The 72,089-nt window shown below is 43.9% G+C and overlaps 1 protein-coding gene across 1 annotated transcript; it reads right to left on the bottom strand.

Moving 5' to 3' along the window:
- Nucleotides 1-42,925: 42,925 nt before the first annotated feature.
- On the bottom strand, nt 42,926-65,252 carry LOC120997029 (WAP four-disulfide core domain protein 12-like). The gene is made up of 3 exons (XM_040426940.1): nt 64,992-65,252; nt 51,260-51,406; nt 42,926-43,332 (listed from the first exon to the last, which is right to left on the bottom strand). Exons 1-3 carry the CDS (start codon nt 65,080-65,082, stop codon nt 43,193-43,195), a joined length of 378 nt encoding a protein of 125 aa, XP_040282874.1. The 5' UTR covers nt 65,083-65,252; the 3' UTR covers nt 42,926-43,192.
- Nucleotides 65,253-72,089: the final 6,837 nt, after the last annotated feature.

Genomic DNA, 72,089 nt, shown 5'->3' with positions numbered 1-72,089 from the left:
CTTGTAATCGTGACTTTTCTACAGACATGCTCATTAAAGCATCTGGACATTGCCATGGCTTTGATATGATTTTATATCAATTTTATACAATTCACAACTTCCATTTAAATAAAATCTTATTGATAAGCCCGTTCATGGCCGTTGATACGCTTTTGATATAAAATTAAGATTCATGCATAAAAAGACCTATAATGAACATATCAATTCTTATAAATTATGATTTAACTAGTCATTATAAATAAATTTTGTAATTTTATAACATTTCATAACACATTTACAACATTTAACTTGTCATATAAAAGCTACCCATTTGATATGGCCTTGATATGAGTTTATATCAATTTTATACAATTCATAACTTTCATTTAAGTAAAAGCTTATTGATAAGCCCATTCAGGGACTGTTGATACGCTTTTGATATAAAATATACACACTATCAGCATATAAAAGCTTATAAAACATAATCTAACTAAGGGGGCTACAGCAAATAATGAATATGCTAATCGCAACCACAGGGTATCGTTTTACAACATCAACCGCCTATATAAACAGGGCCCAGTCTCTGCATTGCTATCACAGAGAGACTTGGGCACATAGAAGCATTGACCAACAAGGCCTAAGACAATTAAAAGGTAAGCACCATTTGTCTGTTATGCTTTAAATCTTTCACTATTCTTGAATATAACTTATGTTAGCTGTATCTGATTATTTATAATTCGTAATGCATCACTAAATGTCTTTTTCTTTTACCACATACAAATGTTGCAATATTTTAACTAGCAATATCTTTCACTATTTATTGAATATGACTTAAATTAACTGAATCTATGTAACGTCTATCTATCTATCAATTTGACTATCTATCTATTAATCTATCTATCTATCTATCTATTAACATATCTATCTATTAATCTATCTATCTATCTGTCTATCTCTGTTATCTATCTATCAATCATCTATCTATCTATCAATCATCTATCTATCTATCAATTATCTATCTATCTCTCCATCTACCTATCTATAGTCTATTTAGCCATCTAACAGTTTTCTATCTATCTATCAATTTATCTACAGCTCTATCTGTCTATCTATCAATTATCTATCTTTCTATCTCTCTACCTATCTATAGTCTATCTATCCATCTATCGGTTAGCTATCTATCTATCTATCCCTTTATCTATATATCTATCTATGTTTCTATACATCCATATACCTCATCTATCTAAATTCTATCAATTTATCTATTTATCTATCTATATTTCTATCTACATATCTATGTATCAATTACATATCTATCTATCTATCTATCTATCTATCTATCTATTCTGTCTATCTACAGACATGTCAGGACATGTCCTAATATAAAGTCTATACATATATCTATCCATCTATCTGTTATCTATCTATGTAGCTAAACAACCATATACCCCATCTATCTAAAATGTATCTATCAATTTATCTATCTATCTAGCTAGCTATCTATCTATCAATTATCTATCTATCTATCTCATATCTATCTATATCTCTATCTATCTATCTTTCTATCTACCTATCTATAGTCTAGCTTTCCATCTATCTGTTATCTATCTATCTTTCCATTTATCTATCTATCTAGCTATCTATTTATCTATCTATACATCCATATACCCCATCTATCTAAATTCTAACTAGCCTTCTATCTATTATCTATCTATCAATTATCTATCTATCTCTCTATCTACCTATCTATAGTCTATCTAGCCATCTACCGGTTATCTATCTATCTATCTATCTATCTATCTATCTATCAATCAATTTATCTACAGCTCTATCCTTCTATCTATTAATTATCTGTCTTTCTATCTATCTTTCTATTATCTATCTTTTCATTATCTTTCTATCACATATCTATTTATCTATCTATCAATTATCTATCTATCTCATATCTATCTATATCTCTATATATCTATCTTTCTATCTACCTATCTATAGTCTATCTGTCCATCTATCTGTTATCTATCTAGCTTTCCATTTTATCTATCTATCTATCTATCTATCTATCTATCTATGTATCTATACCTCCATATACTCCATCTATCTAAATTCTAACTATCCTTCTATCTATTATCTATCTATCAATTATCTATCTATCTCTCTATCTACCTATCTATAGTCTATCTAGCCATCTACCGGTTTTCTATCTATCTATCAATTTATCTACAGCTCTATCCTTCTATCTATCAATTATCTATCTATCTACCTATCTATAGTCTATCTTTACATCTATCTGTTAGCTATCTAGCTATCCCTTTATCTATATATCTTTCAATGTTTCTATACATCCATATACCTCTTCTATCTAAATTCTATCAATTTATCTATTTAGCTATTTATATTTCTAGCTACATATCTATGTATCAATTACCTATCTATCTATCTATTCTGTCTATCTACAGACATGTCAGGACATGTACTAATATAAAGTCTATACATATATCTATCCATCTAGCTGTTATCTATCTATGTAGCTAAACAACCATATAACCCATCTATCTAAAATGTATCTATCAATTTATCTATATATCTAGCGAGCTATCAATTATCTATCTATCTATCTATCTATCTCTCTTTCTATCTACCTATCTATAGTCTATCTATCCATCTACCTGTTTTCTATCTATCAATTATCTATCTATCTATCTATCTATCTATCTATCTACTTATCTGTAGCCTAGCTTTCCAGCTATCTATATTTATAGTGCTTGATATTAAATGTTATATTGCTTGATATTAAATTTATATTGCTTGATATAAATTTATATACTGTTGTGCACTGTCACAGATGTCCTAAGACATATCCTACACAACCAACCCCCCAACACTCTGTGTCAATACACACCTTAGTATTTCTCTGGGCCAACCACCCCCACCACTCTGTGGCAATACACAAACACAACGCAATGTTGCAAAGTTGTATTCATTAAAATGTTTACACAATACAAAATTTCAAAAATGTTGTACAATATGCTGTAAAAATGACAAAATGATCAATTTATCCGTATATCTATCACAATCTAACGTTTCAATAGATAAATATTGTATCTATTTGTCTATCAATCTATCTAACAATTTATCCATTTATCTATCTATCTATCTTTCTTTCTATCTATTTCTAACCAGCTAGCTACTATAACATGGCTATCTATCAAACATCTATCTATTTACATTTCTATCTATCAAACATCTATTTATCTTTCTATCTATCTATCTAACTGGCTGTCTTTCTATCTTTCTTTCTATCTATTATTTATCTTTCTATCTATCTATCCATTTTATCTAACAATTTATACATTTATCTATCTTTCTATCTATCTAACTGTCTGTCTTTCTATCTTTCTTTATATCTATTATCTATCTTTCTATCGATCTATCCATTTTATCTAACAATTTATCCATTTATCTATTTTCCGAGCAATCTATCCATTTATCTAACAATTTATCCATTTATCTATCTATCTTTCTATCTATTTCTAACCATCTAGCTACTATAACATGGCTATCTATCAAACATCTATTTACCTTTCTATCAAACAGCTATTTATCTTTCTACCTATCTAACTGGCTGTCTTTCTATCTTTCTTTCTATCTATTATCTATCCATCTTTTCTATCTATTATCTATCCATCTTTCTATCTATTAGCTATCCATCTTTCTATCTATTATCTATCTGTCTTTCTATCTATTTTATCTATTTATCTAGATTCTAATATCTATCTAACGTCCAATCTTTCTATCTATTTTCCTATCAATCTATCCGGTTATCTAACAATGTATCCATTTATCTGTCTTTCTATCTTTCTATCTATTTCTAACCAGCTAGCTAACAAAATGATCAATTTAGCCGTATATCTATCTACCCCAATCTAACGTTTCAATAGATAAATATTTTATCTATCTACCTATCAATCTATTTAACAATTTATCCATTTATCTGTCTATCTTTATAGCTATTTCTAACCAGCTAGCTACTATAACATGGCTATCTATCAAACATCTATCTATTTACCTTTCTATCTATCAAACATCTATTTATCTTTCTATCTATCTAACTGGCTGTCTTTCTATCTTTCTTTCTATCTATTATTTATCTTTCTATCTATCTATCTATCCATTTATCGAACAATTTATCCATTTTTTTTATTTTTATTTATTTATTTATTTATTTTTTGTCTAGCTAACACATAGCTATTTATCTAATTATCTAACAATCTATTTTAGCTATCTATTTATCTAGCTTCTAATATCTATCTAGCGTCCAATCTTTCTATCTATTCTCCTATCAATCTATCCATTTATCTAACAATGTATCCATTTATCTGTCTTTCTATCTTTCTATCTATCTTTCTATCATTTTTTCTATCTATCCAGCTATCTAACAATTTATCCATTTATCTATCTATAATCAATTTATCCGTATATCTGTGCCAATATAGACAGACAAACACCCCCACTCTGTCAATACACACAGCAATGTTGCAAAGTTGTATTCATTTGAAATGTATACACAATTCAAAATTTCAAAGTGTTGAACAATATGCTGTAAAAAGGTCAAAATGATCAATTTATCCATATAGCTATCTATCTTTCTATCCTTCTATCAATCTATCTATATATCGACCTATCTATTTTAGCTGTCTTTCTATCTATCTTTCCATTATCTTTCTATCACATATCTATTTATCTATCTATCCATTTATCTTTATATCTATCTTGCCATTAAGCTGTCTATATATCTACCTATCTTTCCACTTTCTATCTATCCATAGATAGGGTTTTACGGGACGCCGATCCGGGTGCTTTCATACAAGTGCGTTTAGACGACAGCGAAACGTTTGATTCGATTTTTCTAATAGGTATTCTAGAGATGGATTTAGAGCCGAAACATTTTTGTACAATATCGCTAATGCTTTACAGAGTAACGCGGAGTGCATAGCCGGTAATACACTTAAACTAGTTGTCATCATTGTCAGGTGGCGCCGTGGTGGGTCCAGAAGACGTTTGGGCGGTGTCGCGTATAGTCGTATTATTGATCTTAAAAAACAACATTTATACGATTTTAATTATTACGATAATAACGTCTGTCTGGCCGCTAGTGTTTACGCTATTTTGGAGGGTGCTGCTTTGAGCGACATCGCCTTGTTAGAGAAAGCTTGACAACTGCATAGAGACTTACAAATACCTGAGGGGTATTTGGTGTCTTTTACTGACGTTGCTGAATTTGAAACAAATTAAACATCACAATTAAAATTTTGTACCCCAATAGGGGGCAGTGGCTTTATTATCACACAGCCCGCACAGCTAAAGAAAAGACCGTCTATATATTGCACCATGAAAAGCATTATTATGGCATAAAAAAATCTAAAAGCCTTTATTGGTTTCGATTATTTTTACGACGTTTGTTGCACTGTATACAAACATAAATATCGACACGGGTGTATGCTGTTTTGTCAAGCGTGCCAGAGCCCAAATTGTGTTGAGCAGTCTAATAATACACGGTGCCCGATATGTAGGACATATTGCCGTTCAGAGGCTTGTTTTGAAACACATAGAAACCTGTCACTTACAGTAGGTGAACCCGATTTTGTGTCAATCTCGCTCTCTTTCTCGGCGAGATTGAGCACCTACGAGCCCCATCGCGGGAGCCAGCGCCGAGCTGGCTTGCAGCGATGGAGACAGAGCCGTCATAGAAGCGACGGGAGATCCGACTTGGATTCCCGCCAATTCTACACGTGTGCGGCGTTTGTTATGAATCCTGAGGGGGAAGTCCCCGCCGGATTTTAAATAAAAATCCGGCATGGGTCCCCTCCTCAGGAGCATACCGGGCCCTTAGGTCTGTTATGGGTTGTAAGGAGAGCCCCCCCTACGCCGAAAAAAACGGCGTAGGGGGTCCCCCTACAATCCATACCAGACCCGTATCCAAAGCACGCTACCCGGCCAGCCAGGAAGGGAGTGGGGACGAGCGAGCGCCCCCCCCCTCCTGAGCCGTACCAGGCTGCATGCCCTCAACATGGGGGGGTTGGGTGCTCTGGGGCAGGGGGCGCAACTGCGGCCCCCCCACCTCAGAGCACCCTGTCCCCATGTTGATGAGGACAGGGCCCCTTCCCGACAACCCTGGCCGTTGGTTGTCGGGGTATGCGGGCGGGAGGCTTATCGGAATCTGGGAGCCCCCTTTAATAAGGGGGCCCCCAGATACCGGCCCCCCACCCTAAGTGAATGAGTATGGGGTACATCGTACCCCTACCCATTCACCTGCAAGAAAAGTGGTAAAAACACAAATAAACCACACAGTGTATTAAAATATTTTATTTTTCTGCTCCGGAGGCCGCCCCCTGTCTTCTTTATTAGCTCTTTTACCAGGGGGGGCTCTTCTTCTTCCGCTATCCCGACGGGTCTTCTCCGCTATCCGGGGGGTCTTCTCAACTCTCCGGGGTTCTCCTTCTGTCTTCTCCGCTATCCGGGGGGTCTTCTCAACTCTCCGGGGTTCTCCTTCTGTCTTCTCCGCTATCCGGGGGGTCTTCTCAACTCTCCGGGGTTCTCCTTCTGTCTTCGCCGCTCTCCGTTGTTGACTCGGCGCACCCCGGTTCTTCGTCTCGCGAGACTCGGCGCACCCCGGTTCTTCGTCTCGAGGTAGATGGATAGATAGACTATAGATAGGTAGATAGAAAGAGAGATAGATAGATAGATAGATAGATAATTGATAGCTCGCTAGATATATAGATAAATTGATAGATACATTTTAGATAGATGGGTTATATGGTTGTTTAGCTACATAGATAGATAACAGCTAGATGGATAGATATATGTATAGACTTTATATTAGTACATGTCCTGACATGTCTGTAGATAGACAGAATAGATAGATAGATAGGTAATTGATACATAGATATGTAGCTAGAAATATAAATAGCTAAATAGATAAATTGATAGAATTTAGATAGAAGAGGTATATGGATGTATAGAAACATTGAAAGATATATAGATAAAGGGATAGCTAGATAGCTAACAGATAGATGTAAAGATAGACTATAGATAGGTAGATAGATAGATAATTGATAGATAGAAGGATAGAGCTGTAGATAAATTGATAGATAGATAGAAAACCGGTAGATGGCTAGATAGACTATAGATAGGTAGATAGAGAGATAGATAGATAATTGATAGATAGATAATAGATAGAAGGATAGTTAGAATTTAGATAGATGGAGTATATGGAGGTATAGATACATAGATAGATAGATAGATAGATAGATAGATAGATAGATAGATAGATAGATAAAATGGAAAGCTAGATAGATAACAGATAGATGGACAGATAGACTATAGATAGGTAGATAGAAAGATAGATATATAGAGATATAGATAGATATGAGATAGATAGATAATTGATAGATAGATAAATAGATATGTGATAGAAAGATAATGAAAAGATAGATAATAGAAAGATAGATAGAAAGACAGATAATTAATAGATAGAAGGATAGAGCTGTAGATAAATTGATTGATAGATAGATAGATAGATAGATAACCGGTAGATGGCTAGATAGACTATAGATAGGTAGATAAAGAGATAGATAGATAATTGATAGATAGATAATAGATAGAAGGCTAGTTAGAATTTAGATAGATGGGGTATATGGATGTATAGATAGATAAATAGATAGCTAGATAGATAGATAAATGGAAAGATAGATAGATAACAGATAGATGGAAAGCTAGACTATAGATAGGTAGATAGAAAGATAGATAGATAGAGATATAGATAGATATGAGATAGATAGATAGATAATTGATAGATAGATAGCTAGCTAGATAGATAGATAAATTGATAGATACATTTTAGATAGATGGGGTATATGGTTGTTTAGCTACATAGATAGATAACAGATAGATGGATAGATATATGTATAGACTTTATATTAGGACATGTCCTGACATGTCTGTAGATAGACAGAATAGATAGATAGATAGATAGATAGATAGATAGATAGATAGGTAATTGATACATAGATATGTAGATAGAAATATAGATAGATAAATAGATAAATTTATAGAATTTAGATAGATGAGGTATATGGATGTATAGAAACATAGATAGATATATAGATAAAGGGATAGATAGATAGATAGATAGATAGCTAACCGATAGATGGATAGATAGACTATAGATAGGTAGAGAGATAGAAAGATAGATAATTGATAGATAGACAGATAGAGCTGTAGATAAATTGATAGATAGATAGAAAACTGTTAGATGGCTAAATAGACTATAGATAGGTAGATGGAGAGATAGATAGATAATTGATAGATAGATAGATGATTGATAGATAGATAGATGATTGATAGATAGATAGATAGATAGATAGCAGAGATAGACAGATAGATAGATAGATTAATAGATAGATATGTTAGATAGATAGATAGATAGATTAATAGATAGATATGTTAATATATAGATAGATAGATAGATAGATTAATAGATAGATAGATAAATTGATAGATAAATAGACGTTACATAGATTCAGTTAATTTAAGTCATATTCAATGAATAGTGAAAGATATTGCTAGTTAAAATATTGCAACATTTGTATGTGGTAAAAGAAAAAGACATTTAGTGATGCATTACGAATTATAAATAATCAGATACAGCTAACATAAGTTATATTCAAGAATAGTGAAAGATTTAAAAGCATAACAGACAAATGGTGCTTACCTTTTAAGTGTCTTAGGCCTTGTTGGTCTATGCTTCTATGTGCCCAAGTCTCTCTGTGATAGCAATGCAGAGACTGGGCCCTGTTTATATAGGCGGTTGATGTTGTAAAACGATACCCTGTGGTTGCGATTAGCATATTCATTATTTGCTGTAGCCCCCTTAGTTAGATTATGTTTTATAAGCTTTTATATGCTGATAGTGTGTATATTTTATATCAAAAGCGTATCAACAGTCCCTGAATGGGCTTATCAATAAGCTTTTACTTAAATGAAAGTTATGAATTGTATAAAATTGATATAAACTCATATCAAGGCCATATCAAATGGGTAGCTTTTATATGACAAGTTAAATGTTGTAAATGTGTTATGAAATGTTATAAAATTACAAAATTTATTTATAATGACTAGTTAAATCATAATTTATAAGAATTGATATGTTCATTATAGGTCTTTTTATGCATGAATCTTAATTTTATATCAAAAGCGTATCAACGGCCATGAACGGGCTTATCAATAAGATTTTATTTAAATGGAAGTTGTGAATTGTATAAAATTGATATAAAATCATATCAAAGCCATGGCAATGTCCAGATGCTTTAATGAGCATGTCTGTAGAAAAGTCACGATTACAAGAATAAATACTGTGACCGACCCTAAAAGCTACATGACCCGGGCCTTAGAAAAGTCTCGATTACAAGAATGAATACTGTGACCGGACCTAAAAGCAGTGCTTTGACGTCCTTGACAGGTGTCACGACCTTGTAGGGGCAGCTCCGGGGACATGGGTCTGGGAAAATTGTAATTTAAGCAATGTTCGAGCAAGAGGCCATGACCCTTGCATTAGCAACGGCTTGATTACATGCCCACAGTCTGTGACAGGTCTGGGAAAACTTGATATTGGTGATCTGCAATTTAGCAGGCATCTGAGAAGTGCCAATATAAACCTAATATCAAGCTATATAAAACTAATATCATGCGATATAAACTTAATATCAAGCAATATAAAAAGGGGGCGTGTAAAAAGGGCGTGGTACCTGTCACTTTGACGAAACATATACCCTCTTACTACTTCCACCAAACAGATAAGTTTTAAAACTGCCTGCTGTCGTTTACCCCTGGCTGTGCTGAAGTTGGTGGTGAAGGTGTTACGCTGACCGGATGAGGAGCTGGTAGAGGATGAGGAAGCAGAGTAGGAGGAGGAAGCAACAGGAGGCAAACTGAAGCGCCCTGCAATCCTCGGTGGTGGAAGAACATGCGCCAAACTGCTATCCGCCTCAGGCCCAGCCGCCACTGCATTTACCCAGTGTGCTGTTATGGAGATATAACGGCCCTGACCGTGCTTACTGGTCCACGTATCTGTTGTCAGGTACACCTTGCCACAGATGGCGTTGCACAGTGCACACCTGATTTTGTCCCCTACTTGGCTGTAAAGGGAAGTGATGGCTCGCCTTGAAAAGTAGTTGCGGCTGGGCACGACGTACCGTGGGACAGCCGCCGCCATAAGGCCTTTAAAACTATCCGTCTCCACCAGACGGAATGACAGCATTTCAAAGGCCAGTAATTTAGAAATGCTGGCATTCAGGGCTAGGGATCACGGGTGGGTAGGGGGGTACTTCCTCTTCCTCTCCAGCGTTTGGGATATGGAGAGCTTAACACTTCCGTAGGATATTGTGGAGATGCTTGGTGACCCAGGTGTTGGAGTTGCTGGCAGATCCTCAGTTTGCGGGGTGCCAGGTGGCACTGTCACTCCAGAGGTGGATGAAGAGGCCGCGACTGCAGCAGAAGAGGAAGCAGGAGGAGCCAGAGACCTTTCTTGGTTTTTGAGGTGTCTACTCCACTGCAGCTCGTGCTTTGCACTTAAATGCCTGGTCATGCAGGTTGTGCTCAGGTTGAGAACGTTTATGCCTCGCTTTAAGCTCTGATTGCACAGCATGCAAACCACTCATGTCTTGTCGGCAGCACATTGTCTGAAGAACTGCCACGCCAGGGAACTCCTTGGAGCTGGCTTTGGTGTGCTCGGTCCCTTGCTGCGGTGGGCAGTAGAAGGCGTACTGTCTAGGTGATGGCTGCTCCGCTTTTGCACCCTTCTCCCTCTTCTGCTGTGCTGGTGGCTCTGTGCGACCACCGCCTCTTCCTCCGAACTACACAGGTCACTAGCATGACCCTGATTCCATGTGGGGTTGAGGACCTCATCGTCCTCCACATCATCTTCCAGCCAGTCTTCACCCCTGCCTTCCTTGTCGGTCTGCACACAAACTCTTATCTATAGACTGTGTGTGTGTGTGTGTGTGTGTGGGGGGGGGGGGTATATAGTGTGCGGATGGATGTGCAATGTGCATATGAGATATTTCTATGATGTCCATTCATAAATGCTACTGACATAGTGCTGTGATATCATTACAGTAATTTTTACTCAGATATGATTAAATGTTAACTTTTAAGTATTGCGAAAAGAATTTCGGATCAAAAGGTAAAATTTTTGCGATCACAAATATTTTAGAACACTCTATCTGCATATAAAGTGATTGTTCTGACAGGCATGTCACATGTAATCAAATACACTGCTGTCAAATTACTTACATGGATCAGTAGTTCTTCCTCGCTGTCGCAAAAATTGCTTTCCACCATCTTTCCAATCTTCTCGAACTTCCAGTAGTTGGATTAATGCCACACCCTATTAGGCATGTGCATTACGCAAAATTTACATTCTGATTTTTCACAAATGAAAAAAAAAGGTCACGAATAAAGTGAATTCGCAAATTCAAGAATATATGGCAAATTTTCGTCCAGCTACCTCAGCTACTACTTTGATGCTGCCACCCGCCTGATGCCACACAAATCTGATGCCAAGTTCTCCTTCTTTCACCCACCTTCATCAGGGGGTACTGGTATTGCCACCGACCACCCCACTCTGTCACTGGGTCACTTTGTGGTCTACTGATGCTGCTGCTGCCATCTCCACACGATGTCACCTTCACATTCTGTAGTCTCCTGATGCTGCTGCTTCTGCCATCTCCACACTATGTCACCTTGCCACCCTGTGGTATCCTGATGCTGCTGTTGCATCTCTACACTATGTAACCTTGCCTCTCTGTGGTATCCTGATGCTGCTGCTGTCACCACCGCCAGACTCGGTCAGTGCGCCACGAGGTGGCCTCTTCATACTGCTGCCAACTCCAGACTTGGTCATTGTGCCACTCGTTCGCCTCCTCATACTGCTGCCAACTCCAGACTCTGTCATTGTGCCACTCGGTGGCCTTCTCCTGATGCTGCTGCTGCTGCTGCTACCTCCAGACTTAGTCATTGTGCCACTCTGTGGCCTATTCATACTGCTTCCACCTCCAGACTGTGCCATCATGCCATTCGTTGGCCTCCTCATACTGCTGCCACCTCCTGTCACGGATGGTGTACAGGAAACAAGACAATACCATATAAACAATGTCTCTCTGGATCCACAGCTAAGGAACAAAGGGAGACCCCTGCAATAGACCTGCCACTCTCCCTCACTGCTCAGCCTATGCGAACACCCCAAAGGTGGATGGGCGCATATCCACGTTCCTCGGCTATCTATTACCTGAAGACCCTACAATAGTGAGGGGACACGACCACCGGCTCCCTACACTGACACGGAGGGAGTCAGGGTCACCTGGATCCAGAAAAGAGAAAATCATAAATACATAAACAGCACTTATCTTGCAGACGACTGACGACTGAGGACTGGGAACTGGGAACTGGGAACAGCATGCACACACACTCCAGGAAGTTGTATCAGCCGCACACTACTGCATTATGGGGAGGAACTTAAAGGGCAGCAATCAGTCCAACTGCATGACAGCTGAGATAGACTAACGAGATGAGAAACTAAACCAAAACAAAGAAATTCAAGGAGGAGGATCTGAAAAGCTCCTGTGAGCGCATCTCAGCTGTCTGGCTGTGACAGTACCCCTCCCTCTACGAGTGGACTCCGGACACTCAGAGCCCACCTTCTCAGGATGGGACCTATGGAAAGCCCTGATGAGACGAGAGGCCTTAATGTCCGTCACTGGGACCCACATCCTCTCCTCAGGACCATAACCCTCCCAATGAACGAGGTACTGGAGGGAACCGCGGACAAGACGAGAATCCACAATCCTAGAGACCTGAAATTCAAGATTTCCATCAACCAAAATCGGAGGAGGAGGCAAAGGCGAGGGTACAATAGGTTGAACATAAGGTTTCAACAAGGACTTATGAAAAACATTATGGATCTTCCAAGTCTGAGGAAGATCAAGACGGTAGGCAACAGGATTGATGACAGACAGGATCTTGTAAGGCCCAATAAACCTAGGACCCAACTTCCAGGAGGGAACCTTCAATTTGATATTCTTGGTAGACAACCACACCAGATCACCAACATTCAGGTCCGGACCAGGCACACGTCTCTTATCCGCCACACGCTTATATCTCTCACTCATGCTCTTTAGATTATCCTGAATCTTTTGCCAAATAGATGACAAAGACGAGGAGAATCTGTCCTCATCAGGCAAACCAGAAGAGCCCTCTCCCGAGAAAGTCCCAAACTGCGGATGAAACCCATATGCACCAAAAAATGGTGACTTATCAGAGGACTCCTGACGACGGTTATTTAAAGCAAACTCAGCAAGGGACAAAAAAGAACACCAATCCTCCTGATTCTCCGCCACAAAACAGCGCATATATGTCTCCAGATTCTGATTGACGCGCTCTGTCTGGCCATTCGACTGCGGGTGGAAAGCAGAAGAGAATGACAACCGAACCCCCAAGCGAGAACAGAAAGCCTTCTAGAATCTGGAAACAAACTGCGTGCCCCTATCAGGGACTATGTCTGAAGGAATCCCATGCAATTTGACAATGTGGTCAATAAATGCCTGCGCCAGCGTCTTAGCATTGGGCAAACCAGGAAAAGGGATAAAATGCACCATTTTGCTAAAACGGTGCACCACCACCAGAATCACAGACTTCCCCGAGGAACGAGGCAAGTCCATTATGAAGTCCATGGACAGATGTGTCCAAGGACGGGAAGGAATGGGCAAAGGAAGGAGAGGACCTGATGGCCGTGAATGAGGGACCTTGGCACGAGCGCAAGTCTCGCAAGCTGCCACAAAACCCTCAACCGACTTACGAAGCGCAGGCCACCAGAATCTCTGAGCGATGAGATCCAGTGTGGCTCTTGCCCCCGGGTGCCCAGCAAGGACCGTATCGTGGTGTTCTTTAAAAATCTTGTGTCTCAAAGCGAGAGGCACAAACAACCTCCCAGGAGGACAAAGATCAGGAGCTTCTGACTGGGCTGCCTGCACCTCTGCCTCCAATTCAGGAAAAAGAGCAGAGACCACCACACCTTCAGCCAAAATGGGACCCGGGTCTTCAAAATTCCCACCTCCCGGAAAACAATGTGACAGGGCATCTGCAGGGAACGTGACAACAAAATTAAACCTTGAAAAGAACAAAGACCATCTGGCCTGTCTCGGGTTCAGACGCTTGGCTGACTCCAAGTAGGCCAGATTTTTATGGTCAGTAAACACGATAATAGGGTGTCTGGCTCCCTCTAGCCAATGGCGCCATTCCTCAAAAGCCAACTTGATGGCCAACAATTCCCTATCTCCCACATCATAATTTCTCTCTGTGGAGGAGAGTTTCTTTGAGAAAAAGGCACACGGTTGCCATTTGTCAGGAGAGGAACCCTGAGACAAGACCGCACCCACCCCTACCTCAGAAGCATCAACCTCAACTATGAAGGGTAACGAAATATCAGGTTGTACTAGGATGGGAGCGGAAGCAAAACTCTCCTTGATATTAGAAAAGGCCTTACGCGCCTCTACCGACCAGGAAGAAAAATCTACCCCCTTTCTGGTCATATCAGTGAGTGGTTTAACAACAGAGGAATAATTCAAAATAAATTTCCTGTAATAATTGGCAAAGCCCAAAAAACGCATCAGCGCCTTCTGATTCTCAGGAAGCTCCCACTCAAGCACAGCACGGACCAACTCGGGGTCCATGCGAAAACCAGAAGCGGAGACAAGAAACCGCAGAAATTGAATTTCTGGAACCGCAAACACACATTTTTCCAGTTTCGCGTATAATTTATTCTCCCGCAGGATGAGCAAGACCTGACGTAAGTGTTCCTTATGAGTCTTGAAATCAGGAAAAAAAATCAAAATGTCATCCAAATACACTAATACAAATTTTCCCATTAAATGATAAAAAATGCTGTTGACGAAATGCTGAAAAACGGCTGGGGCATTCATCAAACCAAAAGGCATAACCAAATTCTCAAAATGGCCCTCAGGGGTATTGAAAGCCGTCTTCCATTCGTCTCCTTCTCTGACCCTAACCAGGTTGTATGCCCCTCTTAGGTCTAATTTGGAAAAGACTTTAGCCCCAACAACCTGGTTAAACAGGTCCGGGATCAGAGGAAGCGGATAAGGATCACGAATAGTGATACTGTTCAGCTCCCTGAAATCCAGACAAGGTCTTAAAGAACCATCTTTTTTCTTAACAAAGAAAAAACCAGCGGCAACAGTTGACTTCGAGGGTCGTATGTGTCCTTTTCTCAGACTCTCAGAGATATAAGCACGCATAGCGACCCTCTCAGGTTGGGAGAGATTGTATAAACGAGATTTAGGCAGCTTGGCGCCTGGGATGAGATTAATAGGGCAATCATACTCCCTGTGCAGAGGTAAACCCTGAACTCCACTCTCAGAGAAGACATCCAAAAATTCAGAGAGGAAAGGTGGTACAGTCTTAGTAGAAACCTCAGAAACAGATGTTATGAGGCAATTCTCTCTGCAAAAGTTACTCCAACCATTTATTTGCCTCGCTTGCCAATCAATGGTGGGGATATGTTTAGTGAGCCAGGGTAGCCCCAACACTAGGGGAGTAGGCAAACCGCTAAGGACGAAACATGATACATCCTCAACACGAGCATCACTCACAATTAAACGGATATTGTGAACTATTCCCTTTAATGATTTCAGAGAAAGTGGAGCGGAATCAATAGCAAAAACAGGAATATCCTTTCCCAAAGTGCATACCTGGAAACCATGAGTTATTGCAAATTGATTATCAATGAGGTTGACAGCTGCTCCACTATCCACAAAAATCTCACAAAAAATGCTCATGCTCTCTAGCGCCACCCTAGCAGGCAGGACAAAACGGGAACTACGGGAACGGGAAATACCTTCAATTTCCGCCTCAACCCTGCCAATAGTAACAGACGGAACATTTTTAAAAGATTTTTTCCTTTTTGTCTCTTTATTACTTTCAGAAAACTGCCTGAATCTCCTAGAGGGACAAACATTTGCCAGATGATTTATACCTCCACAACAAAAACAAACCCTCCCCTGCGGGCTGAATCTTCTATTGTCAGAGGCAATCAACCCCAGCTGCATGGACTCCTGCTCAGAAGGGGCTGACAGCGACTGAGACCCCTGTGCACAGAATGAGACCGCTGCACTGTCCCGGGACTGAGTATGACAGGAAGGAGAGATCTCTCCTCTCTCTCTAAGACGCCTGTCAATACGAACAGCCTGAGACATAGCAGAATCCAAGGAGGTAGGTCTCTCATGAAAGGCAAATGCATCATTCAATCCCTCTGAAAGACCATAGCAAAATTGACTTCGGAGTACAGCATCATTCCAACCCGTATCTGCTGTCCATCTCGGAAATTCTGAGCAGTATATCTCTGCGGATTGTTTACCCTGGCATAACAGACGTAGTCTAGACTCAGCCAGAGCAATACGATCCGGATCATCATATATCTGACCCAGGGCTAAAAAGAATTCATCCACTGAACGGAGGGGCCGTGCCCCCTCCGGCAGCGAAAAGGCCCAGGACTGAGCGTTACCCCTGAGCAGCGATATAATGATCCCCACCCTCCGTTCTTCATCACCAGAAGAATGGGGAAGAAGGCGAAAATGGAGTTTGCAAGCCTCTCTAAAACGCACAAAATTCTCACTACCCCCGGAGAACGTATCCGGGAGCGAGATCTTAGGCTCAGCACAAACTCCATGAACGCAAGCTGAACCGGTCACTTGAAACTGAGAAAAAGTCTTACGGAGATCAGCTACCTCCAAAGAAAGACCCTGAAAGCGTTCAGCCAAAAGTGAAACTGGATCCATGCTTGAGACGGTTTTGGCGGCTGATAATGTCACGGATGGTGTACAGGAAACAAGACAATACCATATAAACAATGTCTCTCTGGATCCACAACTAAGGAACAAAGGGAGATCCCTGCAATAGACCTGCCACTCTCCCTCACTGCTCAGCCTATGCGAACACCCCAAAGGTGGATTGGCGCATATCCACGTTCCTCGGCTATCTATTACCTGAAGACCCTACAATAGTGAGGGGACACGACCACCGGCTCCCTACACTGACACGGAGGGAGTCAGGGTCACCTGGATCCAGAAAAGAGAAAATCATAAATACATAAACAGCACTTATCTTGCAGACGACTGACGACTGAGGACTGGGAACTGGGAACTGGGAACAGCATGCACACACACTCCAGGAAGTTGTATCAGCCGCACACTACTGCATTATGGGGAGGAACTTAAAGGGCAGCAATCAGTCCAACTGCATGAGAGCTGAGATAGACTAACGAGATGAGAAACTAAACCAAAACAAAGAAATTCAAGGAGGAGGATCTGAAAAGCTCCTGTGAGCGCTTCTCAGCTGTCTGGCTGTGACACCTCCAGACTCTGTCATTGTGCCACTTGGTGGCCTTCTCATACAGCTTTCACCTCCAGACCCTGTCATTGGGCCACTCTGTGGTCTCCTCATGCTGCTTCCACCTCACCACTATATCATAGGTCCACCCTGTGGACTTCTCATGTTGTTCCCACCCTCCCCACTTCATGATTGGTCCACTCTTTTGACTTTCATCCTGGCTGACATCATCATTTATTTGACCTTTCTTCTGATCTGTCAGAAGGAAGGAAAAATGAGACGAACAACGGATCCTGTCTGTGTAGCAGCTGTAAGGCCTGTATGGTTCAATCAGAATTGGCTTATGATTTGGTAGCCAAAAGCTGAAGTGGGTACAAAACACAGAAGACATGTGTCACCGCCAGATCTCTGAGAAGTTCTGATAGACGTTCTTCAGTACCTCCTGCATGATGTTCTTTTGTTTTGCTTTCGCTTTGACATCTCTTCTCCCTCTCCCAGCTGTCATCTATTAGCAGTGATTGCCTCCCTATATATCTCCTCCCATACTGCTTCACTTTGCGGTTTATACTACTTCCTGGATTGGTTTCACTGCTTGAAGTTGCTACTGCTGGTTCCTCAAGATAAGTCTATTTCTGTATTTGTGTCTTCCTGTTGGCTTGATTCTAGGTGACCCTGACTCCCTCCGTATTAAGTGCAGGGAGTCGGTGGTCGTGTCCCCTCACTATTATAGGGTTTGCAGGTGTCACTCAGTCTAAGGTACGTGGACATGCAACTTTCTATCATTGAGATCTTTGCATGGGCTGAGCAGCCAGGGAGAGCTCTAGGGCATTAATAGGGCTCACCCTTTTGTTCCTTAGTTTGGGATCAAGTCAGTCGGATCTTTATTTGTTACTTATTGTTTCCTGCTACACCATCCGTGACATTCATCCGTGACATTATAAACCGCCAAAACCGTCTTAAGCATTGATCCGGTTTTGCCTTGACGGACCGCATGCGTTGTCTTTCACTGGAGGTCGCAGAGCTCCGTAAAACTGTATCTCAGTTTTAGGTGACTGACCGGTTCTGCTTGCGTTCATCGAGTTTGTTCTGAGCCTAAGATCTCGCTTCCAGATACCTTCTCTGGGGGTAGTGAGAATTTTGTTCATTTTAGAGAGGCTTGCAAACTCCATTTTCGCCTACTTCCCCATTCCTCTGGTGATGAGGAGAAGAGTGTGGGATCATCATCTCACTGCTCAGGGATAACGCTCAGTCTTGGGCCTTTTCGCTGCTGGTGGGGGCACGGCCCCTCCGCTCAGTGGATGAATTTTTTGTAGCCCTGGGTCAGATATATGATGATCCGGATCGTGTTGCTCTGGCTGAATCTAAACTGCGTCTTTTATTTACTATGTTAGGGTAAACAATCTGCAGAGTTATACTGTTCATAATTTCGGAGATGGGCAGCTGATACTGGTTGGAATGATGCTGCAGTCAATTTTGCCATGGTCTTTCAGAGGGATTGAAGGATGCATTTGCCTTTCATGAGAGACCTACCTCCTTGGAGTCCGCCATGTCTCGGGCTGTTCGTATTGACAGGCGTTCTAGAGAGAGAGGAGAGATCACTCCTTCCTGTCATACCCACTCCAAGGACAGTGGGGCAGTCTCATTCAGTGCGCAGGGGTCTCAGTCTCTCTCAATCCCCTTTGAGCAGGAGCCCATGCAGCTAGGTTTGCTTGCCTCTAACAACAGAGGATTCAGCTCTCAGAGGAGGGTTTGTTTCTGTTGTGGAGGTATAAATCATTTGGCAAATGTTTGTCCCTCTAGGAGATTCAGGGAGTTTTTAGAGAATAATAAAGAAACAAAAAGAAAAAAGTCCTCTAAAAACATTCCATCTGTTACTATTGGCAAGGTTGATGTGGAAATTGAAGGTTTTCCGTTTGCTTTTAGTTCTCATTTTGTCCTACCTGCCAGGGTGGCGCTAGAGAGCATGAACATTGTTTGTGAGATTTTTGTAGATAGTGGAGCAGCTGTCAATCTCATTGATAATCAACTTGCTATAACACATGGTTTCCAGGTATGCACTTTGGGAAAGGACATACCTGTTTTTGCTATTGATTCTGCTCCACTTTCTCAAAAATCATTAAAAGGCATAGTTCACAATATCCGTTTGACTGTGGGTGATGCTCATGTTGAGGATGTGTCATGTTTCGTCTTAGGCGGGTTACCTACTCCTCTAGTGTTAGGGCTACCCTGGGTCACTAAACATAACCCCACCATTGATTGGCAAGCGAGGCAAATAAATGGTTGGAGTGACTTTTGCAGAGAGAATTGCCTCTCGACGTCTTTTTCAGAGGTTTCTACTAAGACTGTACCATCTTTTCTTTCTGAATTTTCAGATGTGTTTTCTGAGAGTGGTGTTCAGGAGCTTCCCCCTCACCGGGAGTACGATTGCCCTATTAATCTCATCCCAGGCGCCAAGCTGCCTAAATCTCATTTATACAATCTCTCCTAACCTGAAAGGGTCGCTATGCGTTATTATATCTCTGAGAGCCTGAGAAAGGGACACATACGACCCTCGAAGTCACCTGTTGCCGCTGGTTTCTTTTTTGTTAAGAAAAAAGATGGTTCTTTAAGACCATGTCTGGATTTCAGGGAGCTGAACAGTATCACAATTCGTGACCCTTATCCGCTTCCTCTGATCCCGGACCTGTTTAACCAGATTGTTGGGGCTAAAGTTTTTTCCAAGTTGGATTTAAGAGGGGCATACAACCTGGTCAGGGTCAGAGAAGGGGACAAATGGAAGACGGCCTTTAATACCCCTGAGGGCCATTTTGAGAATTTGGTTATGCCTTTTGGTTTGATTAATGCTCCAGCCGTCTTCCAACATTTTGTGAACAGCATTTTTTTTATCATTTAATGGGGAAATTTGTACTAGTGTATCTAGATGACATTTTGATTTTTTCTCCTGATTTCAAAACTCATAGGGACCACCTACGTCAGGTCTTGCTCATTCTGTGGGAGAATAAATTGTACGCTAAACTGGAGAAATGTGTGTTTGCGGTTCCAGAAATTCAATTTCTGGGTTTTCTTCTCTCCGCTTCTGGTCTTCGCATGGACCCTGAGAAGGTCCGCGCTGTGCTTGATTGGGAGCTTCCTGAGAATCAGGATGCGCTTTTTAGGTTTTGCCAATTATTACAGGAAGTTCATTTTGAATTATTCCTCTGTTGTTAAGCCACTGACTAATATGACTAGAAAGGGGGTAGATTTTTCCTCCTGGTCGGTAGAGGCGCGTAAGGCCTTTTCTAGTATCAAAGAGAGTTTTGCTTCAGCTCCCATCTTGGTACAACCTGATATCTCTCTGCCCTTCATTGTTGAGGTGGACGCTTCTGAGGTTGGTGTGGGTGCGGTCTTATCTCAGGGTCCCTTTCCTGCCAAATGGCGACCGTGTGCCTTTTTCTCGAAGAAACTCTCCTCCACAGAGAGAAATTACGATGTGGGAGATAGGGAATTGTTGGCCATCAAATTAGCTTTTGAGGAATGGCGCCATTTGCTCGAGGGAGCCAGACACCCTATTACCGTGTTTACCGACCATAAGAATCTTACTAGTCTTTGTTCTTTTCAAGGTTTAATTTTGTTGTCACGTTCCGCCCTGGGGTTAAGAATGTGAAGGCGGATGCCCTGTCACGTTGTTTTCTGGGAGGGGGGAACTTTGAAGACCCAGGTCCCATTTTGGCTGAAGGGGTTGTTGTGTCTGCTCTTTATCCTAAATTGGAGGCAGAGGTTCAGGCAGCCCAGGCAGAGGCTCCTGATCTTTGTCCCCCTGGGAGGTTGTTTGTGCCTCTCGCTTTACGACACAAGGTTTTTAAGGAGCACCACTATATGGTCCTTGCTGGGCACCAGGGGGGTAGAGCCACAGTGGATCTCATTGCTCAGAGATTCTGGTGGCCGGCTCTTCGTAAGTGGGTTGAGGGTTTTGTATCAGCCTGCGAGACCTGCGCTCGTGCCAAAGTCCCTCATTCACGGCCATCAGGTCCTCTCCTTCCGTTACCCATTCCTTCCCGTCCTTGGACACATCTATCCATGGATTTCATTATGGACCTGCCTCATTCCTCATTCTGGTGGTGGTGGACCGGTTTAGCAAAATGGCACATTTTATTCCTTTTCCCTGGGTTGCCCAATGCTAAAACGCTGGCGCAGGCATTTATTGATCACATTGTCAAATTGCATGGTATTCCTTCAGAGATAGTCTCTGATAGGGGCACACAGTTTGTTTCCAGATTCTGGAAGGCTTTCTGTTCTCGCTTGGGGGTTCGGTTGTCATTCTCTTCTGCTTTCCACCCGCAGTCGAATGGCCAGACAGAGCGCGTCAATCAGAATCTGGAGACATATCTGCGCTGTTTTGTGGCAGAGAATCAGGAGGATTGGTGTTCTTTTCTCTCCCTTGCTGAGTTTGCTTTAAATAACCGTCGTCAGGAGTCCTCTGATAAGTCACCATTTTTTTGTGCATATGGGTTTCATCCGCAGTTTGGGACATTCTCTGGAGAGGGGGCTTCTGGTTTACCTGATGAGGAGAAATTCTCCTCGTCTTTGTCATCTATTTGGCAAAAGATTCAGGATAATCTAAAGAGCATGAGTGAGAGATATAAGCGTGTGGCGGATAAGAGACGTGTGCCTGGTCCGGACCTGAATGTTGGTGATCTGGTGTGGTTGTCTACTAAGAATATCAAGGTTCCCTCCTGGAAGTTGGGTCCTAAGTTTATCGGGCCTTACAAAATCTTGTCCGTCATCAATCCCGTTGCCTACCGTCTTGATCTTCCTCAGACTTGGAAGATCCATAATGTTTTTCACAAGTCCCTATTAAAACCTTATGTCCAACCCACTGTACCCTCCTCTTTGCCTCCTCCTCTGATTGTGGTTGATGGTAATCTTGAATTTCAGGTCTCTAGGATTGTGGACTCTCGTATTGTCCGCGGTTCTCTTCAGTACCTCGTTCATTGAGAAGGTTATGGTCCTTAGGAAAGGATGTGGGTTCCAGTGGCAGACATTAAGGCCACTCGTCTTCTCAGGGCATTCCATAGGTCCCATCCTGAGAAGGTGGGCTCTGAGTGTCCAGAGTCCACTCGTAGAGGGAGGGGTACTGTCACCGCCAGATCTCTGAGAAGTTCTGATAGACGTTCTTCAGTACCTCCTGCATGATGTTCTTTTGTTTTGCTTTCGCTTTGACATCTCTTCTCCCTCTCCCAGCTGTCATCTATTAGCAGTGATTGCCTCCCTATATATCTCCTCCCATACTGCTTCACTTTGCGGTTTATACTACTTCCTGGATTGGTTTCACTGCTTGAAGTTGCTACTGCTGGTTCCTCAAGATAAGTCTATTTCTGTATTTGTGTCTTCCTGTTGGCTTGATTCTAGGTGACCCTGACTCCCTCCGTATTGAGTGCAGGGAGCTTGTGGTCGTGTCCCCTCACTATTATAGGGTTTGCAGGTGTCACTCAGTCTAAGGTACGTGGACATGCAACTTTCTTTAATTGAGATCTTTGCATGGGCTGAGCAGTGAGGGAGAGCTCTAGGGCATTAATAGGGCTCACCCTTTTGTTCCTTAGTTTGGGATCAAGTCAGTCGGATCTTTATTTGTTACTTATTGTTTCCTGCTACACCATCCGTGACATTCATCCGTGACAACATGAAAATATTCCATTCACGTGTCATCTCTGTTTTAGAGCCACTCCTTTTTTATTGGCGTTAGCAATAGTGAGCAAATGCTGAACGAGTAAAGGCATATGCTCCACAGACAGTATTTGTTTTTTGTGGGTTATTGTTCTGACGGATCAGAGGAAGGGCAAATTAATCAGTGACATCAACACAAACTTACTGCTGACACACTCTCCACTCTGTCGGGGGCTCTACTTGTATAAGCGTTTAATAGAACATGTTCTGTAGACATCTATGTGGAATCAACTGACGAGGGTGTAAAAGGAGTGCGCTTCTTCTTGACGATAACATCGACCTGTAAGGCTGAGTTGATACTTCAGTTATTTGGTCAGTTTTGACTGCCCAAATAAGTGAAGTGTGCAGTGATTCTAAAAGCGACCCCTGTCATCTGCGTGTCATACTGACTCACAGTATTATTTTACTACCACAGCAGACTCCCTATGCGTGTTACTGCAAGACACAGTGTTCTACACCCATATAAAGGCTCTCTGCAGCCCGAAAATAGCAATTTTTTAACGTATTTTGACGCAAATAAATTCGGATCGAAGCAAATTTTTCCGGCGAATCAAATTTTTGAAAAATCTGCTCATCTCTAATCTACAGTCGTGGCCAAAAGTTTTGAGAATGACACAAATATTAGTTTTCACAAAGTTTGCTGCTAAACTGCTTTTAGATCTTTGTTTCAGTTGTTTCTGTGATGTAATGAAATATAATTACACGCACTTCATACGTTTCAAAGACTTTTATCGACAATTACATGACATTTATGCAAAGAGTCAGTATTTGCAGTGTTGGCCCTTCTTTTTCAGGACCTCTGCAATTCGACTTGGCATGCTCTCAATCAACTTCTGGGCCAATTCCTGACTGATAGCAACCCATTCTTTCATAATCACTTCTTGGAGTTTGTCAGAATTAGTGGGTTTTTGTTTGTCCACCCGCCTCTTGAGGATTGACCACAAGTTCTCAATGGGATTAAGATCTGGGGAGTTTCCAGGCCATGGAACCAAAATGTCAACGTTTTGGTCCCCGATCCACTTAGTTATCACTATTGCCTTATGGTGCTCCATCGTGCTGGAAAATGCATTGTTCTTCACCAAACTGTTGTTGGATTGTTGGAAGAAGTTGCTGTTGGAGGGTGTTTTGGCACCATTCTTTATTCATGGCTGTGTTTTTGGGCAAAATTGTGAGTGAGCCCACTCCCTTGGATGAGAAGCAACCCCACACATGAATGGTCTCAGGATGCTTTACTGTTGGCATGACACAGGACTGATGGTAGCGCTCACCTTTTCTTCTCCGGACAAGCCTTTTTCCAGATGCCCCAAACAATCAGAAAGAGGCTTCATCAGAGAATATGACTTTGCCCCAGTCCTCAGCAGTCCATTCACCATAGTTTCTGTAGAAGATCAATCTGTCCCTGATGTTTTTTTGGAGAGAAGTGGCTTCTTTGCTGCCCTTCTTGACACCAGGCCATCTTCCAAAAGTCTTCGCCTGACTGTGCGTGCAGATGCGCTCACACCTGCCTGCTGCCATTCCTGAGCAAGCTCTGCACTGGTGGCACTCCGATCCCGCAGCTGAATCCTCTTTAGGAGACGATCCTGGCACTTGCTGGACTTTATTGGACGCCCTGAAGCCTTCTTAACAAGAATTGAACCATTTCCTTGAAGTTCTTGATGATCCTATAAATTGTTGATTGAGGTGCAATCTTAGTAGCCACAATATCCTTGCCTGTGAAGCCATTTTTATGCAACGCAATGATGGCTGCATGCGTTTCTTTGCAGGTCACCATGGTTAACAATGGAAGAACAATGATTTCAAGCATCACCCTCCTTTTAACATGTCAAGTCAAGTCTGCCATTTTAACCCAATCAGCCTGACATAATGATCTCCAGCCTTGTGCTCATCAACATTCTCACCTGAGTTAACAAGACGATTACTGAAATGATCTCAGCAGGTCCTTTAATGACAGCAATGAAATGCAGTGGAAAGTTTTTTTTGGGATTAAGTTAATTTTCATGGCAAAGAAGGACTATGCAATTCATCTGATCACTCTTCATAACATTCTGGAGTATATGCAAATTGCTATTATAAAAACTTAAGCAGCAACTTTTCCAATTTCCAATATTTATGTAATTCTCAAAACTTTTGGCCACGACTATTATATCTCCGCCAGAGCACCAGATCTTTCCCCAGCCTGTGTAAGATGTTTTGATATTCCCATTGAGCCATAAATAAGTTGGCTTAGCTGGGGGCACCTCTTATCTGTAAATAATAATCTGACTTATAAAAAAATAATTGTGTGTCAGTATATAGTGTACTCCCTGTGCTACATAGTTTATTTGTTCCGCATGCAATTGTCCACTCGTTTCTAATTGTGATTTCATTGCCATAATTCCTTGTTCGTGATCTATTATTGTATACAATGAATTTACATCTAATGTACCCATAATCCAATGTGGTTCAAATTTCAGATCTTCAACAATTTGTATAATTTGTGTGGTGTCTTTTATGAAGGCAAATGCGTGTTTGACAATGGGTTGTAGGATCCTATCAATGAATTAAGAAAAATACGATGTCAGGGATCCTATGCCCGAAATAATCGGTCGTTCTGGTGGATTTTTCCAATTTTTGTATATTTTTGGTATACAATAGAATACAGGTAATCTTTGTTGTGTTCCTAGTATAAACTGATGTTCTTGTTTCAATAGAATTTCATTTTCCAGTCCTCTGTTACAGTAATCAATCAAGTTTTTATTGAACTCCTTAGTTCGATCTCGCTTTCATTTTTTGTATGTCGTTTCATCCAATAATTATCTTCTATATTCTAAATTACAAATCACCGCAGAAAATGCACCAAAATGATATGCAACTGACAATACTAGCTAATTCCTCAAGCCGATGTTAAAAGCTGAGAACTTTGCCAATATCTTCCAGTCAGGAACATATCGGAGCCCCTCATGCACCACGTCACGGTGTCTCAGCACGCATGGGGTCCTACCACTAAAACACCTGTGGTGTGTGAACAGGGTCTGAACAGTGCTAGAAATTAACTCACAGCCAGGCTCTCACATGCCTCCATAGTGGTATCACCAATGCATTGTGAGGTAAAATAAAGCTGTGAGCCGCACCCACAACAGACCATGTGACACAGAACCTGCCAGGTGCAAAAGAATGTTACCAACAAAATGAAGTGGCACATTCCATACACATAAAGACAAAAACTCGCTGAAAAAAGTGGCCTAAACGGGTGGAAATGCTCCAAACCCAGACACTGTAGCGCGTCTATAACCGGGTGAGGAATTGCTTTATGTATACACATTTTTTTCTGGGGATTGCTGTAGCGGAGGAATTGCTCACCCGGTTATAGACGCAATACAGTGTCTGGGTTTGGAGCATTTCCACCCATTTAGGCCACTTTTTTCATTGAGTGTTTACATTCTAACTTATATTGTTCCGCCTCTAATATTACAATAGCTCCTCCTTTATCTGCCGGTCGTATTATTATATTTTCCTGTGTTTGTAATTGTTTAATAGCTCCAATATATCTGTTACTACACACTTACGAAAGGTGGCAATCACTTGTCCTATTTCTTGTCTTGGATACATTTTAGTCTTTTGTTTCAAATCTGTATGTTTTTTTAATGTGTAGTTAGAACATATATTCTAGAGATGGGACGGGGGATTCATCGAATCCACGAATCCCTCGAATCTTGCTGGATTTGTGGGATTCGTGGACTCGAATCCCCGATGTAATTTACCGGATACGAATCCGACAAATCCCGGTGGTGTCCAGACTGTTGGTGGCGGCGGCAGGGCACTCTAGAAGATGAGCGCTTTGCTGGCGTTGCTGCGACAGGGGAGGGAGAGGCGTTTCCTTTCCCTGTTCCTCTGATAGGCTGCCGGCACAAGGCCCGCAGCCTATCAGAAGCCTGGTGCAGCCTATCGCGCCGCCTGAGCCGTACAGGAAGGTACACAGGCCAGAAGAGGCCTGCATCGCAGCGGAGGTAAGTAAAAGTGTTTTTTTTTTTTTATCTGTTACTGGCACATTGGCGAGGGGGAGAGGTGAGGAGCACTATGATACTACTGGCACATTGGGGGGGTACTATGATACTGGCACATTATGGGGGGAGATGGCACTATGATAATACTGGCACATTGGGGGGAGGCTCTATGATACTGGCACATTATGGGGGGAGATGGCACTGATACTACTGGCACATTGGGGGGAGGCACTATGATACTGGCACATTATGATAATCCTGCAAACCATACTTTCAGAGTGTTACGCGTTAGTGGGTTATTTATTTGCTTCATAATTATCTGTCTGTGATCTGTGAGTTGTGCTACTGAGCGTAAAGGGAAATTTACTAAATCCTGTTCTAACCCCACATCCAACCTTTCTGGTGGGCTACGCATCCAATCTAGAACCCTTAGGCCTTGGATTGCTTTATAGCATAGAAGGAAATCTGGGACGCCTAAGCCTCCCAGTTTCTGAGGTTTGATCACCTGGCTGTACGGTAGTCTAGGCCTGGCACTACTCCATAGGAAACGTGTCAATGCTCCTTTCAGTTGAGTGAAAAATATTCTTGTTATAAAAATTGGTAAAAACTGCAGGTAGTACAGGACCTTTGGTAGGATCAGTGTTTTAATTAAGGTTCTACGGCCGAACCAGGATGTAAATGGTAGATCCCAGGATGCCATTAGATCTTTAATTGTCCGGGGTATATTTTTAAAATTTTCCGTGTACAGCTGCGAGTTATGGGAAGTGATGTTCACACCCAGGAAGGGAATGCTACTGTTCGACCACTTGAATGGGGTGCTGTGCTCTAGGAGAGCTTGTGTTTGCACGTCAAGAGATATGTTCAATACCTGTGACTTGGTGAGATTAACCTTAAGGTTGAAAAGGAACCCAAAATACTCCAACAACATATGAATCACCGGGAAAGCTTCAGTGGGATTTGAAATGATGAGGAGGAGGTCGTCTGCAAATGCCGCTAGTGAGTGAGTTTTCCCTTTAATAGTCATTCCCCGGATCCTTTCGTCCCGCCGAAGAGCTTGTAAGAGTGGCTCTACTGACAGGATGAAGAGAAGTGGTGAAAGGGGGCACCCCTTCCTAGTTCCATTACTAATTTTAAAGGGCGGGAAAGTATGCTATTTACAAGAACTCTGGCACTAGGGTTGTTGTACATAGCCATTACTACTTCAATAAAGCTTAGGGGTATGTCAAAGGCTTTCAGTGCTTCACCCATAAAAGTCCAGTCCACTCTATCAAAAGCCTTCTCGGCATCTGTGCCGAGAAGGACTAATGGAATAGTAGTGGCATGCGCGTGATGAATAATATTGATCAAGCGGCTGATATTCATCCTACCTTCACGCCCTCTCACAAAACCCACTTGCTCCATATGGATCAAGTTGGGGAGGAGCACCTGGAGGCGGGAAGCCAACATCTTAGATAGTAATTTTAGGTCCATATTAAGCAGAGATATCGGCCTATAGCTGGCACATAACATGGGGTCTTTCCCTTCTTTGGGAATTATCGTAATTTGAGCAGCTAACATATGTGGGTGTAGTGGTTTTCCTTCCCACAATGAGTTGCAGACTAGTAGGAATCTAGGCAGTAGGGTTTTTTGGAAGGAGTCATAGTATTTCATTGGCAACCCGTCTGGGCCAGGACTCTTATGAAGAGGGGAATCTTTAAGGGCCTTTTTCAGTTCTGCGAAGTTAAAGGGGCGGGACAATGCGTGAGATTGTTTGTTTGTTAGCTTAGGGAGGTCTAGTGTTGAAAGCCATTTCTTCATCTCTGTGTTTTTAGCTACTCGGTCTAGGGGCGTCATCTCTTGATTTAAGTTATACAGCTGGTTATAATAATCTGTAAAGCAGGCCGCGATCTGCTCAGTTTGATAGACCGTTTGCGCTGGTGGGGATTGTATTTTTTGAATGTAAGACTGGGCCTTCCGTTTTTTAAGTTGGGACAGCATGAATTTAGAGGCCTTGTCGCCATGTGCATAGCACTTGAACTTGGCGGACAAATATAATTTGGCAGACTTAGTGTTCAATAAGTTTTTCATTTGTGATCTGAGGAGATCAAGTCTTATCAGAGCCTCAGGTGTGAGCCTTTTTTATGCAGAGATTCCGCCTCAGATATTTGTCTTTGCAATTCAATTATCTCTGCCTCTCTCCGCTTTTTAAGGTGAGAGCCCAAGGATATGAAGTGACCCCTCACCACTGCCTTATGTGCCTCCCATACCGTCCCGGGGGATATCTCCGGTGATTCATTAAGGGCAAAGTATTCCTCAATCTTTTTTTCCATGCAATCTACATGCTGCTGATTCTGCAGTAAAGTTTCATTGAGTCGCCAAATCATTTCTCTTTTTGGGATATTAGGCATCTGGAAACTCATGAAAACCGGTGCATGGTCTGACAGCAATATAGATCCAATTGATGTCTTAGTACAATAAGGCAGTAGTGAGGTGGACACAAAGACATAGTCCAATCTCTGGTAAGACTTGTGTGCCGGCGAATAGTAGGTGTAGTCTTTTTGCCCCGGGTGATGAGCTCTCCAACTATCAACCAAACCACTATTATTGATGTTGCTCTTAATAGATCTCAATGCTCCATGTGAGATTGATGACCTTCCAAGAGAGGTGTCTACGTCGGGGGAAATAGCAGAATTTAGATCTCCTCCTAAGATTGTCGGGCCTTCCACAAACCCCTGGAGCAGTGCCAATGTGTTTTTCAGCCATATCGCTTGTGCTGTGTTTGGAACATATATACTACCAAATGTGTACATTTGCTGTCCTATCAAACCTTTGATGAAAATATATCTGCCCTCCTTGTCTACGAGGGATGAACGCACCTCCAGGGGGACATGTCTGTGAACTGCGAGGTGATTCCGACGAGGTGCTATGGAACCATTGGTTGTATGTCATGTGACTTAGCTTGGGTACATGCTTCGTCCTGAAGTGAGTCTCTTGTAAGAGCAAAATATTAGCTTTTTGTTTTTTCATTAAAGCACAGACCTGTCCCCTTTTGGCCGGCGCATTCATCCCCCGCACGTTAAAGGAACACACATTAGTTACCGCCATTTACAGTATAAGACATTCAAGTAATTGCAAGCTAATCGAGAAGGTAGTCCTGGCTTGTACACTACTGAAGTCTCTATGTCAAACATAACAAAACTAAACAATGCTGGCATCTGAAGCATCGCACGTCTATTCTCTATCACAGCAATATTTGTAGACTGCGTATTCTGTAGCGGTGCGACTGACAACATTATATAAAAATAAAAATGAAAATGAACTAAAGCCAACAAAACCAAAAGCATAGCATAGTGTGCTCTGACTGCCGCCTCTGGCACCCGTGCCATAGGTTCGCCATCACTGCCCTAGGGGGACCAGATGGAAGACTGTGACACAGGACAGATAAATAGCAATTCAAGACACACAGACACATTACAGTAGGACAGAAATCACTACTCAAACATACAATGTCACAACCATTACAGTAACAATAGACATGTAACACATCCCCAGATAGCTCCGGTCTGAGTGCATATCATTAGGTGAATGGCACTCAGACTACACGAATACAGTAGAATCGCCATGGAGCCAAAGTCTTTACTTTCACATAGTCTTTCGTTATCCGAATGGGCTCCATGGCCTAGCAATCTGGGGTATCACTGTTCAAATCGGGCAAGTACCAAATGACCCGGCTTTCATGTCTTAAATAAATGAAATACATTGTTGCAACAAAGTATCAGCCAGAGTGTAACTGTAACAGGCGGGCACTGTGCAGGTCACTGTAAAAGGGGTGGGCACTGTGCAGGTCACTGTAACAGGCGGGCACTGTGCAGGTCACTGTAAAAGGGGTGGGCACTGTGCAGGTCACTGTAACAGGCGGGCACTGTGCAGGTCACTGTAACAGGCGGGCACTGTGCAGGTCACTGTAACAGGCGGGCACTGTGCAGGTCACTGTAAAAGGGGCCGGCAGTGCGGAGGTCACTGTTAAAGGGGTGGGCACTGTGGAAGTCACTGTTAAAGGGGCGGGCACTGTGTAGGTCACTGTTTTACGGGGTGGTCAATGTTAGAGGGGCAGTCACTGTGGAGGTCACTGTTAAAGGGGCGGGCATTGTGGAGGTCACTGTTAAAGGGGCAGGCAGTGCGGAGGTCACTGTTAAATGGGCAGACACTGTGTAAGTCACTGTTAAATGGGTGGGCACTGTGGAGGTCGCTGTTAAAGGAGAAGATACTGTGGAGGTCGCTGTTAGAGAAGTGGGCACTGTGAAAGTCATTGTTAAAGGGGCAGGCATTGTGAAGGTCACTGTTAAAGGGGCGTCCACTATGAAGGTCAGTGCTAAAAAGGTAATTAATGTTAAAGCGGCCGGCACTGTGGCGGTCACTGTTAAAGAGACGGGCACTGTGGAGGTCACTGTTAAAGGGGCGGTCAGTGATAAAGGGGCGGGCATTGTGGAGGCCACTATTAAAGGGGCGGGCACTGTGGAGGTCACTGTTAAAGGGGTGGCCAATGTTAAAGGGGCAGGCACTATAGAGGTCACTGTTAAAGAGGCAGATACTGTGGAGGTCACTGTTAGAGGTGTCGGCACTGTGAAGGTCATTGTTAAAAGGGGCGAGCATTGTGAAGGTCACTGTTAAAGGGGCGGCCACTATGAAGGTCACTTTTAAAGGGGTGGTTAATGTTAAAGCGGTGGGCACTATGGCGGTCACTGTTAAAGGGGCGAGCACTGTGGAAGGTCACTTTTAAAGGAGCGGTCACTGTTAAAGGGGCGGGCACTGTGGAGGTCTCTATTAAAGAGGCAGGCACTGTGGAGGTCACTGTTAAAGGGGTGGTTAATGTTAAAGGGGCAGGCACTATATATGTCACTGTTAACCGCCTCCGGACCGCCTAACGCAGGATCGCGTTCCGGAGGCGGCAGCCCTGCGCACAGTCACGCATATATGCGTCATCTCGCGATGGCCGACTGACACATGGATCGGATCCGCAAAACACATACGGACGTCTGAATGGAGCCTTACAGGGGAGTGATCAATGACAGGGGTGATCACCCCATATAGACTCCCTGATAACCCCCCTGTCATTGATAACCCCCCTGTCATTGATAACCCCCCCTTGTCATTGATCACCCCCTGTCATTGATCACCCCCCTGTAAGACTGCATTCAGATGTCCGTATGATTTTTACGGATCCACTGATAGATGGATCGGATCCGCAAAACGCATACGAATGGAGCCTTACAGGGGAGTGATCAATGACGGAGGTGATCACCCCATATAGACTCCCTGATCACCCCCCTGTCATTGATCACTCCCCTGTCATTGATCACCCCCCCTGTAAGGCTGCATTCAGATGTCCGTATGATTTTTACGGATCCACTGATACATGGATCGGATCCGCAAAACACATACGGACATCTGAATGGAGCCTTACAGGGGGGTGATCAATGACAGGGGGGTGATCACCCCATATAGACTCCCTGATCACCCCCCTGTCATTGATCACCCCCTTGTCATTGATCACCCCCCTGTAAGGCTCCATTCAGACATTTTTTTGGACCAAGTTAGCGGAAATTATTTTTTTTTTTCTTACAAAGTCTCATATTCCACTAACTTGTGTCAAAAAATAAAATCTCACATGAACTCACCATACCCCTCACGGAATCCAAATGCGTAAAAATTTTTAGACATTTATATTCCAGACTTCTTCTCACGCTTTAGGGCCCCTAGAAGCCAGGGCAGTATAAATACCCTACATGTGACCCCATTTCGGAAAGAAGACACCCCAAGGTATTCCGTGAGGGGCATATTGAGTCCATGAAAGATTGAAATTTTTGTCCCAAGTTAGCGGAAAGGGAGACTTTGTGAGAAAAAAAAAAAATATATCAATTTCCGCTAACTTGTGCCAAAAAAAAAAAAATTCTATGAAATCGCCGTGCCCCTCATTGAATACCTTGGGGTGTCTTCTTTCCTAAATGGGGTCACATGTGGGGTATTTATACTGCCCTGGCATTCTAGGGGCCCTAAAGCGTGAGAAGAAGTCTGGGATCCAATTGTCTAAAAATGCCCTCATAAAATGAATGTGGGCCCCTTTGCGCATCTAGGCTGCAAAAAAGTGTCACACATCTGGTATCGCCGTACTCAGGAGAAGTTGGGCAATGTGTTTTGGGGTGTCATTTTACATATACCCATGCTGGGTGAGATAAATAGCTTGGTCAAATGGCAACTTTGTATAAAAAATGGGAAAAGTTGTCTTTTGCCGAGATATTTCTCTCACCCAGCATGAGTATATGTAAAAAGACACCCCAAAACACATTGCCCAACTTCTCCTGAATACGGCGATACCACATGTATGACACTTTTTTGCAGCCTAGGTGGGCAAAGGGGCCCACATTCCAAAGAGCACCTTTAGGATTTCACAGGTCATTTACCTACTTACCACACATTAGGGCCCCTGGAAAATGCCAGGGCAGTATAACTACCCCACAAGTGACCCCATTTTGGAAAGAAGACACCCCAAGGTATTCCGTGAGGGGCATGGCGAGTTCCTAGAATTTTTTATTTTTTGTCACAAGTTAATGGAAAATGATGATTTTTTTTTTTCTTACAAAGTCTCATATTCCACTAACTTGTGACAAAAAATAAAAACTTCCATGAACTCACTATGCCCATCACGAAATACCTGGGGGTGTCTTCTTTCCAAAATGGGGTCACTTGTGGGGTAGTTATACTGCCCTGGCATTCTAGGGGCTCAAATGTGTGGTAAGAAGTTTGAAATCAAAATGTGTTAAAAATGGCCGGTGAAATCCGAAAGGTGCTCTTTGGAATGTGGGCCCCTTTGCCCACCTAGGCTGCAAAAAAGTGTCACACATCTGGTATCCCCATACTCAGGAGAAATTGGGGAATGTGTTTTGGGGTGTCATTTTACATATACCCATGCTGGGTGAGAGAAATATCTTGGCAAAAGACAACTTTTCCCATTTTTTTATACAAAGTTGGCATTTGACCAAGATATTTATCTCACCCAGCATGGGTATATGTAAAATGACACCCCAAAACACATTCTTCAACTTCTCCTGAGTACGGAGATACCACATGTGTGACACTTTTTTGCAGCCTAGGTGGGCAAAGGGGCCCACATTCCAAAGAGCACCTTTCGGATTTCACCGGCCATTTTTTACAGAATTTGATTTCAAACTCCTTACCACACATTTGGGCCCCTAGAATGCCAGGGCAGTATAACTACCCCACAAGTGACCCCATTTTGGAAAAAAGACACCCCAAGGTATTTGCTGATGGGCATAGTGAGTTCATAGAAGTTTTTATTTTTTGTCACAAGTTAGTGGAATATGAGACTTTGTAAGAAAAAAAATAAATAAAAAAAAATCATCATTTTCCGCTAACTTGTGACAAAAAATAAAAAGTTCTATGAACTCACTATGCCCATCAGCGAATACCTTAGGGTGTGTACTTTCAGAAATGGGGTCATTTGTGGGGTGTTTGTACTGTCTGGCCATTGTAGAACCTCAGGAAACATGACAGGTGCTCAGAAAGTCAGAGCTGCTTCAAAAAGCGGAAATTCACATTTTTGTACCATAGTTTGTAAACGCTATAACTTTTACCCAAACCATTTTTTTTTTTTATCAAAGACATGTAGAACAATAAATTTAGAGCAAAATGTATATATGGATGTCGTTTTTTTTGCAAAATTTTACAACTGACAGTGAAAAATGTCATTTTTTTGCAAAAAAATCGTTAAATTTCGATTAATAACAAAAAAAGTAAAAATGTCAGCAGCAATGAATTACCACCAAATTAAAGCTCTATTAGTGAGAAGAAAAGGAGGTAAAATTCATTTGGGTGGTAAGTTGCATGACCGAGCAATAAACCGTGAAAGTAGGGTAGGTCAGAAGTGTAAAAAGTGGCCTGGTCTTTAAGGGTGTTTAAGCTATAGGGGCTGAGGTGGTTAAAGAGGCAGATACTGTGGAGGTCACTAATAGAGGAGTGGGCACTGTGATGGTCATTGTTAAAGGGGCAGGCATTGTGAATGTCACTTTTAAAGGGGCGGCCACTATGAAGGTCACTGTTAAAGGGGTGGTCAATGTTAAAGAGGCGGGCACTGTGGCGCTCACTTTTAAAGTGGCGAGCACTGTGGAGGTCACTATTAGAGAGGTGGTCACTGTTAAAGGGGCGGGCACTGTGGAGGTCACTGTTAAAAGGGCCGTCACTGTTTTTCGGACGGGCACTGTGGAGGTCACTGTTAAAGGGGCGGGCACTGTGGAGGTCACTGTTAAAGGGGCGGGCACTGTGGAGGTCTCTGTTAAAGGGGCAGGTACTGTTGAAGTCACTGTTAAAAGAGAGGGCACTGTGAAGGTCACTGATAAAGGGGCGGTCACTATGAAGGTCACTGTTGAAGGGATGGTCTATGTTAAAGGGTGACGGGCACTGTGGAGGTCACTTAAAAGGGGGAGACACTGTGGAGGTTACTGTTAAAGAGACAGACACTGTGGAGGTCACTGTTAAAGGGGCGGGCACTATGAAGGTCACTGTAAAAGGGGCAGGCAGTGCGGAGGTCACTGTTAAAGGGGTGGGCACTGTGGAAGTCACTGTAAAAGGGGCGGGTACTCTGGAGGTCACTGTTAAAGGGGCAGGCACTGTGGAGGTCAATGTTAAAGGGGCGGCCCATGTGGAGGTCAATGTTAAAAAGGCAGCCACTGTGGAGGTCACTGTTAAACGGGTGGGCACTGTGGAGATCACTGTTAAAGGGGCGGGTACTGTGGAGATTATTGTTAAAGGGGCGGGAACTATGGAGGTCATTGTTAAAGGGGCGGGTACTGTAGAGGTCACTGTTATGAGGGAAATTTTGATATCTTTTTACGACACACGGAAACATTAAATGTAATAGATGAAATATACCCGTGCGAAGCCAGGTCTAGAATATATATATATATTTCTGTCAAAATGGCAAAAATAAATGTCCTCACAGGTAGCTGCTTTTGATGTTCTGCAGCAGCTGCGGCTGTGTTATAAGGCAGTAATTGCAGCTAGAAGGCACTGCCAGGCACAGCCAGCGACCTCTTCTCACTCCTGGGCTGACAGTTTTCCCTGTCTGCTCATATTCTACACAAGTAGAGTTGAGCGGACACCTGGATGTTCGGGTTCGACGGGTTCGGCCGAACTTTCAAAAAAAGTTCGAGTTCGGGACCTGAACTTGACCCCGAACCCAGACCCATTGAAGTCAATTGGAGTAGGGGGTTGAGGAGGCGGTGGATGTGGTGGTGTAGGTGGAAGTGGCGGTGGAGGAGGAGGAGGAGGTAGCCTACACTGCTCTTTGGTTTTAAATTTAATTTTTTAAATTAGGGTACACCCCAAAACATTGGGAAATATAACCTGTGATAACCCCCTCCAGTCATGCTAAACACACGTTCAGATAATACACTGGCTGCAGGGCAGGCCAGCACCTCCAAGGGGTAAAGGGCAAGCTCAGGCCATGTGCCCAATTTGGAGACCCAGAAGTTGCAGTCAGTTCGTGTAGGCGTGTGCACACTTACTGCCCCACCATGTCACACGTCCCCGTGATGTTCACGATCCAATTTGATATCTGCTCTATCAACTTTCGATGTTCTTTTATGCGCCTACCATGGTGATCAAGGGTGGCGGGGAATCAGGGTTCCACGCCGGAGAGGGAGCGTGAGAAAGAGAGACCACATCCAAGGGAGGATTAATTTTTTCGAATTTAAAATTATAGAGTAAAAATATGGGAGAAATTATTAAAGCATAAAAGTGTGGTAACTTTGAAAAGTTTAAGCATTGAATGAAAGGAGGTGGTGCACATTAATTATTGAAGAATTTATTAAATTTTATTCCCTGTCACCTATGCAGAGCAGGGGTTTATTCACTTCTAAAATTGTATAATGTCAACCCAAGAATGTAACAGGAAATCTAGTGAAATTTATTAACCTGTCTACTTGGTAGAGCAGGGGTCTATGACAGAAAAAATTGTTTATTGTCACCCGAAAATGTTAAGAAAAATTAGTAAAATTTATTAAGCTGTCAACTAGATAGAGGAGGGGTATATTACACCCAAAAATGGATGAATTTCACCAGAAAATGTAACTGACAATTTTTTATATATTTTTTCCGGTCTACTAGGTATAGCAGTGGTACTATACACTAAAAAATTGGTGAATTTCACCAGAAAATGTAACTGACAATCTTTATATTTTTTTTTACCGGTCTACTAGGTATAGCACTGGTACTATACACACAAATATTGGTGAATTTCACCCGAAAATTTAAATGACAAAGTAGTGAAATAACATAAAATAAAATACGTACAAATAAAAAAAAAATTAGATTTATGAGGTGGAGTTCCATATGGAGTAGGAGTTTAAGGAGGCGGTGAACGTAGCGGTGTAGGTGGAAGCGGCCACTCACTCAGCCGCTCCATCCTCAATGCGCCTGCGCCGATGACGTCACATCTACACCCGGCGCAGGCGCATTGAGGAGCGAGCGGCCGAGTGAGTGGCCACCTCTCAGTGCGCCTGCGCAGACTGAAGATAGGTACGGGTGCGACGCAGGCGCCAGATATTGAATGAAAACAGGCAGGGCCATCAGAGAACGATTCCGTTTCCTGGCCCTGTCAATCAACAAGCGGAGGGGGCGTCATTACGATCGGAGGATGCGGCTGCTACCAGCAAGTAGCCGTCCTACTTGCTGGTAGCAAGGTAATTTACATATTATAAAAATAGTGTTTTAGCAAATTCTACTGAACGAAAATTATTATTTTACTTATGTATGGATAAATCGCAGTGTAGGGATTATTATTAAACAAAAAAAAAAAAAACGGTTTAGTGGGCTGACAGAAGCCCTTTAATTAATAGTAAAATAGAATGACAGGATGTACAGGGTGTATCTCACACGGCCTGAACCAGACTAGGCCTCAATTAAATTTGTTTGCCCAAAATGGCTGTATTTCAAATACCTGAATCAAACCCCTGTATTTAAATGGTGTATCTTACATGCCCTGAACCAGACTAGGCCTCAATAAAAGATTTGTGCACCAAATGGCGGTATTTCAAATATCTGAATAGAACCACACTATGTAAAGGCTGTATCTCACAATGACATATGCGGTAAAGGCTGCCAAATAAACTTGTTTTTGCCCAAACGGGTGTTTGTTTCATAACTGAATATGGCAGCAGTATATAACCCTGGAATTTCAAATGTGCTGATGCTGCAAGGCCTGAAATATTGTGTATTTTGCCCTTAAAAAGGGTGTTTTATTAATAGAAGAATATAAGCCCTGTATATACAGGGTGTATCTCACACGCCCTGACCCACACTAGGCCTCAATTAAAGATTTGTGCGCCAAATGGCGGTATTTCAAATATCTGAATAGAACCACATTATGTAAAGGCTGTATCTCACAATGACATATGCAGCAAAGGCTGCCAAATAAACTTTTTTTGCCCAAACGTGTGTTTGTTTAATAACTGAATATGACAGCAGTATATAACCCTGAAATTTCAAACGTCAAGATGCTGCAAAGCCTTTAAAAATTGTGTATTTTGCACAAAAAAAGGTGTTTTATTAATAAAAGAATCAAACCCCTGTATTTAAAGGGTGTATCTCACACGCCCTGAACCAGACTAGGCCTTCTTTTAATTTTGCTTGCCCAAAATGGCTGTATTTCAAATACCTGAATAGAACCCCTGTATTTAAAGGGTGTATCTCACACGCCCTGATCCACACTAGGACGCTATCAAAGAATTGTGCCCAAAATGGCGGTATTTCAAATAACTGAATAGAAAGACAGTATGTAAAGGGTGTATCTCACAATGACATCTGCAGCAAAGGCTGCCAACTAAATTTTGTTTAATGTTTAAAGTTTGTTTAATAACTGAATTTGACAGCAGTATATAAGCCTGTAATTTCACACGTGCTGATGCTGCAAGGCCTGAAAATAGTGAAATCTGGCAAAAAAGTGTGTTTTTAAAACCCCAGAAAATGATGGGTGTATTTCTAGCTTACCGTATTTTTCGCCCTATAAGACGCACCTGCCCATAAGACGCACATAGGTTTTTGAGGAGGAAAATAAGAAAATAAATATTTTGAACAAAAAGGTGTGCTTTTGGTGGGTTTTGAACTAATGGTGTTCTGTGGATGACACTATTATGGGGGATTTGTTGAGGACACTGTTATTGTTATGGGGGATCTGTGGGTGACACTGTTATGCGGGATCTGTGGGTGACACTGTTATGGGAGATCTGTGGGTGACACTGTTATGGGGGATCTGTGGGTGACACTGTTATGGAGGATCTGTGGGTGACACTGTTATGGGGGATCTGTGGGTGACACTGTTATGGGGGATCTGTGGGTGACACTGTTATGGGGGATCTGTGGGTGACACTGTTATGGGGGATCTGTGGGTGACACTGTTATGGGGGATCTGTGGGTGACACTGTTATGGAGGATCTGTGGGTGACACTGTTATGGGGATCTCTGGATGGCTCTTATTGGGGTCTCTGGATGACACTGTTATGGGGATCTGTGGATGACACTGTTATGGGGGGGATCTGTGGATGACACATATATGTGTCATCCACAGATCCCCTCCATAACAGTGTCCCTGTAGTGTGAATGACCCCCAATACAGGGGGTGGGGGTCGCATCTCTTTTTATAATGACAGCGGGGCCCGTGCAGTGACTGTATTCTACTACACGGGCCCCGCTCACTGTATATACCGTAATCTTATCTATAATTGTGGCATTGTTAATAGTAATCAGCGCCTGTATTACTTACAACAAACGCTCGGTAGCAGAGAGAGAGGAGGGAGGAGGCAGGCCGGGAAGACGGGCGCTTGCAGCGTGAGTCACTACGTCATGCGCCCACGCCGCCTGCTTCATTCATAAAGTGGGCGGCGCAGGCGCGTGACTTAGTGATTCATGCTGCCAGCGCCCGTCCTCCCGGCCTGCCTCCTCCCTCCTCTCTGTCTGCTACCGAGCGCTTGTTGTAAGTAATACAGGCGCTGATTACTATTAACAATGCCACAATTATAGATAAGATTACGGTATATACAGTGAGCGGGGCCCGTGTAGTAGAATACAGTCACTGCACGGGCCCCGCTGTCATTATAAAAAGAGATGCCGGCCCCCAGCCCCTCCTCCCTCTCAGCTGATACACCCGCCGCGCGGCGTATCATTGACAGTTCAGCAAAATGCAGCATTCGCCCCATAAGACTCACTGCTATTTTCCCCCCACTTTTTGGGGGGGGGGGGGAAGTGCGTCTTATAGGGAGAAAAATATGGTAAATTGCACACTGACTAATCCAGATGTTGTAGATTGCCAAAAAAAATGTTTTTTTGGTAACAGAATATGAAAGCTGTATATATTAAACTTGAACTTAACACTTGCAGATCTGGAAAATAGTGTTTTTTGGCAAAAAAGTGTGTTTTTAAAAACCCAGAAAATGATGGCTGTATTTCTAGCTTAAAGGGACACTGACAGGCCCAATAAGCATAATTATCCATATATATTCATGCACAGGTCTTCTAATGTGTATTAAAAACATATAAGTCTAACCCCTGTCCACCTTATGAATACTGCAAACTGATGTTTTATAACCTGATGTAATCGCTCTTCTTTCTGCCCAAGGGGCGGCGTTTCAGCTTCACTTCTGCCCAGCCAGCCGCCCCCCAACCGCCGTTTTGAAGCGCCGCCCAGCTCATCAATATTCACTTCGCTGGGCGGCTTCTGCTGTCCCCGACGTTCCGAGATCCTGCGCGTGCCCAATAGAAAGCTATGGGCATCGGACTCACGTTCAGCTTCTGCGTGAGGGTGCCGGGCGCATGCGCAGAAGCTGAAAGTGAGTCCGATGCCCATAGCTTTCTATTGGGCACGCGCAGGATCTCGGAACGTCGGGGACAGCAGAAGCCGCCCAACAAAGTGAATATTGATGAGCTGGGCGGCGCTTCAAAACGGCGGTTGGGGGGCGGCTGGCTGGGCAGAAGTGAAGCTGAAACGCCGCCCCTTGGGCAGAAAGAAGAGCGATTACATCAGGTTATAAAACATCAGTTTGCAGTATTCATAAGGTCGACAGGGGTTAGACTTATATGTTTTTAATATACAAATATACATTAGAAGACCTGTGCATGCATATATATGGATAATTATGCTTATTGGGCCTGTCAGCGTCCCTTTAAATTGCACACTGACTAAGGCCTAGTTCACACGAACGTTTTTTTTGCGAGTGTACGGGCCGTTTTTTTGTGTTCCGTATACGGTCCATATACGGAACCATTCATTTCAATGGTTCCGCAAAAAAAACGGAATGTACTCCGTATGCATTCCGTTTCCGTATTTCCGTTTTTCCATTCCGTTGAAAGATAGAACATGTCCTATTATTGCCCGCAAATCACGTTCCGTGGCTCTACTCAAGTCAATGGGTCCGCCAAAAAAAACTGAACACATACGGAAATGCATCCGTATGTCTTCCGTATCTGTTCTGTTTTTTGCAGAACCATCTATTGAAAATGTTATGCCCAGCCCAATTTTTTCTATGTAATTACTGTATACTGTATATGTTATACGGAAAAACGGAAACACAACGGAAACAAAAAACGGAACAACGGATCCGTGAAAAACGGACCGCAAAAAACTATAAAAGCCATACGTTCGTGTGAACTAGGCCAAAGCCTGCAAATGCACCAGATGTGGTAAATTGGCCAAAAAATTTAGATTTTCAATGTCCCAAAATATCAGATGCAGTGCGGGTGGACTGAGCTTGCATAAAATGGCCGCTGCCGCCGCCCACCTAACTAACTTATAAAAGTTTTTTTTTTTTCGTCACTGGGCTCAGGGCAGGATAAAAAAAATGTGCCCTGCACCCACACAACACAATGTATGTAGATCGCTGAGTTAGATTCAGATTTTGATCAAAGACTCTCTCCTATTCTCTCCCTGAAATCACCAGCAGCATCCTCCCCCTACACTAAGCACAGCAGAGTGACGTGCAGCGCTACGTGACTCCAGCTTATATAGAGGCTGGGTCACATGCTGCACTGGCCAATCACAGACATGCCAATAGTAGGCAAGGCTGTGATGGCCTCTTGGGGCACACGAGTTAAACGCTTGTTGATTCGCTCTGCAGCCTTTCAAAAAGCTCCAAGAAAGCGCCGAACACCGAACCCGAACTTTTACTGAAATGTTCGGTTTCGGATCCGGGTTCCAAAAATCCTAAAGTTCGGTACGAACCCAAACTTTACAGTCCTACACAATCCTTCCTCTGCCTAATTCCGGCATCCCCTTCTCTGTCCCTGACACTAGAATACAATCCTGATTGTGTCTTTTCACTGTCCCTAAAATAGTTTTCCTGGCAGACCCTGCAAGTCCCAACCGTCCTCATCCACAGCCCAGCACAGAAGGACGTTCTGCTCGCTCTGTTCGGGCCCCTCCCTGTCTGCGGCAGCACTGATTGGCTCATCCATGCTGTCTGTCAGCCCGGGGTCCAATCAGGGCAAGCCCCCCCCACTTCCTGTCAGGGTCATGTGAGAACCCTTCTTCTTCCTCTTTTTCCCGCTGACACGTGCACTATTATAGTGGACTCATCCGAAACAGACCTGAAAAGGGTCATAACGAGTCTGGTTGAGCGCAGTCCTCACCTCTGACCACCAGGACCTCGCCCCGCTCTAGACTGCAGGGTCTGATGTCAGGGTCAATCAGCAGGAATTACATTTCTCGGCCACCAGTAATAGTTTAATGCATCACAATGGACGGTCAATGATACATCTCAGTCTCATTTTTCATCTTCTGCTTTATTACATTGATAAATGTCACTATGATCGCTGAGAAGGAGGAGAAATCTGCCTTTAATGGGGGTGTATTCAGACTAAGCACCTGGGGCAGCGGATCCGGCCCTGAGGGTCTTCACCGCTGTCACCTCCAGGTTTATCTGCAACTAGAGAAGGAAAAGCCGCGAGAAGAGAGAATTACTGAGGCTGATCAGCGATGTGTCCTCCGCTGTGAGGGACGGAGATGCATCCAGCCGGCCGCACATCACTTATTACACTTCGATGCACTTTAAGCTACAATCTATGAAGCAGCATTTCTGTTTTCCTGGACAATCAGTGTCCACTTCACAGCTTCCAGGTGGCAGATTGGGTGGGCACCCGGTCCGGGGTGGTGGGCATGTTCCGGGCTTCTCTGGAGAAGAAATGGTCATTGAGTTAGATTTCCAGATGTAACTATAGAAACATTAGACACAAAGTATCGACACTACATATCCTGAGAGACTGGAAGAGCGGCATCAATGAGAGAGATATCCAGAAAATGGCAGAATAGTGAGTGCAGCTCTGGAGTATAATACAGGATGTAACTCAGGATCAGTACAGTATAAGTAATGTATGTACACAGTGACTGAACCAGCAGAATAGTGAGTGCAGCTCTGGAGTATAATACAGGATGTAACTCAGGATCAGTACAGGATAAGTAATGTAATGTATGTACACAGTGACTCCACCAGCAGAATAGTGAGTGCAGCTCTGGAGTATAATACAGGATGTAACTCAGATCAGCACAGGATAAGTAATGTAATGTATGTACACAGTGACTGCACCAGCAGAATCGTGAGTGCAGCTCTGGAGTATAATACAGGATGAAACTCAAAATCAGTACAGGATAAGTAATGTAATGTATGTACACAGTGACTGCACCAGCAGAATAGTGAGTGCAGCTCTGGGGTATAATACAGGATGAAACTCAAAATCAGTACAGGATAAGTAATGTAATGTATGTACACAGTGACTGCACCAGCAGAATAGTGAGTACAGCTCTGGAGTATAATACAGGATGTAACTCAGGATCAGTACAGGATAAGTAATGTAATGTATGTACACAGTGACTACACCAGCAGAATAGTGAGTGCAGCTCTGGGGTATAATACAGGATGAAACTCAAAATCAGTACAGGATAAGTAATGTAATGTATGTACACAGTGACTGCACCAGCAGAATAGTGAGTACAGCTCTGGAGTATAATACAGGATGTAACTCAGGATCAGTACAGGATAAGTAATGTAATGTATGTACACAGTGACTGCACCAGCAGAATAGTGAGTGCAGCTCTGGAGTATAATACAGGATGTAACTTAGGATTAGTACAGGATAAGTAATGTAATGTACTGTATGTACACATTGACTGCACCAGCAGAATAGTGAGTGCAGCTCTGGAGTATAATACAGGATGTAACTTAGGATTAGTACAGGATAAGTAATGTAATGTACTGTATGTACACAGTGACTGCACCAGCAGAATAGTGAGTGCAGCTCTGGAGTATAATACAGGATGTAACTCGGGATTAGAGTTGAGCGAACACCTGGATGTTCGGGTTCGAGAAGTTCGGCCGAACTTCCCGGAAATGTTCGGGTTCGGGATCCGAACCCGACCCGAACTTCGTCCCGAACCCGAACCCCATTGAAGTCAATGGGGACCCGAACTTTTCGGCACTAAAAAGGCTGTAAAACAGCCCAGGAAAGAGCTAGAGGGCTGCAAAAGGCAGCAACGTGTAGGTAAATCCCCTGCAAACAAATGTGGATAGGGAAATGAAAAAAAATAAAAATAAAATATATAAAAATAAACCAATATCAATTGGAGAGAGGTCCCATAGCAGAGAATCTGGCTTCACGTCACCCACCACTGTAACAGGCCACTGTCACACATTTAGGAGGAGAGGTTCATTCAACTTTGGGTTGCCCCGCAATATAATGGTAAAATGAAAATAGGATTGAATGAGGAAGTGCCCTGGAGTACAATAATATATTGTTAAGGGGAGGTAGTTAATGTCTAATCTGCACAAGGGATGGACAGGTCCTGTGGGATCCATGCCTGGTTCATTTTTATGAACGTCAGCTTGTCCACATTGGCTGTAGACAGGCGGCTGCGTTTGTCTGTAATGACGCCCCCTGCCGTGCTGAATACACGTTCAGACAAAACGCTGGCCGCCGGGTAGGCCAGCACCTCCAAGGCATAAAAGGCTAGCTCTGGCCACGTGGACAATTTGGAGACCCAGAAGTTGAATGGGGCCGAACCATCAGTCAGTACGTGGAGGGGTGTGCACAGGTACTGTTCCACCATGTTAGTGAAATGTTGCCTCCTGCTAACACGTTCCGTATCAGGTGGTGGTGCAGTTAGCTGTGGCGTGGTGACAAAACTTTTCCACATCTCTGCCATGCTAACCCTGCCCTCAGAGGAGCTGGCCGTGACACAGCTGCGTTGGCGACCTCTTGCTCCTCCTGTGGGAGGCGTATCGTCATCGTCCTGTGTTTCCCCCCAGCCACGCACCAGTGATGGGCCCGAGCTGCGTTGGGTGCCAGCCCGCTGTGAACCTGCTTCATCCTCATCCTCCTCCACCTCCTCCTCATCCTCGTCCTCCTCGTCCTCCAGTAGTGGGCCCTGTCTGGCCACATTTGTACCTGGCCTCTGGTGTTGCAAAAAACCTCCCTCTGAGTCATTTCGAAGAGACTGGCCTGAAAGTGCTAAAAATGACCCCTCTTCCTCCTCTTCCTCCTGGGCCACCTCCTCTTCCATCATCGCCCTAAGTGTTTTCTCAAGGAGACATAGAAGTGGTATTGTAACGCTGATAACGGCGTCATCGCCACTGGCCATGTTGGTAGAGTACTCGAAACAGCGCAACAGGGCACACAGATCTCGCATGGAGGCCCAGTCATTGGTGGTGAAGTGGTGCTGTTCCGCAGTGCGACTGACCCGTGCGTGCTGCAGCTGAAACTCCACTATGGCCTGCTGCTGCTCGCACAGTCTGTCCAGCATGTGCAAGGTGGAGTTCCACCTGGTGGGCACGTCGCATATGAGGCGGTGAGCGGGAAGGCCGAAGTTACGCTGCAGCGCTGACAGGCGAGCAGCAGCAGGGTGAGAACGCTGGAAGCGCGAACAGACGGCCCGCACTTTATGCAGCAGCTCTGACATGTCGGGGTAGTTGTGAATGAACTTCTGCACCACCAAATTCAGCACATGCGCCAGGCAAGGGATGTGCGTCAAATCGGCTAGTCCCAGAGCTGCAACGAGATTTCGCCCATTATCGCACACCACCAGGGCGGGCTTGAGGCTCACCGGCAGCAACCACTCGTCGGTCTGTTGTTCTATACCCCGCCACAACTCCTGTGCGGTGTGGGGCCTGTCCCCCAAACATATGACGTTTACCCCGGGCTGTGCTGAAGTTGGTGGTGAAGGTGTGTGGCTGACTGGATGAGCAGGTGGAAGAAGAGGAGGAGGAAGCTGAGTAGGAGGAGGAGGAGACAGGAGGCAAAGAATGTTGCCCTGCGATCCTTGGCGGCGGAAGGACGTGCGCCAAACAGCTCTCCGCCTGGGGCCCAGCCGCCACTACATTTACCCAGTGTGCAGTTAGGGAGATATAGCGTCCCTGGCCGTGCTTACTGGTCCACGTATCTGTGGTTAGGTGGACCTTGCCACAGATGGCGTTGCGCAGTGCACACTTGATTTTATCGGACACTTGGTTGTGCAGGGAAGGCACGGCTCTCTTGGAGAAGTAGTGGCGGCTGGGAACAACATACTGTGGGACAGCAAGCGACATGAGCTGTTTGAAGCTGTCTGTGTCCACCAGCCTAAATGACAGCATTTCATAGGCCAGTAGTTTAGACATGCTGGCATTCAGGGCCAGGGATCGAGGGTGGCTAGGTGGGAATTTACGCTTTCTCTCAAATGTTTGTGAGATGGAGGGCTGAACGCTGCCGTGTGACATGGTTGAGATGCTTGTTGACGCAGGTGGTGGTGTTGGTGGTACATCCCATGTTTGCTGGGCGGCAGGTGCCAATGTTCCTCGAGAGGCGGAGGAAGAGGCCGAGGCGGCGGCAGCAGCAGAAGAGGCCGAGGCGGCAGCAGCAGAAGAGGTAGCAGGGGGAGCCTGAGTGACTTCTTTGTTTTTAAGGTGTTTACTCCACTGCAGTTCATGCTTTGCATGCAGGTGCCTGGTCATGCAGGTTGTGCTAAGGTTCAGAACGTTAATGCCTCACTTCAGGCTCTGATGACACAGCGTGCAAACCACTTGGGTCTTGTCGTCAGCACATTGTTTAAAGAAGTGCCATGCCAGGGAACTCCTTGAAGCTGCCTTTGGGGTGCTCGGTCCCAGATGGCGGCGGTCAGTAGCAGGCGGAGTCTCTTGGCGGCGGGTGTTCTGATTTTGCCCACTGCTCCCTCTTTTGCTACGCTGTTGGCTCGGTCTCACCACTGCCTCTTCCTCCGAACTGTGAAAGTCCGTGGCACGACCTTCATTCCATGTGGGGTCTAGGACCTCATCGTCCCCTGCATCGTCTTCCACCCAGTCTTGATCCCTCACCTCCTGTTCAGTCTGCACACTGCAGAAAGACGCAGCAGTTGGCACCTGTGTTTCGTCATCATCAGAGACGTGCTGAGGTGGTATTCCCATGTCCTCATCATCAGGAAACATAAGTGGTTGTGCGTTAGTGCATTCTATCTCTTCCACCCCTGGGGAAGGGCTAGGTGGATGCCCTTGGGAAACCCTAGCAGCAGAGTCTTCAAACAGCATAAGAGACTGCTGCATAACTTGAGGCTCAGACAGTTTCCCTGATATGCATGGGGGTGATGTGACAGACTGATGGGCTTGGTTTTCATGCGCCATCTGTGCGCTTTCTGCAGAAGACTGGGTGGGAGATAATGTGAACCTGCTGGATGCACTGTCGGCCACCCAATTGACTAATGCCTGTACCTGCTCAGGCCTTACCATCCTTAGAACGGCATTGGGCCCCACCAAATATCACTGTAAATTCTGGCGGCTACTGGGACCTGAGGTAGTTGGTTCACTAGGACGTGTGGCTGTGGCAGAACGGCCACGTCCTCTCCCAGCACCAGAGGGTCCACTAACACCACCACGACCATGTCCACGTCCGCGTCCCTTACTAGTTGTTTTCCTCATTGTTACCGTTCACCACAATAAGAAAAATATTATTCGGGCCAATGTATTGAATTAAAATTCAGGCCTTTTTTTACAGACACCTAACACTGTCTGGCTATCTATTTAGGTACCGTATTACACTAATACAGGCACAGCAGTAATGACAGATTTGGTTGAATATAAATGTCAGGCCTATTTTTTTTGCGCTGTGTGGCAGATATACCTTTAATCACAGAATTAGACTTCTATCTGCACTGTAGCGTGTGTGTTAAGTTTTTCTGAATGACACTATCAGCACCTTCAATCTAAGATATCCTTTTTGGGATAGATTTAAAGTAGGCCTGATATAGCAGAAACTACTAATTTTGAGAATGGCAAATTTGGGAATAGTTTTCAACCCAGAACAAAAACTGTGCTTTTACGGTCACTACAAATAATTTGACCAGCTAAAACAGTACAGATTTGTTTGAATATAAATGTGAGGCCTATTTTTTAGGCGCTGTGTGACAGATATACCTTTAATCACAGAATTAGACTTGTATCTGCACGGTAGCGTGTGTGTTAAGTTTTTCAGAATGGGCGATTATAACAAACAAAGAAATCCCTCAAAGGAGTTGCTACGCAACTATTTACCAAATTTTTTTATTTTTAACGGCCACTGGGACCACGCTTATTTTTGCAACTCCTCCGACTAATATAAAACTAAATTTTATTGTATTTCTTTTAAAACCAACATAATACTTGGGAACAACAAAGAGGGGAGATTAAAACTTTCAGGACTGACAGTCACAGGATAAGTGGCCAGTATTTCTGTGTGCAGCTTTTGTCCAAACTCGGACTTGCCTACATGTTTTTATAAATCATTAATATAGAGTCTCTTATTCCCGAGACCCATATATATCGCCCTGTCTTTCTCCTGTCTAAAAACCAGCAACCTGTATCCCTACATGTTTTGCCGAGCCTGTCGGCGTCTTCAGGGGAAACTAACAGGTGAATATTGGGGGCGGGGTCAGGGCTTTTTAAACCTTCCGGTTTACTTTATTGTCCAATCCGTTTTCCAGGGGAGGGAAAGCTGCCGATGAGTGTGCGCTGCAACAGCATCCCACCATTAGGTGGGTGCCACGTCTCGCTGACAGTGGGTGTATACTACATGACCGGGCTGTTGACGTCACCTCATTTACCTCCCGTCAGCCAGCCTGGTCATATTGGTGATGTCATTACCAGTGCGCCCACATATGTCATTACCCTGCGTCCTGCGGCTTCACAATAGTGTTGTGCGCATGCGCAAGAACTTTTTCACCATTACACCTGTCAGCTGGATCTGCGCATGCCTGCGAACTTAGCCTCCGACGAGATCACAGCAAGATTTCTTAAAAGCTGTGTGGGTAGCTACTAGGGAGATGGTCAATGTGGGTATATATTGTATATTTCTTGTTTTAATCACCACTTCTCTCATCTTATCAGAGGTTCACAGCAATTAATACCCTCTGGACTTATGAATACCCTATTTTTAGATTTAGGTTATAGATGTGGCTTTTTTAATCCCCAATTGGTTCTGATTTTAAATCACCAGGATTATGGTTATGATGGTTATACTTTATTGTAGTTTGGTAAAAACCTTTTTATCCTAATATTTTATATATCTCTCCATTATTGATTTTGACCACCTCTATTTTGTTCCCAAGTATTATGTTGGTTTTAAAAGAAATACAATAAAATTTAGTTTTATAATATTAGTCGGAGTAGTTGCAAAAATATGCGTGGTCCCAGTGGCCGTTAAAAATTAAAAAGTTTTTCAGAATGACACTATCAGCACCTTGAATCTAAGATATCCTTTTTGGGATAGATTTAAAGTAGGCCTGATATAGCAGAAACTAGTTATTTTGAGAATGGCAAATTTGGGAATAGTTTTTCAACCCAGAACAAAAAGTGTGCTTTTACGGTCACTAAATATAACTTGACCAGCTAAAACAGTACAGATTTGGAGGAATAGAAATGTCAGGCCTATTTTTTAGGCGCTGGGTGACAGGCTCAACTTGCCCCTGATGTAGTATATGGCCAAAAAATAACCACACTATTGATGGTTAAATGCACTTGATGAAAGCTTGACCCTGATGTAGGATATAGCAAAAAATAACCACACTATTGATGGTTAAATACACTTGGTGATAGCTTGTGCTGGCGCACCACAAGCCACAAAATTGCCGCCGATCACCCCAGAAAAAAGTGATATAAAAACGCTCTGGGCAGCCTCAAAAAAGTGAGCAATTCAATATCAGCACTTCAATGATCCTCAGCTGCAGATCGATCACAGAATGAAGTCTTTTGGAGGAGTTAATCTGCCTAATCTCGCCCTAACGTCGCAGCAGCAACCTCTCCCTATACTGATCATAGCAGAGTGACGTGCAGCTCTACGTGACTAAAGCTTATATAGAGGCTGGGTCACATGGTGCACTGGCCAATCACAGCCATGCCAATAGTAGGCATGGCTGTGATGGCCTCTTGGGGCAAGTAGTATGACGCTTGTTGATTGGCTGCTTTGCAGCCTTTCAAAAAGCACCAAGAAAGTGCCGAACACCGAACCCGAACCCGGACTTTTACGAAAATGTTCGGGTTCGGCTCCGTGTCACGGACACCCCAAAATTCGGTACGAACCCGAACTATACAGTTCGGGTTCGCTCATCCCTACTCAGGATCAGTACAGGATAAGTAATGTAATGTATGTACACAGTGACTGCACCAGCAGAATAGTGAGTGCAGCTCTGGGGTATAATACAGGATGTAACTCAGTATCAGTACAGGTACTGTATAATATCTATGTACCTAATGGAAATGTATGTAATGGCAGTAGAAACATTACTTCTAGAGGAGCACACAGAACCTTGTGGAGCTCTCATATGATGACACATGAAGTGCTCACAGGTCCACACTTTGGAACATTAATGTGCTCCTTGCGTTAGTCCTCACAGTCATGTGATGCAGTTACAGTCCTGATAATTGCTGGGCTGCCTGCCACCAGTGAAGCTGAATTTACCTCTGAGATGTGTTTGTGGTAAAGCAGATTTTGGCAGATCAGGTGGAGCTGGTCATGTAACCATACAGCTGTCAGATTCCTTCACCAGGTGACAAATCCTGTCTAATAATGAGCTCCATCTACTTGTTGAGTTTGGTTTCTAATGAACTTACCCTCGATGGGTTGTATGCATTTTCTGGTGCCCTGAATCCTGCAGCACTTTTGTTTTCCAGGACAATCATCGTCCGATTCGCACTCAGGAGGAGAAATTGTAGGAGGACAGTTTTCTAATGGATCTAGGGGACATTTTCCAGGTTTCTCTGTAAATAAAGAAGTTGATGTGTCACAAACGTATCAGGTAGTTACATGTAGCCTCTTATAAACCAGATTCAAAAAGTGACAAATATCAGTAATAAACACTTTGGTGAAATGATCCCGTCTGTGATCAGCTTTGTTCTTGGTGGAAAGATTGTCCTTGTGTTGACAGAACTGTCTCATTCAGAAGGATCAGAGGCATAACCAGGGGCGTTGCTGGGGTCTGAAAATATCCGGGGCTCAAGACCACTGAGTGGAAATTTGCATAATAAGAATTAACATACAAGCCAACGTACTTAAAGGGTTTCTGTCATGAGAAATAACGTTCTGCAGCGATGTGCTGATGTCAGCAGTACATAACAGTGTGCTTTATAACTCCCTGCTGCCGCCGCTCTCTCCAAATAAACACTTTCAAAATATGCTAATGAGCCTGTAGGTGCTATGAGGGCGTTGCTTCAGCACCTAGAGGCTCGGTCTACTCACCCTTTGGCACGCCCAGGTCCAGTTGATTGACTGGCGAGTTCTCTTCGTTCGGTAAATCCCGTTCCTGCGCCGTCCAGGAGCGCGTCCTTCACTCTCTGCACCTGCGCCGAATACTAAACGGGATGGCGCCTGCTAAGTGAGAGAAGCCGGCGCAGGCGCAGTGAGTGAAGCCAGCAGCAGGAGCGCGTCCTTCACTCACTGTGCCTGCACCAAATACTAAACGGGATGGCGCCTAGGTGCTGAAGCAACGTCCTCATAGCACCTAGAGGCTCATTAGCATATTATAAAAGTCTTTATAAAGGGAGTTATAAAGCAGACTGTTATGTACTGCTGACATCAGCCCATCGCTACAGAACGTTATTTCTCATGACAGAAACCCTTTAATAACAGGTTTTATTTCTATGGAGGTTCCGGAGATGGCTATGTACAGCAATCGGCTGTCTCTGGCACTCCGATAGAAAAGAATAGAGGAATTTCTGCACATTTCTGACCAGCCACTCCGTCCATTTCAGGTGGGCTTCACAGGATACAGAGCCTCCATTATCAGGCTCTGAGGAAGGGGGGGGGAAGGTTAGAGAACCTATAGGACCCTCACCAATCCAATAGTGGATAGGGGACTACTTTCTTTAACTGGAAATTGGAATAATCCTTTAATGCTGAAAAAAAATTTGTAAAAAAAAAATAATAATGTAAAGGTGCATTTTGTGTCCCTCGCCAACTCTGCGTACAATTATCGGGAAGGAACAGTTCCGTCCTGATAACTGTCTGCTGCTTGTTAGTGGAGGGAAGAACTACATTTACACTTACAGGCTGGTGTCATGGAAGATGTGTGCACACCTTGTACTTGTTCCGCTGATCCGCTACTTGCGGGCTGCGTGGTCATGAGTTCAGTCACTTCAGTGCGCAATCCTGTCGTGCGGCGCGTGATCCCGGGTCTCGCAGGATCAAGCACCGCAGGACGGGATTGAGCAACGAACTGACAGAACTCATGCCTGTGCAGCCCGCAAGTAGCGGATCAGTGGAACATGTACAAGGGGTGGGGAGATGATCTGTGGGGTTGCCCAGGTCGAATCAATATTAAAGGGCCCTGGAATAGCCAAAAATGCTACCAGCATAACATAACATTCGGGGCACTGGACAAAACATCCGGATGCTTTGACCTAACGACGCCCCTGGGCATAACAGTAAAACCAGTAGATGTTCCATAGCTTTGTCCGTGTGGAGTCTTGACAATCATTGAACCCTAACCGTGCAATGATGGTGTTAGTCAGATATAATTCTTCTGACTTCCTCTTTGCTTGGATTGTATATACTATAGGTTGAACCTAGAGATGAGCAAATCGAAGCTGACGAAGTCGAATTTGTTCAGAATTTCAGGAAAAATGTAATTCTGAACGAATGCGAATTTCCTCGTACTTCGTGGTAACGAAACACAATTTTTCCTAACATTGGCAGCTAAAATGGTGGCTACACGTGTGAGGACATGGGGCAAGGAACTCTGGGAAGGCGGGATGACCCATAATGCCATGCATGCAGCCAATCAGCAGCCAGCCAGCCCGGTGATGTCACAGCCCTATAAAATGCGGCGGCCATCTAGATTCTGCCATTCACCATCGTACTTTGTTCAGGGACAGACGTTTCAGGCGCTAGGGAGAGTGAAAGAAAACCTCAATGTGGAAAAAAAAGTGCTTTATAAGTGCACGATAAGGATAGGGAGGAATCATTTCACATCAGCTTAGTGCAGGGACAGACGTTGCAGGGGCTAGGGAGAGTCATACAGGAAACATCATTGGGAAAAAATACCATTTAGGCCTCATGCACACGACCATTGTGTGTTTTGCTGTCCGCAAATTGCAGATCCTCAAAACACAGATGGCGTCCATGTGCGTTCTGCAATTTGAGGAACGGCACGAACAGCCATTGATATAACTGCCTATTCTTGTCTGCAAAACTGACAAGAATAGGACAGGTTATATTTTTTGGGCGGACCACGGAACGGAGAAACGGATGCGGACAGCACACAGAGTGTTGTTCGTATCTTTTGTGGCCCCATTGAAGTGAATAGGTCCGCATCCAAGCCGCAAAAACTGCGAACCAAAACATGCATGAGGCCTTACAAGTGCAGGGAAAGATTATTTGGGGACTCAAATAGCCATTATACAGCTTTGTCATTCCAGTAATTTGTTGTAGGGGTTCAAGTGTTATGTTGAAAAGCCTTTAGTGGCTTATATCTGTGGAAAAAGAGAAATATATACTCTGTTCACTTCTGCCGCTATATATGGTGAAAGCGTTTAGTGCCCTATTATAGTACAATCCGAGAAAAATAGACGCTGTTCACATTTTGTTTTATTTGCAGTAAAAGCGTTTCTTGTCATATTTCTAGAGAAAATTAGAAAAATACACGCAGTTCACATTTGCTGTTATTTGTGCAGAAATAATTTAGTGGCCTATTTCATTACAAAAAGAAAAATATATTTGTCGCTTTTATAGATTTTTGTTTAGTTTAGCTACAAGTATGTCAGACAGAGAAGTGCCAGACCATGCACAGAGGAGTGGCAGAGGCCTGAATGTTTCTGGCGCAGGCACAGGTCGCAGCAGAGTAAGGGGGCACGGCAGCAGGAGTTGCAGCGAGAGGCCTGATCTCCCGGTGTCATCTAGGTGTCTTGACCAGCAACCCAGCGGTTCTTGATTGGTTAACTCGATCATCCACATCATCCCAAGTGACATCAGACACCCCCAGCCAACAGTCGGTGGGTTCGTCAGACACAACCCTTTGTTGGCATGGTCCGGGAGCAGGCCCTGTGCCCTCAATTGTCCTCAACCTGCCTCTGTCCTTTTCTGTTCCATCACCGCGAGAAGTATGCTGTAGACTCGGCTCCACTTTTCAGCGAGGAAGAGCTACTAGAGGACAGTCAGCAGCTACTGCTCAGCCAAGATCTGAAGGAGGCATCCGCCGCTTCCTCAACTAGGTGGGCAAGTAGTGATGAGGAGAGCGTGTGTCGCGAGCGGTCAGGTTCCTGACCCAAAGACCATTGAGGAAGACATCAGTGATGTGCAGACAGTACTCGATGATGATGAAGCCGATCGCACTTGGGAGCCGGGTGAAGAAGGGGCTTCGTCATCATCAGGAGAAGAGGGTGGCAGCTTGCTAGTGACCCAGAGCCAGCAAGTAGCTAGCGTGGTCGGGAGTCAGCAGGGTGGCAGCAGTGGGAGGTCGGGAGCCAAATAGGCACGAGGTAGAACACCCGCTTTGCAGCAGCCTACCTCTCCGGAAAGGAGTGGTGCAGGGGTTCACGGAGGCAGCGGCAGTAGCAGTCAGCCAGTGAGTAGTGTTGGAGGGAAAATCAGGTACTCGGCGATGTGACAGTTTTTTGTGAAGCCGCCAGAGGAGCTCAACATGACCATATGTAGAATATATAGGCAGAAGGTGAAGCGAGGGCAGGGTGCAAATGTTGGCACTGCGGCCTTTCACCAACATATGTAGTGTCACCATAAAGTGGCCCGGGAGAACTGTGGCTCTGATGTGGTGGTCCAGCCTGCCACAGCTACTGCTACATCACCCAGTGGCACGCACCCAGTTTCAGACAGTTAAGGCTCCACCACCTTAGCAGGAGGGAGCTGTCTGTCAATCCCATCTTTTGCTGGAGAAGATTCTCCTGCTCCTACTCCTTGTCAGTCATTCCGTCAGCAATCACCGAAGCGATTGCCAAGAGACAGCAGTATGCGTGCACGCATCCAACGGTGCAGAAGCTGAACGTGCTTCTGTCCAAGTGGCTGGTGCTGCAGTCCCTCCCTTCCAAGTGGTAGACTCTGCACCTTTCAGAACTAATGGCTTGTGGCGAGCCGAGGTGAAGAGTCCCAAGCCGTGATTTCTTTGTGAAAAAGGCAGTACCAGCCCTGCACACACATGTAGAACAGAAGTTGGGCCAGTCCTTGAGCCTGTCGGTGTCTGCCAAAGTGCACGGCAGTGCCGACGTGTGGAGCTGTAACTACGGTCAGGAACAATACATGTCCTTTACGGCCCACTGGGTGAATGTGGTTCCTGCACAGCCACACCAGCAACTTGGCCAGGTCACGCCGTCACAGCCACACCAGCAACTTGGCCAAGTCACGCCGCTTCCGCCTCCTCGTTATCAAGCTTTGGTCCTGCAACAATGTCCACCTCTGCCTCTTCATCCTCCACCATGTTCCCAGCCTTCACTGCAGGGACAAGTCACAGTGCCCCTCCAGCATACCACATGTGCAGGACTCTGCGGTGTCATGCTGTTCTGCACCTGGTTTACATTGCCGAACGGAGTCACACAGGGGTGGAACTGCTCCGTGTGATGCATCAAGAAATGGAAACCTGGCTTTCTCCGAGACAACTGAAAATCGGAACCATGCTGACACACAACGCAAAGAATATGGTGTCAGTGCTGCGTCAAGGAAGGCTGAGCCATGCGTCCTGCATGGAACACGTGTTCAATCTGGTTGTCAAGCGGTTCCTGAAGTCTTCCACCCATCTGCAAGACATCCTAAAAATGGCCAGGAAACTTTGCATGCACTTCAGCCACTCGTACACCACAAAACACCCCCTTGAGCTGCAGCGGCAGAACGACATCCCCCAACATAGGCTGATATGCGACGTTTCCACTCGTTGGAATTCCACACTCCATATGTTGGACCAACTATACGAACAGAGAAAGGCCATCAACGATTTCTTGATGATGCAAGTGGATAGAAGTACGCCACTGTGTAACTTCGATGTCAGCCAGTGGCAGATCATGCATGACACCTGCCGTTTGCTTAGGCCCTTTGAGGAGGCCACGTTATTTGTCATTTCACTGCTTCATGTCCTGGAACAGATGCTGGTAACAATGGGTGGTCAGGGGACAGCAGACGTGGTGCCTTGATCTTACGGCCACATGAGCCCTGTGGGGGCTAAACTGGAAGAGGAGGGGAAGGAGGACATTGGAGCACAGGCAATGTGTAGCCAAATGGGTGGTTTTTCTATTCAGCTGATAGGATAAGAGGAGCAGGAGCAGCCACAGGAGCTACAGGGCGATGAGGTAGACAAGACAGAGGACCCAGACACAACATGGCAGTATGCAGTGAAGATGGAGGCAGGGAGTCCCTCCGAGTCACTTGCACAAATGGCACGATGCATGCTCACTTGCTTGCGTAGTGACAGCCAAATTGTCACCATTCGGCAGAGGGATAACTTCTGGCTCTCCACCTTGATGGACCCTCGCTACTGGTCCAGAATGGGGGCCTTTTTTACACCCACCGAGAGGGAGGACAAACTGAACTACTATAGAGACATCCTATGTAGTCAGTTGGCCGCTGCTTATCTGCGCCATCGTCCATCCTCTCGCAGGTCTGACCGAAGGGGCCTTCTGCGCTCACATTCCACTGCCATGGCCGCTGGGGAGGGGTGGGGTGGCAGGAGCAGTACCAGCTCCATGAGCAGCAGCCTGAGTCTACAGACGCTGATGAGCAGCTTTCTTCACCCACATAGTGAAGAAACTACTCACCAGCAGCAGCAGCAGCTAGACATAGAGCAGAACCTGAACCAGCAGTTGGTGGCATACTTGGACAGCACCCTGCCACCCCACATTGAAGATCCACTGGACTAATGGGTAGCCAAACTGGATTTGTGGCCGCAAATGGCCGAGTTTGCCCTGGAAAAGCTGTCCTGCCTGACCAGTAGTGTGGCTTCAGAGCGGGTGTTTAGTGCAGCGGGGCCATAGTTATCCGAATGTGGAGAGACTGACCTTTATCAAGATAAATCAGGCATGGATCAGCCAGGATTCCCAACCACCAATTCCTGATGCATCAGACTAGATAATCCATGGTGCCACACCAACACTTTGATACAAGAGACTGGAGTACCTGCCTCAGCTACTAATTTGATGCTGCAACCCGCCTGATTCCACACATCTGATGCCAAGTGCCCCTTATTTCACCCACCTTCATCAGTGGGTACTGGTATTGACACCCACTGCTCCACTCTGTTACCGGATCACTCTGTGGTCCCGGATGCTGCTGCCATATCCACACTACATATGTCACCTTTCCACTCTGTGGCCTCCAGATGCTGTCTCCACCTCCAAAATATGTCACCTTGCCACTCTGTGGTCTCCTCATGCTACTGCCATCTCTACACTATGTTACCTTGCCACTCTGTGGTCTCCGGATGATGCTGCCACCTCCAGACTCGGTCATTGCGCCACTCGGTGGCCTCCTCATACTGCTGCTATATCCAGACTCTGTCATTGAGCCACTCAGTGGCCTACTTATAATGCTGCCAATTCCAGACTCTGTCATTGTGCCACTTAGTGGCCTCCTCATACTGCTGCCAACTCCAGACTCTGTTGTTTTGCCACTCGGTGGCTTTCTCCTGATGCCGCCACCTACAGACTCGGTCATTGTGCCACTCAGTGGCCTCCTCATACTGCTGCCAACTCCAGACTCTGTCATTGAGCCACTCAGTGGCCTCCTTATACTGCTGCCAACTCCAGACTCTGTCATTGAGCCACTCGGTGGCCTCCTTATACTGCTGCCAACTCCAGACTCTGTTGTTGTGCCACTCGGTGGCTTTCTCCTGATGCAGCCACCTCCAGACTCGGTCATTGTGCCACTTGGTGACCTCCTCATACTAATGCCAACTCCAGACTCTGTCATTGAGCCACTCAGTGGTCTCCTTATACTGCTGCCACCTCCAGACTCAACACAAACTTACTGCTGACACTCTCTCCACTCTGTCGGGGGGGGCTGTACTTGTATAAGCGTTTAATAGAGCAGGCTCTGTACATCTATGTGGAATCAGCTGACGAGTAGTGATGAGCGGCAGTGTTCATATTTGAATTTGCGATATTTCACGAATATTTCGTAGAATATTCGTGAATTCGAATATTCGTTATATTGAAAAAAAATTACTTGAAAAATTGCCAAGGTAATGATCGCGTAATATGCGAATATTACGCTATCAATACAGGCGTGGGTCAAAAACGAATATATAGCACTATAGAATTTAGTGCTATATGGTATATTCGTTTTTTAGAATATTCGTAATTTTTTTTCCATCTGAAGTCATGATTCCTCCATGCTTAAGTAACTTAAGCAGGGAGGAATCATGACTTTAGATGGAAAAAAAATTACGAATATTCTAAAAGACTAATATATAGAGTAATATAGCTAATATAGTGCTATATTCGTAATATTCTAAAACAAGAATATATAGCAATATAACGAATATTCAAAAAAATGAAAATAGAGCAATTTAGCTAATATAGTGCTATATTCGTTTTTTGATAGTTGTCTTTTTTTCCAATCTGAACTTCAGATGAGAAAAAAATTACAACTATTAGACAAAGAAGATTATAGCACTATTGCTCTACATTTGTTTTTTCGAATATTCGCTATATTGCTATATATTCTTGTTTTAGAATATTACGAATATTCTAAAAAAAATGTATATAACACTATATCGAATATATTCGTTTTTTAGAATATTAGTCTTTTTTTTTTTTTCAATCTGTACAGTTGTTCCACTTCAACATACTCCTCCCCGACAAGCGTCGTTCCCTTGGTGACGGGGACGCTTGTCGGGGAGGAGTATGCCGAAGTGGAACAACTGTACAGATTGAAAAAAAAAAAAGACGAATATTCTAAAAAACTAATATATTCGATATAGTGCTATATATTCGTTTTTTAGAAATAAAAAATAGAAACCGCCCAAAAGTGACCCCATTCTAGAAACTACACCCCTCAAGGTATTCAAAACTGATTTTACAAACATTATTAACCCTTTAGGTGTTCCCCAAGAGTTGATGGCAAATGGAGATGAAATTTCAGAATTTCAATTTTTTGCCAAATTTTCCATTTTAATCCATTTTTTCCACTAACAAAGCAAATGTTAACAGCCAAACAAAACTCTATATTTATTGCCCTGACTCTGCGGTTTACAGAAACACCCGGTTTACAGAAACACCTGGTCGTACACCACTCTACGGCCCCACGTCAGGGCGTAGAGGGAAAGGAACGCTGTGTGGTTTTTGGAAGGCAGATTTCGTTGGACTGGTTTATTTACACCATGTCCCATTTGAAGCCCCCTGATGCACCCCTAGAGTAGAAACTCCAAAAACGTGACCCCATTTTGGAAACTACGGGATAAGGTGGCAGTTTTTTTGGTACTATTTTAGGGTATATATGATTTTTGGTTGCTCTATATTACACTTTTAGTGAAGCAAAGTAACAAAAAATTGAAATTCTGAAATTCCATCTCCATTTGCCATTGACTCTTGTGGAACACTTAAAGGGTTTGTAAAATCAGTTTTGAATACCTTGAGGGGTGTAGTTTCTTAAATGGGGTCACTTTTTGGAGTTTCTACTCTAGGGGTGCATCAGGGGGGGCTTCAAATGGGACATGGTGTAAAAAAACAAGTCCAGCAAAAACTGCCTTCCAAAATCCATATGGCATTCCTTTCATTCTGCGCCCTGCTGTGTGCCCGTACAGAGGTTTACGACCACATATGGGGTGTTTCTGTAAACGAAAGAATCAGGGCAATAAATATTGTGTTTTGTTTGGCTGTTAACCCTTGCTTTGTTACGGGAAAAAATGGATTAAAATGGAAAATTTGCCAAAAAATGCCTCTTTTGGCACCGTTTTTATTTTTTATTATTTACAAAGTTCATCTGACAGATAAGATCATGTACTATTTTTATAGAGCAGGTAGTTACGGACACAGGGATACCTAATATGTTTACTTTTTTAAATTTATTTAAGTTTTACACAATAATATCATTTTTGAAACAAAAAAATCATTTTAGTGTCTCCATAGTCTGAGAGCCATAGTTTTTTATTTTTTGGGTGATTGTCTTAGTTAGGGTCTCATTTTTTGCAGGATGAGATGACTGTTTTAATGGTATGATTTTGGGGTACATACGACTTTTTTGATCACTTTTATTACCTTTTTTTGGAAGTAAGGTGAGCAAAATTTCAATTTAATCACAGTTTTTATTTTTTATGGCGTTTACGTGCGGGAAATGTAACATGACCATTTTATAGATCGGGTCGTTACGGACGCGGTGATATATAACATGTGTAAGGAATTTTATTTTTTAAATTTTTAATCAGGGATAAATGTGTTTTTTCTTTATTTTTACTTTTTTTCACTTTTTTAACATTATTTTTTACCCAGACCCACTTGGTTCTTGAAGATCCAGTGGGTCTGATGTCTGTATAATACAGTACAGTACACTATATAGTGTACTGCACTGTATTTTACTCACACTTTGTCTGAACAGATCTCTGCCTTTAGCACAGATCTGTTCAGCACCATGGACAGCAGGATGCCAAAGAAGCCACAATTGAGCACACGGGGAAGGGGAGGGAGGAGGGCTCCCTCCCACTGTCACCCCATCCTGTCCGGGGGCTGCAAAGGCACAGCAGTCCCCCGATGGGAGAGGGAGGGAGCTCCCTCCCTCTTCACCTCTTCCATACAGCGGTCCCTACGGACCCCGGCATGGAAGGGGTTAAAACGGCGGACATCTGCACAGATGTCTGCCGTTTGAATCGGAGTGTCAGCAATGAGCTGACACTCTGATTCAATCGCTTGGCCATCCTGAAAATAAATGGGGGGCGGGCGGATCGGGCACCCGCCCCCCACACTGCCGCACGCCTCCCGCACCGGCCGCAATCCCCCCCCCCCCCGCTGCGCCCGCAGGCACAAAAACACAGAGGACTGCAGGGGGGGATAACTTTAAAAAATATGGGCACTTTGAGGTTTCTGATCCCTGCGGTCACGGACAGCAGGGATCAGAAACTTGCATAAGCGCTTAAAACCGCAGGTCTGAATTGACCTGCGGTTTGTAACGATCGGCAATGCGGGGGTTTCACAGGACCCCCCTAGGCATTGTCACAGGGTGCCTGCTGAATGATTTCAACAGGCACCCTGTTCCGATCACTGCCGGCCGTGCGGCAGTGATCAAAACTACACAGGACGTACCGGTACGTCCTGGGTCCTTAAGGACTCGGGAAACAGGGAGTACCGGTACGTCCTAAGCCTTAAGGGGTTAAAATATTCGTGAGTTTTCTAAGTTGCGATATTCAAGATAAATATTCATAATTCGAATATTCACGCTCAACCCTACTGACGAGGGTGTAAAAGGAGTGCGCATCATCTTTACACTAACATCGACCTGTAAGGCTGAGTTAATACTTGAGTTATTTGGTCGGTTTTGGCCCGGTGACTGTCCAAATAAGTGAAGTGTGCAGTGATTCTAATAGTGACGCCTGTCATCTGCCTTTCATACTGAGTCACAGTATTACTTCACTACCACAGCACACTCCCTATGCGTGTTACTGCAAGGCACAGTGTTCTACACCCATATAAAGGTTCTATGCAGCCCGGAAATAGCCGTTTTTTAATGCGATTTGTCGCGAATTAATTTGGATCAAAGCAAATTTTTCAGGAAAATTCAGCCGAATCGAATTTTTGAGAAATTCCTTTATCTCTAGTTGAACCATTGGTGTACCAGTTCTGACTGAGCAATGACTCATTCTGTACCTATAGGTGAATAATACGATCTTCTGAAGGTTGGTGTTAATCTCTCCTGTCTCTCTGAGGTCTTTCTACCTGCACTTAAAGGTCTTTGACATATTGGCAGGTGTCCACCACCAGAAAAGTGACATCTACACATTTACATGTATTATCCTCTGTTATGTCTCCACACATCTACCTTCTCCAACTAACCTTTAGTATGTCATCTCACTCTCCTTTTGGTAGATAAGTCATGTGGGAACCAACATGTGAGAAGATATACTGAAAAACATTTACCATGCAGTAGAATGAGATGTCTATTTGTGGAGGACTCAACATGCCAGTGCTTTACAAGGATTGAGTATTGACTTCAATGGTCAGGTGGATGGTTTAGTTTCTCTGTGGCACTGGTGTAATAGATCTGAACACTTGCTGTGAGTTTCTCTTGTAAAAGAAAGCTGATGGCTGAGGGTCTAGGCTATTTGAGATACTTCTAACAAAAAAATATTGTTAAAGCATACACCCAATTTTATGGTTGGTAGTCCATAAAAGGGGTAGTCTGAGTGGAAACATTACCTGGAAAAGGGCACAGAGTGTGTTAAAAAAAGAAGTCATACCCTCCCAACCTGACAGTTACTTAAACCGTCTCGTCTCGTCATCCTTGTCCAATCTCAATACCCGTGAAATGCCTGGTGATGCCTGCTTAACAAACCACTGACTTAGGCTGAACACCACTGTGGCCAATGACTGGCTGACAGGCATCTCTAGGCATTTCCATGCGTGTTGACAGGAGAGTAGGAAGCAGAAACCAGTGGGGACTCAGTAAAAGTCAAAAGAGAAGCAGCAGGGGATCAATACGAATGACCCTCTTCCCACATACAACCTTTTCAATCTGCTGTATGTCTACCATCCATTAAAGGGTTGTATGTCTTGGACAATACTTTTTTTGTTGATAAGGTCACATAAAATTAACTGTTGCTGGGATCCCAGAAACTACTTTAATGATAACAATTAGTGATGAGCGAATTTCAGGATAAATTAGATTCGATGCAAAGCCAAATTTCCTCGTGCTTCGTAGTAGTGAATCGATTTAAATTGAAATGGTGAAAAAGACAAAAAGAAAATTATATTCACCTGATCCACTTGCTCGCTATGGGCCGGGCACCGTCATCTTGATTGAAGATCTCAGCCGAAATCCTGTGCATGTCATCGCGTCCCGAGCGAGATTTTCGCCAGACCTTCACTCAAGATGGCAGTGCCCGTCCCAAGCAAATGGATCAGGTAAATATTTTTTTTTTTTGATTTTTTGCACTGTACTTTTACTATCAGATGCCGCAATCATGTATGAACATGGCATCTGAGGGTTACAATGACGGGGAGTGGCGCAATCGCTGATCCCTGTTATTGCACCCGCTACTTACAAAGAAATGCGCTTTGTGATGTAATTCGCCACAAAGCTGATTTTTTGTAAAATTCAGCGAAGCAGCCAAATCAAATTTTTTGAAACTTCACTCATCTCTAATAACAATGATCATCATGTCTATGGTGAAAATATGCTTTACTGGTCAGACACTCATGGTAAATATCTCTGGTAAATCTAACTCCAGGAGATTAGCATGATGACCTATTAATGGTTACATGGTGGAATGGACATGTGTAAACACATCAGAGTAAGGATATATGTAAATGTCTATAGACCCCCCTATCCTTCCTGGTGGACATCTGTCAAAGGGGATTTCTATTAATTTAAGTTTGTTGAGTGAGATCTTGACCAAATCGAGAAAAAGCTTTTATCCTATACTTTACTGTAATGTACAATAGACATAAAGGAAATAGAGGAAGAGGATAAGCCTTAAAGAGATGGAGACAACGACATGAGAGGAATCATGATGAAGATATTATGAGATTTTAAAAGTTTGACTCAGAGCTGGGGGTTGTGTAAAACCAGGCTTACCTTATACATGTCCTGCAGCTTCAGAGTTGCTCTGAACCCACACCTTCCCACATAGATGGTGTCACATCCATCGTTCTCATGACTGACCACTACTGCCAATCAATGACTTCGGTGGTCATGTGTGAATGAATGACACATGACCACTGAGGTCAGTGATTGAAAGCAGAAATCATTTGAACGATGGATGTGATGTCATTGCTGCAGGACCAGATGAGTGGCAGGTTATACAAAAGGTAAAGGGTTTTTCCTTTCATTTACAGCCCCCTGCATTGGACCAAATTTTAGAAAATCTTTGAAAACCTCTTAAAGGCTCATTCACATATGCACCCCAGTTCCCCTTCCCCAGAGAAAAAACAAGCCCTTATTCAAAAAGTGATGAAATAACTGATTCTATACTTTCCTATGGGGTATTTTTGTCTTTGGTGGCATCAGCTTTGCCACGGACCTCTTTCTTTTATATGCAATGTTACTCAATCCAACTATGAACATTAGACAAGAGTCCAGCTTGGCCATCAGTTGTATCCAGCACAGGAGAACTAGCCAGACACAGCTGAAATATTTAAACCAACCCATAGATACACCTTAGAAGGTTCTCTATCTGTGACTCACTAACATTCTAATTAGGATTACCTGGTAGTCGTGGTGGTTTGCCATGGTTGTCTGCTAAGGCCCCTGCACAGCACAAAATTAGAAGAATGAGAGAGACGGTCACCGGTGCCATATCTGCTGAGCACTGGAAGTATGAGCCATCCAGGTGAAGGACTCACTCTTTTATAGAGATGTAGAAGTAGGGAGTGTAACGAACCAGAGGGTGTGAACCCACTTTTGCCACTGACTCGCTACTCTCTAGAGGGGCGTGACTAAGCAACACCTGGTATTCACTAGAGCCTCTGGTAGTGAGGATAGACTTAAGCCAATTGTATTTGCCAGGAGCGACTCCTAGAGTGACACCAAGTCAGTGGCAGCTGGTCCGGCAGACTGGAAGATACCAGTAATGGAACCAGCAGAGTCAGACTGCGATTCAGATACAGATTCAGATAGCGATTCCCCTCTGGGGAAGCCAGGGACCCTCTCACGAAGGCAGAATGGAAGCAGTGAGGCACTGCCAAACAGGGCATTAGACAAAACACAACAGTAGCAGTTAAAGGGGTATTCCCATCTCAGACAATGGGGGCATATCACTAGGATATGCCCCCATTGTCTGATAGTTGCGGGTCCCACCGCTAGGATCCGCACCTACAACGAGAACGGAGCTGGGAAAGCTGTGGCTGGAGAACCCCGGTTTCCCGGGGTCCATCCACCACCAAGCGCTGCTCCCATTAAAGTGAATGGGAGCGCACTGCGCACGCACGGCCCATGCTCCTATTAATTTCTATAGGGCAGACGAAAATAGGCGAGCCCCCATTTCGGGGGCCTTATAGAAATGAATGGAGGGCGGCTGCGCATGCGCAGTGCACCCTCCACTCATTTTCCCGCTCCGCTCTCATTGTAGGTGCGGGTCCCAGTGGTGAGACCCGCACCTATCAGACAATGGGGGCATATCCTAGCGATATGTCCCCATTATCTGAGATGGGAGAACCCCTTTAAACACTGCCAGGCTGTCAGATGCAGTTACGCACTGCTAGGCGATACAAAGAACAGACAGGGATACAGATTATACAGGGAAGGCATAGAACAGACCAGGGCATACCATAATACAGGACAGGTACAGATCAGAACAGGCAAGAACCTGACAGCGCAACATCACAGAACAGCTGCCTGCGAACAGACGCGGCAAAAACAGAATACATAATACAACAATGAAAAACCAGGCAAAACCATACAAACGGGCAGACGGTAAGACCCCCTGGGTCAGCAGCAAGGGGCTACACCAAACACGGAACTAGAAACACTGACCGCAAGCCCCACAGCTCACAGGTAGACATAGCTGATTAACGAGGCACCTGAGAAGCCGCACCCAGGCACAGATCAGGGGAAGTTAACCCCATCACAGCAGGAGAACAGAACCACACAGGCCGCAATACAGGACGTTTCCCCTGGAAACCATCATATACGGAGACACCGCAGCCAGTATGCCAGGGCACAACCAACCCGTGTGACAACAGAAACAAAGAAGCAGACAGGAAGATAGCAAACATTCACAGGCAGTTCACAAGAGACACCGCAGCTAGCCCCTATCAACCAGCCTGCACAGGAGGCAACCTGCAGCCAGTACACTAGGTAGGGTGACCACGTGTCCCGGTTTGCCCGGGATCGTCCCGTAATTTACGTTTTTGTCCCGTGTCCCGGGAGCCTTCAAACCGGGACAATAGAGAGTCCCGGAATCAACTGCCTGCCAGTCTGCAACATTCACTGCCGCTGCTGCCGCAGTGCTGTTGTAATTAATTCATCCTAAATCACTGGTTGCTACGGCTGCCCCGCTTGGCGTGTAGCAACCAGTGACGTCACCATGTCCCGCTCTCTCTGCGGCTCCGACTCCACCCCCACCTTCTCCTCCTCCAGCTGCCGCCACGGTTCTTGCAGCAGAGAGAGCAGCGCAGCAGCATCGATTTGTACAGGGCAGGCAGTGAGTCACTCACCGTCACCTACCAGTACCGCGGCAGTGGCACAGACCAAGACCTCCTCCTCCTCTGAGTCCTCCTGACCTCGGCTCCCGCTAGTAAGTCCCGCCGGCGCCACGACTCCCGCTGCTCTGCAAGCCTGTGACATCTCTCACAGTGCAGTGCAGTTCTCATTCTCCGCCGGTCTGACCTCCTCTACCGCCCAGCGCCCCCGGCAGGCTCCTCCCGGCTCCCGCCCGAGCAGCCAGACGATTCTCTGCCAGTGCCTGCCAGACGCCAGTGCCTCCTCGAGTCCTGACTGGAAGAACACCGGCGCAAGACTGCCCTGCCCTGCTCCACCACCACCAGTGACCAGACGAGGAGACAGTCACTCCATCTCCATTATATGACTCCAAAAGGTGAGCAAATAGGGGCAATTGACACTGGGTGGCAGCATCTGATGGGGCACAGTAGCGACAATCTATGGGCACACTGGCATTTGATGGCGCACAGTAGCGACAATTTATGGGCACACTGGCATTTGATGGGGCACAATAGCGACAATTCATGGGCACACTGGCAGCATCTGATGGGGCACAGTAGCGACAATCTATGGGCACACTGGCATTTGATGGCGCACAGTAGCGACAATTTATGGGCACACTGGCATTTGATGGGGCACAATAGCGACAATTCATGGGCACACTGGCAGCATCTGATGGGGGCACAGTAGCGACAATTCATGGGCACACTGGCATTTGATGGACTGTGCCCCATCAAATGCCAGTGTGCCCATGAATTGTCGCTACTGTGCCCCCATCAGATGCTGCCAGTGTGCCCATGAATTGTCGCAAACTGTGCCTCATCAGATGCTGCCAGTGTGCCTATCAATTGCCGCTACTGTGCCCATCAGATCAGATGCTGCCAGTGTGTCAATTAATTGTCACTACTGTGCCCCATCAAATGCTGCCAGTGTGCTAATGAATTGTCGCTACTGTGCCCCCATCAGATGCTGCCAGTGTTCCCATGAATTGTCGCTACTGTGCCCCATCAAATGCCAGTGTGCACGTAAATTGTCACTACTGTGCCCCATCAAATGCCAGTGTGCCCATGAATTGTCGCTACTGTGCCCCCCATCAGATGCTGCCAGTGTGCTAATGAATTGTCGCTACTGTGCCCCCATCAGATGCTGCCAGTGTTCCCATGAATTGTCGCTACTGTGCCCCATCAAATGCCAGTGTGCACGTAATTGTCACTACTGTGCCCCATCAAATGCCAGTGTGCCCATGAATTGTCGCTACTGTGCCCCCCATCAGATGCTGCCAGTGTGCTAATTAAAAATATGACCTGTTTTAGGTAGCCAGTGATTGTGTGCAGGGCACAATCACAAATTACTGAACAATGCACAGGCAGTTATGTTTATAGCAATCTCAAGCATAACTTCGATGCAATGAACTTGCCAGCGTAAGTACAAAGTACGCCGCTGTCACTAAGTGACTTAATTTTTTTTTAAAAGTATCAAAAATCATATTTTTGGGGGAGTGGACATGGGTGCGGGGGGGCCGGGGCGGGTGTCCCTGAATGGCAGTTTGGAAATGTGGTCACCCTAACACTAGGGCGCCTGCAGCCCGCGTACACAGAGACCACAGTCACAGTGAACCGCACTGTGACAGGGAGGAGAAGCTACAGGGCAGACGTACTCTTCCATCAGCCAAGATTTCACAATTTAAAGTACCCTATCATATGAAGATACCACTACAATTAGGACTGACTGATAATTATTGTCAGAAACCTCATTGTATCTTTGGTGGTGGAAGTGTAATGCCCCGCAAGTGGGCATTACCACTCTTTTTGCCCCATCACTGTCTCTTGGTTAATCTAATGTCATCCTGTGTATTTATTCCAGATCCTGCAATATGTGTATAAATTCCAATGCAACTGTTATGTTAATGTAATGTGCCTGGTTCACCAGCAGATGGCAGCAAATATGGCAGAGCTAGTTCACCTAAGATGGAACCTTTTTGTCCATTCTTGCCCTCTTTAGAGAGGGAGGAGTTTAGTTAGTGAAGGTGAGTCTAACCTTCCCCTCCTTGGGGAGAGGTTGTGTGCAAAGTTCAGGAGATATATAATTCAAATAGTCTAGTTTCCTAGACTAGTAAGCTCCCGTTTCTGGTCAACTTAAAACATAACGTTTATTTAGTTTCATTGGTTAAAAATAATGTAACATAAGACGGCAGAACAAAGGAAAACTTTAAAATCCTAGGTATAGCAGGATTCCAGGGCAGAGCTAGGGGTTCAATTCACCCATATATTCTGCCTCCCTAGCATACGTCCATCACTCTTTTGCTTAATATTTTAGAGATACGATCTGAACTTCAGATGAGAAAAAAATTACAACTATTAGACAAAGAAGATTATAGCACTATATTAGCTAAATTGCTCTAAATTTGTTTTTTCGAATATTCGCTATATTGTTATATATTCCTGTTTTAGAATATTCCGAATATTCTAAAAAAAATGTATATAACACTATATCGAATATATTCGTTTTTTAGAATATTTGTCTTTTTTTTTTTTCAATCTGTACAGTTGTTCCACTTCAACATACTCCTCCCCGACAAGCGTCGTTCCCTTGGTGATGGGGACGTTTGTCGGGGAGGAGTATGCCGAAGTGGAACAACTGTACAGATTGAAAAAAAAAAAAAGACGAATATTCTAAAAAACTAATATATTCGATATAGTGCTATATATTAGTTTTTTAGAATATTCATAATTTTTCATTTTTCCCATCTAAAGTCAGGATTCCTCCCTGCTTAAGTTGCTTGTGGGCCAATGACTCATTGGCCCACAAGCAAGAAGCAGGAAGGAATCATGTTTTTAGATGGAAAAAAATTACGAATATTCGATATAGCGAATATATAGCACTATATTTAACCCCTTAAGGACTCAGCCCTATTTCACCTTAAGTACTTGGCCATTTTTTGCAAATCTGACCAGTGTCACTTTATGTGGTGATAACTTTAAAACGCTTTTACTTATCCAGGCCATTCTGAGATTCTTTTTTTGTCACATATTGTACTTCAAAACACTGGTAAAATGGAGTAAAAAATATTCATTTTTATTTATAAAAAATACCAAATTTACCAAAATTTTGGAAAAATGTGCAAATTTCCAAGTTTCAATTTCTCTACTTCTATAATACATAGTAATACCTCCAAAAATAGCTATTAGTTTATATTCCCCATATGTCTACTTTATGTTTGGATCATTTTGGGAATGCCATTTTATTTTTTGGGGACGTTACAAGGCTTAGAAGTTTAGATGCAAATCTTGAAAATTTTCAGAAATGTTCAAAAACCTTTTTAGGGACCAGTTCAGGTCTGAAGTCACTTTGTGAGGCTTACATAATAGAAACCACCCAAAAGTGACCCCATTCTAGAAACTACACCCCTCAAGGTATTCAAAACTGATTTTACAAACATTATTAACCCTTTAGGTGTTCCCCAAGAGTTGATGGCAAATGGAGATGAAATTTCAGAATTTCAATTTTTTGCCAAATTTTCCATTTTAATCAATTTTTTCCATTAACAAAGCAAATGTAAACAGCCAAACAAAACTCTATATTTATTGCCCTGACTCTGCGGTTTACAGAAACACCTGATATGTGGTCGTACACCACTCTACGGCCCCACGTCAGGGCGTAGAGGGAAAGGAACGCTGTGTGGTTTTTGGAAGGCAGATTTCGGTGGACTGGTTTATTTACACCATGTCCCATTTGAAGCCCCCTGATGCACCCCTAGAGTAGAAACGCCAAAAAACGTGACCCCATTTTGGAAACTACGGGATAAGGTGGCAGTTTTTTTTATACTATTTTAGGGTACATATGATTTTTGGTTGCTCTATATTACACTTTTAGTGAAGCAAAGTAACAAAAAATTGAAATTCTGAAATTTCATCTTCATTTGCCATTGACTCTTGTGGAACACTTAAAGGGTTAGCAAAGTTTATAAAATCAGTTTTGAATACCTTGAGGGGTGTAGTTTCTTAAATGGGGTCACTTTTTGGAGTTTCTACTCTAGGGGTGCATCAGGGGGGGCTTCAAATGGGACATGGTGTAAAAAAACAAGTCCAGCAAAAACTGCCTTCCAAAATCCATATGGCATTCCTTTCCTTCTGCGCCCTGCTGTGTGCCCGTACAGAGGTTTACGACCACATATGGGGTGTTTCTGTAAACTAAAGAATCAGGGCAATAAATATTGCGTTTTGTTTGGCTGTTAACCCTTGCTTTGTTACGCGAAAAAATGGATTAAAATGGAAAATTTGCCAAAAAATGCCTGTTTTGGCACCGTTTTTATTTTTTATTATTTACAAAGTTCATCTGACAGATAAGATCATGTACTATTTTTATAGAGCAGGTAGTTACGGACGCAGGGATACCTAATATGTTTACTTTTTTAAATTTATTTAAGTTTTACACAATAATATCATTTTTGAAACAAAAAAAATCATTTTAGTGTCTCCATAGTCTGAGAGCCATAGTTTCTTATTTTTTGGGTGATTGTCTTAGTTAGGGTCTCATTTTTTGCAGGATGAGATGACTGTTTTAATGGTATGATTTTGGGGTACATACGACTTTTTTGATCCCTTTTATTACCTTTTTTTGGAAGTAAGGTGACAAAATTATAGCTTTTTTTACACCATTTTTATTTTTTATTTTTACGTTGTTCACCTGAGGGGTTAGATCATGTGATATTTTTATAGAGCAGGTTCTTACGGACACGGAAATACCTAATATGTGTACCTTTTTTTATTTATTAAGGTTTTACACAATAATATCATTTTTTAAACCAAAAAACTTGTTTTAGTGTCTCCATAGTCTGAGAATCATAGTTTTTTTTATTTTTTGGGCCATTGTCTCATGTAGGGGCTCATTTTTTGTGGGATGAGACAACGGTTTGAATGGTACTATTTTGGCATACATATGACTTTTTTAATCACTTTTATTACCTTTTTTTGGAAGTAAGGTGAGCAAAATTTTAATTTAATCATAGTTTTTATTTTGTATTTTTTATGGCGTTCACGTGCGGGAAATGTAACATGACCGTTTTATAGATCGGGTCGTTACGGACGCTGTGATATATAACATGTGTAAGGAATTTTATTTTTTTAATTTTTAATCAGGGATAAA

This window comes from Bufo bufo, chromosome 4 (assembly GCF_905171765.1).
Source record: "Bufo bufo chromosome 4, aBufBuf1.1, whole genome shotgun sequence".
In the NCBI taxonomy this organism is placed as follows: domain Eukaryota; kingdom Metazoa; phylum Chordata; class Amphibia; order Anura; family Bufonidae; genus Bufo; species Bufo bufo.
This window is presented reverse-complemented; position numbering and strand designations above follow the sequence as displayed.

What these genes read in the sequence shown, in the direction of transcription:
- LOC120997029 (XM_040426940.1), bottom strand. Translation starts at nt 65,082, where the DNA reads ATGGCACCGGTGACCGTCTCTCTCATTCTTCTAATTTTGTGCTGTGCA. An exon ending in CAAACCACCACGACTACCAG is followed by an intron (nt 51,407 to 64,991) that starts GTAATCCTAATT and finishes CTTTATTTACAG; the next exon opens with AGAAACCTGGAAAATGTCCC. An exon ending in ATGCATACAACCCATCGAGG is followed by an intron (nt 43,333 to 51,259) that starts GTAAGTTCATTA and finishes TTTCTTCTCCAG; the next exon opens with AGAAGCCCGGAACATGCCCA.